The sequence below is a fragment of the Hippocampus zosterae genome, chromosome 1, assembly GCF_025434085.1.
Source record: "Hippocampus zosterae strain Florida chromosome 1, ASM2543408v3, whole genome shotgun sequence".
Classification (NCBI taxonomy): Eukaryota; Metazoa; Chordata; class Actinopteri; order Syngnathiformes; family Syngnathidae; genus Hippocampus; species Hippocampus zosterae.
The window spans coordinates 37,667,672-37,719,215 of record NC_067451.1 but is presented as its reverse complement, the minus strand read 5'-3'; the positions used below and the strand labels follow the sequence as shown (position 1 = coordinate 37,719,215).

At 46.8% G+C, this 51,544-nt stretch overlaps 1 protein-coding gene across 1 annotated transcript; it reads left to right on the top strand.

Moving 5' to 3' along the window:
• The first annotated feature begins 11,925 nt into the window (after positions 1–11,925).
• Positions 11,926–50,253, top strand: ndufc1 (NADH:ubiquinone oxidoreductase subunit C1). The gene is made up of 4 exons (XM_052061042.1): positions 11,926–12,093; positions 19,496–19,599; positions 29,114–29,183; positions 50,156–50,253. The coding sequence occupies exons 1-3, from the start codon at positions 12,048–12,050 to the stop codon at positions 29,171–29,173; spliced, it is 210 nt and encodes a 69-aa protein (XP_051917002.1). The 5' UTR covers positions 11,926–12,047; the 3' UTR covers positions 29,174–29,183; positions 50,156–50,253.
• The last annotated feature ends 1,291 nt before the right edge of the window (positions 50,254–51,544 follow it).

Genomic DNA, 51,544 nt, shown 5'->3' with positions numbered 1-51,544 from the left:
TGCGTGTGTGCGTTTTCGTATTTTTTCATCCATCAATTATCTGAACCGCTTTATCGTCACAGGGCTGTTGGCAGGCTGGGCCTATCCCAGCTGTCTTGGAGGAGTAGGCGGGGGACACCCCGCCTGGTTGTCAGCCAATTAAAGGGCACAAATGGAAAAACAACCATTCACAGTCACAATCACTAATACAATCACAGTTCGGTACAAAAAAAAGAGTGTTCAATTACCCTACCATGCATGCTTTTAGGACGGGCGAAGAAACCGGAGTCCCCAGAGAAACCCAACACAGGCACAGGTAGAACATGCAAACTCCACATTGGAAGGCCAAAGCAGGATTGGAACCCACAACTTCTGTACTGTAAGGGGTACATGCTAATCAGTCATCCACCGTGCCACTACATTGAAAATAAATAATATCAATTAAAAAAAAATCAATAAAAATAAAAAAGGTGCAAGTTATGTAAAGCAGGAAGTGTTGGGGGCTCATGTGATATTTGCTCAAAGATTGGCTGGCAACCATAATTTGCAAAGCATCATATTCTGGTTTTATTTACCTGTGTACATACATCTACTGATGCCTAGTCTGGACACATCATCAGTGATGTTCCTGGATTCACTGGACGTTTCGGGTCTTTCAACTATCAGACGCCCTCCTCCAGGTGACCCAGCCGGGGTTGATCAAGTCCCGGCTTGTGTCCAGACAGCTAGCTAGCTACCATGACTCCATGGATCTCCTCTTTTGAGCCACAGCCATCTTGAGGCTCTTTCTGCCGCTTCAGTGGTATTGCGGATGGCTCTCCTTTTCCTCTCTCCATCGATGCCTAAACTACAGTAGGCTCTGGCCAAGGAACGGGCTGCAAATCCTCTGCAACCAACCTCCACAGGGAAACACCTTGCTCTCCAACCAGCCAGCTGGCAGTCGCTGACCAGTCCTGCGTACTTGGAGAGCTTCCTCTCAAAGGCTTCTTCCAAGCGATCTTCCCACGGCACTGTCAGCTCCAGCAGTACTGCTTGTTTGGTGGACTCCGATACGAGGACAATGTCAGGTCGTAGGGTGGTAACTGCAATATGGCTGGGGAACTTCAGCTTTTTTTCAAGATCCACCAACAACTGCCAGTCTCTTGCAGATGTCAGGATGCCTGCAGATGATGTATACATGTTGAACTGAATTATGCATTTATTGAGAAACGGGCGTATGCTTCACTGATTATCTTTTGTAATTTTTGATGGCAGGGAAGCAACTGGTGTGATCAAGCTCTATTTTTGCATGGATGCGACTTTTAAAATATATTCTAAAATCTAGAGTACCCACTGAAGGGCCTTCACATTCTGACGGGGGCATGTATACACCTATTTGAGAACCATTAAATCAATAAAACAATGAATACCTAAATTTAATATTTATGATAGCCCCCCAGAAAAAAACAATTTGGTTTAAACAATGATTTCATGATTTTACCATATCATAAGATAAGATAAGATAAGATAAGATAAGATAAGATAAGATAAGATAAGATAAGATAAGATAAGATAACATATCCTTTATTCGTCCCACACTGGGGAAATTTACAGCCTCCAGCAGCAAGAATGTATGTAGAAAGAAGAAAGGAGAAAGAGAAAAAAAAAACAACAAACATCTTTCAATTAAATACAATATGAACACAATGGATAAATCGCAGTACTATTTACAATTTTCCTTCACATCATTTAATTATTATTATTATTATGATTGTTATTTTTTATTCATCAGCCTGACAGCAGTCGGTAGGAACGAGCGTCGGTATCACTCTTCTTGCAGCGCGGGTGTAACAGTCTCTGGCTGAAGGAGCTACCAAGTGCTGTCAGGGCGGGCTGGAGGGGGTGGGAGGGACTGGCCATCATCTAACCATATGCGTTGCAACAAGTAAACATAAACAGTCAACAAGAACAACAGTGTTTTGAGGGTTTTTTTTTAATTGACAAAAATTCCTCATGGCTCTGTCAATCACTGTAGCGATGTGGCATTGTGCATCAAACTGTAGATCACGAGAGTTCAGGACAGCTTTTTTAGACTTCCCTCAGCAGTTCTGCCCTCTGTGAGTACTTCTTTTAGGTCACACCCAGTGTAGTGATTGTTTTCAGCAGTTGGAAAAATTGATTCTCACAGTTGTTGCTGGCTATTCAAATGAAATGCTGTGACAAAAAAAAAAAACAACATAAGCTCTGAAGAACAGCATCAAATGCCCAAGTGTTGAGCACAAAGACTTTCAATATGTATGCAAAGGTTTAACAGGCTATTGATGGTTCCCATTTTTAACAATTTTACATTGACTTTTTATGTTTTACAGATGGGTCGACTTGTAGACACTCAGGACAAGTAGAGAGATCAGAATTAATCTTGCTTTTTTTAGGTGGAAAAACTAAGCCTCTCCAATTTTTAACTGCATTCTCGTGCAATGGAAGACTGTTTGTATCTGTTGTGTTTCGGTTTGTGACCAACAGGTGGCACTGTGGGGCTTTACCCTGCAGCTGCACACCTGATGGTCGTTAGATAATTAGCGGCTTTAAAAGTCCTCCCTGCCCGAACACTCAGTGTCGGGTCCTTGTTTGTTTGTGGCTGTTGGTATGCTACTGTCATGTTTGTTTCAGTCATGTTTTGGTCATTTTTTTGTTATTGAGAGGTTTTACTAAATCATGGCGCGTCGACACACTGACACACACACACAGTGATACTGTGCTGATACTGTGTCGCTAACCACTGCCACCTGCTGGACCTTCGAGATACCTGCAGCCAACCCACTTAACAGACTGAACTGACTGATAATTTTTTTTGTATATTGAACATATACAATATACAAAAATACAAATAAACTGGCAAAAAGTGAAGGTAAGATATAAAAAAGGAAAAGAAAATAGTCATAATCACAAATATGTGTTCAAAGGAGTAGAAAGTAGTAAAAAAACTATCAGGTCTTACTCCTTCCTATATATGAATTGATCATTTTTCAAAATAGGAAAGAAAGTCTACATATCAACAAATGCTTTTACCCTTATGTATGCTGTACTTATCTATTTTTACAACTTTCGGTTTGTATATACAGTACATACTCATTGGAGCACATGTATATGTCGATTTTCTCATACCGTATTCATAATGGATGCTACATTTCATTAATATATTAAATAATCTCATCAATGTATTTTTGATGTATTGCTACATTTCATGAGAGTATCGAATTTATCTTACTTCTGATTCCATTAACTCCTTGAACAGTCAATGACATAGTCATTCTTCTTGCACCACAAAATGGTACTACAAAACTAATGGTATACTCTAAAATGGTTCAATGATTTTGTTGTTTACGATGATACTAGTGCAGCGTGTTATACCGGAGACAAATTCCTTGTGTGTTCTACATACTTGGACAATAAAAATGATTCTGATTCTGATTCTGATTCTGATACCTCCGCTCCGCCAAACGACTGAACGCCCGTCAGGCCCGGTGGGCCCTGTTCCTCACCCGGTTCGACTTCATCCTCACCTACTCCCCAGGGTCCAAAAACACCAAGCCCGACGCCCTTTCCCGTCTCCACGACCCCGCAGAAAGGGACCGGACTCCGGAGGCCATTCTCCCGGCCCAGTGCATCATGGGGGCGTTGAGATGGGAGATTGAGCAGCGAATCCAAGCAGCTCAGGATGGTGTCCAAGTTCCGGCAGAATGTCCCACGGGGTAGCTGTTCGTGCCCCCACCGCTACGTTCGGAGGTGTTGCAGTGGGGGCACGGGTCCAAGGTGGCATGCCATCCTGGGGTGAACCGGACTGTGCAACTCATTACCCAGCGGTTCTGGTGGCCGGAGCCCCGGAAGGATGTGGTGGATTACATCAGTGCCTGCTCCTCCTGCGCTTGCGGCAAGTCCTCACGTTGGCCCCCGGCGGGGCTGCTCCAGCCGTTGCCCATCCCTCCTCGACCTTGGTCCCACATCGCCCTGGACTTCGTTACGGGCCTTCCTCCATCCCGTGGGCGGACCGTCGTCCTCATGATCGTGGACCGATTTTCCAAGGCCGCCCATTTTGTGCCTCTGTCCAGGTTGCCGTCTGCGCTGGAGACCGCCTACCTCCTTGTCAAGCACGTCTTCAGTCTCCATGGCATCCCGATGGACATTGTCTCAGACCGGGGGCCCCAGTTCGTGTCCCGCGTCTGGAAGCGGTTCTGCCGGTCCCTCGGGGCCACGGTAAGTCTGTCCTCGGGATATCACCCCCAATCCAATGGTCAGGCTGAACGAGCCAAACAGGATCTGGGGGCGGCCCACCGCTGTGTGTGTCTCCACCGTCCCTCCTCCTGGGCCGACCACTTACCTTGGGTGGAGTTTCTCGCACAACGCGCACAACACCCTCGTCTCTTCAGCCACTGGTAGGTCCCCCTTCATGCCGGCCTACGGGTACCAACCGCCGCAGTTCCCGTCCCAGGAGGGACAAGTGGAGGTCCCTTCGGTGCAGCACCACCTCAAACGGGCCCATCGCGTGTGGAAGGAGGCCCGGGCTGCACTATCCCGCACGGCGACCCGGAACCGGCAGATCGCGGATCGTCGTCGCCGCCCGGCACCTACATACGTAGTGGGACAAAAGGTGTGGCTGGCGACGAGGGACCTTCACCTGGCCGGCACGTCTGCTAAGCTGGGGCCACGATTCACCGGACCTTTCGAGGTCGAGTCCGTCATCAGCCCCGTCACGGTCAAGCTGAGGACTACCGGCCTCCATGAGGGTTCACCCGGTTTTCCACGTCTCCCTGCTCAAACCAGTGACCTCCAGTCCCTTGGCTCCTTCTCCCACTCCGGGGGTTCCAGTATCTGGTCGACTGGGAGGGCTACGGACCGGAGGAGCGGCAATGGGTCCCCCGCTCCTGGATCCTTGATCCGTCCCTTCTGCGCGACTTCCACGCTGCTCATCCGTCCAAACCGGGTAGTCCGCCGGGAGGCGTTCATTGAGGTGGGGGGGGGGGGTACTGTCACGTCCCGGGGTTGCCAGCAGGGGGCGGGCTTTCTGCCCGCCGTTTACACACCTGTCACCCATTAGGGAGTAATTGCTCAGTCTTTATTTGGACGCTCTGGCAGTCTACTCACTGCCGGAGAATTCCACGCCGTGCCAAAATTTCTCTCGCCCAATTCCTACTTGCATTTATTCATTGCCTCTTAGCCTTGTGGCTGTTATTACGCGTCGTTGTTCCTCTTGCGAGTGAGACTTATATTCATTGTTCTAATCTGACCCTCCTTGCCATCTTTTTCCGCAAGCGTTTTCAGTTGTCCTTTTATTTTATCCCTGGTCCCTATTTTGACCAGCGCTTTTTGTTATTCTCCCTGTCGGGTTATTTTGTGTTCGTTATTAAAGACTCCTTTTGTTATCTGACAAAATCTCTTTTTGTGTCTGCTATTTCGGGGATCCACTTCCTTATTTTGTTGTGCACGCAGCGATCATTCTATCGCTTCGGGCACAACGTGTCAGGGATGGATGAGGCTGGCGTACAAAGGAACTCCTTTGCGAGGTGGGAGAGGTTTGGGAAAGAAGTGTGTTGGTCCTTCCAGTACAACAGCGGGTCCCGGTCGTGTGCAATATTCCCCTGTGCCAGGTACCGCTGGACCTCAGATATTGCATTTGCCGTTGCACCACCTCTTCCCAGTCTCCCCATCTCATCGTCCAGATGACTCCACGGGCCACCTAAAAAACAAAATCAAACAAATTGGCATTTAGAACAGTTTCCAATAAACTAATAATGATGATTAACACGCCTGATGTAGTTGCAGAGGGCTGCGATGATGGTCCAGGCTCGGCCTCGATTGGGCACCCGATGACACGCATGCACTCAGCCCGCAGTCTGGATATGGCCTCCGTGCACCTGGAGGAACTGCGGAATCCAAGTGATTTGAATCTGGGGTCTAGAAGTGTTGCTAAGGTTAACACACTCATAGACTCCAAACTGGAAGCAGTGTCTGTGACTCGACGCTTGAGGTGTTCGTGGAGTTGTATGACTGGCTGTGTGTTCAGGGTTGAAGCGTGGCGCTCAAGTGCATGATAAAGCATTTTCATCATCGGGATGACCTTTGATCCTGAAACTTTCCTCTCTTCAGACAACTCCACTGTAGCTTGATGGAATGGAGAAAGCACAAGTAGTGCTTCTCCTATGATGGTGAACTCATCAGCTGTCAGTGGAGCCAAATCTGTCTTTAGGGAGGCCAGAGATACCCACAGTACTCTCTCACCATGCAGCCTTGACAGCATTTCATAGGTACTGTTCCAGCGTGTTGGCACCTCATTGATGAGTTTCAGGGTTGGACGTCCGTCGTCTGTTGCTGCACCTGAGCAAGCTTCTCCTTGGCTGTAGTGCTTGAACGGAAATATGTAACAATGTGCCGAGCTTTGTTCCTAATGTCTGTAATGTAATGTAATGTCTGTTTTTTTTTTTTTTTTTTTTTTTTTTTCCAAGATGGTGCCCGAGTAGGCAGCCTTCGGCAAGTGCTCTTCAAGAGCCTTGCTTTTTTTGTTCTTTTTTGCTGTTTTTGTCTTTTGTTTTGTCACATGTTGTTTGTCGTTTCATTGTGTGGACCTGATATGGACTGTTTTCAGCGCTTTTTGGCCACGACATTCGTCAAAGGAGCAGTATCTGTGCTTGGTGGTTGCGCCTTCTCGGCAGCACGCCTGTACCAGCACAGATTTTGATTGGGAGGAATGTCGGCGCCATTGACTGTCGGTGCTGGACAGACCTGGGGCGCTTGTGTTTTTTGCGCCAGTCATGGGCAGCATTTTTCACAACCCCGATTTGTTCAGTGGCTATGTCGGCGCTGTTGGACAGTTGGCGTTGGTGCGGCTGCATGGATGGCCGCTGACGTTGAGGATGAGGAGAGAGGAGCGTTGGCGAAGAGCGCCGATGCGTATTTGGAACCGTGAGTCGCCGCTTGGAATTGAAGTGGATTTCCATGGGACAGGAGAAGTGAACCAATCTCTTTTTTCATCGATGGATGCTACAGCTTCTTGTTGACTTTGAAACTTAGCTCGTTGTGCCCAAAGCGATGAAATTATTGCTTCGTGCACAACAAAGTAACTGAAAGTGGATCCCTGAAATAGCAGACACAGAAAGAGGTTTTGTCAGAGAACAAAAGGAGTCTTTAATACAAACACAAAATTACCCGACCGGGAGATAACAAAAAGCACTGGTCAAAATAAGGACCAGGGATAAAATAAAGAGAACAACAGAAAACACGTGCGGAAAAAATAGCAAGGAGGGTCTGATTAGACAATGATATAAATTTCACTCGAAAGAGGAACAACAACGTGCAATAACAGCCACAAGGCTAAGAGGCAATGAATAATACGACTAGGAATTGGGCGAGAGAATTTTGGCACGGCGTGGAATACTCCGGCAGTGAGTAGACTTCCAGAGCGTCCAAATAAAGGCTGAGCAATCACTCACAAATGGGTGACAGGTGTGCAAGCGGCGAGCAGCAAGTCTTCCCCCTGCTGGCAAACACGGGACGTGACACTACTAGTTCTAGCGGAATAATTCCTTAACGGGCTGCTTTTCTTTAGTAAGCAGCTTTATACGTGTGAACGCTCTGCCAAATTTACACAGGTGTAAGATATATCGCAACAAAATACATTGGTGCAGCACCGATACAAATGTGTGCCGTGTGAACACCCCTCAAATGATGGGAAAATAAAGCTTCAAATTTGCTTCTTGAACGAGTTATTGTATTTTTACAGTGGTGGAGGGGGTTGTGTGCTCCAATGATGCACGGAGCTATGTTGTCTGGGGCTTTAGGCTGCTGGCAGGGTCAACCATGGTAAACAGGTCCCAGGTGAGGGACCAGACAAAACATGGCTCAGAGACCCCTTATTACAATTAAGAAATTTGGATCTCGTTTTCCCTTGCTGGACACAGGTCACCGCGGCCCCGCTCTGGAGCCAGGCCTGGAGGTGGAGCTCGCTGGCATGCGCCTGGTAGCTGTGTCTGCAGCCATGGGGCCTGAAAAGGTAAGGTGGGTACACTTCCCATGGGCTCACCACCTCTGGGAGGAGCCAAAGGGGTTGGGTACACTGGCGGCAAAAGGCAGGGCCTAGTTGGCTCCATCACGGGCTACAGAAACTCGCTCATGGAATGTCACCTCTCTGGGAGAGAAGGAGCCTAACCCGGTGTATGAGGAAGAAAGGTTCTAACAAGATGTACAGTATTTGTGCTCTCTGTACACAACTTGGGTTCTGGTACCAGCTGGTACCCTCCAGAGTTGCCTTTGGTAAAAGGCGCCGAGTAGGTGTGGGCATACTTATTGCCCCTCGGCTTGGTGTCTGTATGTTGGGGTCTGGTGGACCAGAGGGAAGCCTCCCTCCTCCTTCGGGTGGTTCCTGAATGTTGCTTATGTCTATGGACCAAACAGCAGTGAAGACTTCTCACCCTTTGTGGAGTCCTTGGAGGTTGTGCTGGAGAGTGCTCCTGCTGGAGACTCTCTCAGTCTGCTGGGGCACTTCAATGCTCACAATGGCAATGACAGGGATACCTGCAAGGGTGTGATTGGGAGGAACGGGCCCCTCGATCTGAACCTGAGCGATGTTCTGTTATTGGACTTCTGTGCTCGTCATGGATTGTAAACAGTGAACACCATATTCAAACATAAGGGTGTACATATGTGGACTTGGCACCAGGACACCTTTGGCCACAGTTCGATGATTGACTTTGTGGTTGCATCATCGGATTTGCGGCCGCATGTTTTGGATACTCGGGTGGTGAGAGGGGCAGAGCTGTCAATTGATCACCACCCCATGGTGTTTTGGCTCCATTGGTGGGGGAAAATGCCCGTCCGAACTGGCAGACCCAAATGTATTGTGAGGGCTTGCTGGGAACGCCTAAGTCAATTGGATTCACTTAGCATTTAATGTGACTTTATCAGTGTCACGTCGCGTGCTCGCCGACAGGTGGCTGAGTTTTCCCTCCGCCTGTTCGGTGCACCTGCTCTCAATCTCGGACTGATTGCCCTCCTGTATGAATGAGACTCCGGCAGTCCTCCCACTGCCGGAGAATTCCATACCGTGCCATTGATCTCTATCGCTAATCTCGTCGCTTGACTATTTCTCGCTGCCCTATTGCCTTACGGCCTCTACCTTCGCGCATTTCGTGTTGTGACCAAATTTGTTTATTCGTTACGACTCTCCTATTTCGGTAGTTCCTCGCCCTTTATCGTTTCGCGAGCGTTTTCGGTTATCTTCCTTATTTTCCTGGTCCTTATTTGACCAGCGTTTTATGTTACCGTTTTCCCTGTTCGGGCTCTTTTTGTTCTTTATTAAAACCCTTTATTTCTTACAAGATTCTTTCGTTGTCTGCTTTTTCCGGGGATCCACCTCGTCTTTTTTCTGTTGTGCACGAGGCGATTCCTCATCGCCTCGGGCTCAACGTGACAATCAGAAGATTCAATAAAAATAATTGCAATTAATTATTTTTGAACATGAAGTCAAATCAAATATAAATTAACATTTGAAGGAAATTTAGCTCTTTTACCAATAATAATGTTTTTAAAAGATTCTGAATACATAACTTGCTGTCACTGTCTTTCTTTTTACAATACAATACAATACAATACAATACATGCTGATTTATATAGCGCTTTCACAACAGCGGCAGCTGTAACAAAGCGCTTTACAAAACAGTTAACATAAAGTAAAATAATAAACACAACACATAACATAAAACACGGACAGTCGTGCAGTCCTAACCACTTTTCCGTCACACGCTTTGTTGTTTGAAGCGGTTTGAGATGAAAGAGGAGAGACTCAAAGTGTCCTTTAACCAGTGGATCAGAGACGTCATGCTCAAAATGTGCACACGTCGGCTACAAGCTAAGTTTCAAAGTCAACAAGAAGCTGTAGCATCCATTGACGAAAAAAGAGATTGGTTCACTTCTCCTGTCCCATGGAAATCCACTTCAATTCCAAGCGGCGACTCACGGTTCCAAAACCGCATCGGCGCTCTTCGGCAACGCTCCTCTCTCCTCATCCTCAACTTCAGCGGCCATCCATCCAGCCGCACCAACGCCAACTGTCCAACAGCGCCGACATAGCCACTGAACAAATCGGGGTTGTGAAAAATGCTGCCCATTACTGGCGCAAAAAAACACAAGCACCCATTTTTGGGCAATGTTGCTGAGAAAGCCACATGAATTTCTCAGCATTAGAATCAACATAAGGTTAAAAAAAAATCATATTGATTGCCAGGTCAGTTAACAATTTTTAGCTAACAATAGACCCACATTAAAAACTGATGTTAACAACATCATGCAATTAATTATTCAGTCGTTGGAAACTTTGAAAGAGTAACCATCTGTCCTTTCTAATGGAAGAAGCCGAAAGTATTGTAGATTATTTATCTTTGATATTACATCATCATTTACGAAGACACATTGCAGATTGTAAAGCAACATGTTTTAACCAACAAAGACAAAGCTATCAGCCGGACATTTGTTTAAACCTATACAGGTATCTGTACTTGCTATTCAATCAAACAGGCTAATGATGTACACAAAATGGAGAAAATATTTTATCAGTGAATTGTATTGGGAATTTGTTTATAATACTATACTCAGTTTAATACAGTGTATATTGAACAATGAGCAGCAATAAAACAACGAATCAATTCATAAATGCATGCAATGCCATGGATAAATACGACAGCATCATCAGGGGGAATGGAGCAGCGACATCTCCGGAGAGAAAGAGGAAGAGCAAAGGCAACATAAAAAATAGTTGGTCTTTTTTTTTTTTTATTCTGATATTTTTTTTTAATCTCTTAAAATTTTTAGACAGGTAGTAACTGCTCTAAAATTTTTAAGAGATTTGTTTTCCTTACGATATTTGCAAGACAATCATTTTATGCAAAAGACAAATTCTTCAACAAAACCTGACCAGTTAGCAACAGTACGTGGGGGTGGAGGGAGGAACTAACACGTTGAAACAAGGAACGGAAATTACGATTTTTACTTATAACTGATGTGTACAACAATGTAAAATATGTTTTTGTTTGTTTGCTTTTACAGGATGTAAAATCTAAATGGCGAGTCAGAAGCAGAAGTTTCGTAAACAATACACTGTTGAACAAATAATTAGGGCCATTTCGAACAGGAACAGACAAAAAGATCAGCCTGACTGTTTTTTTTAACGTACCGGTACCTGTATTTTCAAGTGAACTGGATCTTAATGTCTTTCACGACAGAGACCACACAATCACTCCAGTAAAGCAACTAGTTCAAACCGCAATAACAAATCAAGGATAATTTTTTTTACTGCAGCTGGCATTTGGCTGTATGCCTTTATTCGTTTTAATATAGTGTATATTGAGCACTAACAAAAAGAACTCGCGTATAACCACAAGTGATGCAGCGGAATAAGAAACTGTGGCAGCAGGTCGACTGGAATTGCGACATCTCCCGAGGGAAAGTGATAATGCAGGCAGCTGCCGCGGCATCTTCAACTCTTTAGGTCCAGACTTGTACAGTCAAGTAAAAACAACAACAACAATAATAATAATAATAGTAGTACGTTTTTATATTTTTTATATTTCACGACACACTTGGGGGTGGAGGCTCCTGCAAAATCTCGTTGTAACAAGTGTGCAATGACAGTAAAGTATTCATTCATTCAAGAAGAAGAAAAACAACAACTCTGGATGACCCAAAAATATCTAATACTGTAACCGCAAAATAGTAGCAGCACACACGAACATTTCAAACGACATCAACGAGCAAATTAACTCTACGCAGGCCAACTTTTAAGTTTATTGTCACACACATAGTTGGCGAGTCATTGCTCTGAGGTCCACCCGCGGACATTTCTCTCCGAAAGTCCCTTTACAGGGCCAATTTCACCAGAGGTTTTCAAGTTTCAAGTCCCAAAGATTGGGCGGGCTAATAAAGTTCACGAAACATTTAAGCTCCATGTTGCTAGGTGGCGATAATGCACCCACTCAGCTCAAATAAGACGGCGACGAAAAAGGGGATTTGAGCCCAGATCCGCAAGAAAATATTTCTGAACAAAAATGAGTGCGACCGGGTTCCTCGCTCGATCCCTTTTTGTCCACAGAGGTGAGTCAATGATATTGGGGTAAGTTGGCACATCGTATTGGATTCTGTGGTTTTACACTCTATGTGACTGAATGTATGTTAATTTCCATGTTTGACCTTAGCTTAGCATTATTGAGGCGTAAACGCTGGCTCGACGGGCAACGTTTCCTTAAATTTAGATATAACCTGGAAATTGACATAATTGCACAAGGCGAAAACGTCATTAAACATGAATGAATCGAGTACCTCACAGTCTTTCACATCCCATTCGAATTTCAAATTATTATTATTATTTTTTTGCAATATTTGGGGCGATGTTACGTTTTCCCTGTCTCCAGACAGATGCCGACGTTTTGTGGTAGAGGCTGTTATTTATAAAGATCCCCGACTGTGGACTTTTCTCGTGCAGTCAGTTCATGTATTTTTTTATTTCATTCCTTAAAATTAAAGACATGAAAGGAGGCAGGAAGAAGTGGAAAAAAACAACAACCGATAACTACCCCTTATTAATACAAAAAGAATGACTACATTCAGGGCATATTTACAAACATAATTTTACAACACAAAACAAAATCAACCCCCTTTGTAGTTTAGAATAATAATAATATTTTCTGCTCTTATATAACAGTATCAAATATATTTTTAAGTAATTGGACTTTTACATATGTCTTGGAATTGAAATGGACTGAGGTGTTTTAATTTGCCAATTAAGATTGTTCCACAAATTGATGCCTTAAGTTGAAACGCCCCTTGCCTTTTGCTGTGTTCTATGTGCTGATATTGGGGTAAATAGTTTCACTCTTTTCAAATTTGTTTTGGAAGCTATTTGGTAAAACTTTGTGATGAGCTTTTTGCATCACTTTCAGGAGGTTATAGTGCACCAATTCATTGGATTGGATTGGATAAACTTTCAAATGCGCTTTATGTGTAACATACAGCACAGATTAAATTTCTTCCTTCTCAACATAAAACAAGAGGAGGAGCTGCGGGTATCCGCGCCGCCATCAAAAGAAAATTCAGTGACAAATTGCCAGTTAGAAATTGCCAGTCATGTGCAGGCTCATTCATTCAAGTGAATACACAACTTGTGACAACCTATCCGTTTGAGCGAGGCTGGACACAAAGTTAAAAAGATCTAGCAAAAAACTTGGCGTCGGAAAGACGCAAATCTACGAAACTTTAAAAAACAAGTCATTGATTCAACTCCTGATGACAAGCCACCATCCAGCAAGGAAGCAATGCAAATGGCAACAAAAATCCTTCAGTATGCACAAGAATTACCAGACATCGGTGATCAACGGTACGGTTACTTGCAACTAGCAAGAAAACTGTATGACACGCAGGCAAACATTGTCTAAACCAAAGAATGCATCCAACAAAACAATCCAAAATAGACATGCGTTATTTATACTGAGAAAAAAATAAAATCATATGGTATACATTTATGAATTAATGTTTTAGTGCAGTGGTTTCTTAATATGAAGCAAATCAACACTCAACAGGCATGATGTGGCACGGAACACAAGTTGAGAAATGACTTTGCATAGAAGTCAATCACTGACTGCAGAAAAAGCGGTAATCTCTCGGTGATAATTTTATAGTTTACCGGCAGCGAGTCCCAGGGATCATAAAAGTATGAGCGCCATTATGGATTGAGAGAGTCCCAAATTTCAAATTCTGAAAGGGTCTACTTATTCATTTGCATATGATTATAACACAAACAACAACATATACATACAATGATAAAAAAATGCTGCAAAAATTTAAATAATTCAGGAGCAGGCCTGCGGATTTCGGAAATTCATGGTAACCGTTTTTCAGTTCCGTTGGTTTACTCAATGGGAAACCACGAGAACAAATGTTGGGTTCCCCTAAACGTTCATCATGGCAACCCATTTTTCTATTTTGACTGATATTGATAATCAAGAATTCTGAAATTCAAAAGTATAATGTTTCAAGGGTCAATGTTTGAAAACTATGCTTTAACAATGAACATTACATCAGCAGCTGTGTACTCCGGGTTTATTCAAAAAAGTAAATGGATCAAAAACTGGTGTACTCATGTGGCATCAGAGTATTTTTTCCAATCTCACACTGCAAAGATTAATTGACTGGTAGTCATTAAGGTAAGTATTGATGTGGCTTGACAGCCTCTTCCCAAGACGATGCATGTGTAATCTACGATCAATGTGATGAAAGAATTTAACACACGTCATCATTAGTTCAACAGTTAACATGAGCATTACTACACCTTGTGACGAATGTTTTATTCATAAAGTTACCATGCTACAACCAGTAAATTATAGAATAACCAATATTGTTTCATAATATTTTTCACAGCGATCAGCCTACAAATCTAATGACCAATTTGCCTCGTAATCGTGCCTCGCGTCGTATATCGCTCTCGCATTGTGTGCATACGTCATAGGTGAGTTTAGTGATACGCCCTCTGGACGATTCATACGAAAAATCAGACAAACAGTCCCATTTTTTAAATATCGTAATTAGTAGACCTTGGTGAGTTTTATTCGCCGCCATCTCAAACTTTCATCCGCGCGATTCCTCAGTTTGCGGACTAAAATAACAACCCGCATGCCCACATAACGTCATCTGTTGTGTTCCCCCCCCCCCAAACTGAAAACAAAACGAAAGTAAATTAGAAGAAATGCACTCACACACCACTGTCACGTAGCAAGGTGGTGGTGGACCCCAAAAAGCAGGCAGGAGGGAGGAGCGGGGTATATTTGAAGAATTGTATTTAAAACAAAGAAAACTAAATCCAAAACACACAAAGTCCAAGGTATCAAACAAAAACCATGACTAAATCTAAAACATAACAATGAACTAAACAGAAAACAAGCGCAGACAGCAACACACATGACAGTCGCGAGAAGCAACAATGACCCGACACAGAGTGTTCGGGCAGGAGTCCTTTTATACAACTAATTGCCAAATGACCAACAGGTGTGCAGCTGCCGGGGGAGCCCTACAGTGCCACCTGTTGGTCCCTAAACCGAATCATGACAGTACCCCTCCCTCAAGGGACGGATCCCAGATGTACCAAAGTTGTCCAAAAGCTTGCCTCGCCGGGGAACAGGAACTAAAAGCGACGGCAATCCTTGCCTCGCCGCAAAACGGGAACATACGCGACGGCGACCTTCACCTCGCCAGGGAACAGGAACAAAAGCGACGGCAATCCTTTTGGCTGGGCGTGGCCTGACGTGGACGGAGCTCGACGTAATGGGGGACAAGGAACAGCCGGACGTGAACAGGGGCTCAGCCTGACGTGGGCGTGGGGGTGGCACGGCTCGTTGTCAACGTGAATGTGACTCAACTCCAACAGACACGTGAAGAGCCTCGGCTCAACGTAGACGCGGATGGGGATCGGCCCATCGTAGATGGGACGAAACAGGACAGCCGCATCACCAGCGCTGCCTGAAAGAGGAAAGGGGTGTCGGCCGCAGACACGGTCCGCCAGGCACATGATGAAACGGGGACCAATCTGTAGTACCTGCGGTAGTGACGGGTCCAGCGACACCGATGCGTTGATGCGCCGGGCTCACAGAGCAAACCACGTGTCGGTGCATGTGCCGCTTCATTACGTCACGTGATTGACACATGAACTGCACCGGTGCAGTTTAGACTGCATTGGCTGCGTTGACACAGTCCAGGCTGCTAATTGACACATCGGCTGCGTTGACACAGTCCAGGCTGCTAATTGACACGTGAACTGCACCGGTGTAGTTTAGACTGCATCTGCTGCTTGGCACAGTCCAAGCTGCGGCACAAAGTCCAGGGAGCGTCGACTCAGTGCAGGGGGCGTTGACGCAGCAAAAGCCCGCACAGTGTATCCTAAGGAAGTGCGTCTGGCGACACGATGCCGATTGCCGAAACAAGCTAGACCCCACCCTCGCTCGAATAAAAATATATGTTTGGGCAATCTGGAAAACACACTGATTATCAGAAAAAATGTGTCCGTCTGACTTCTAGCGACATGCCGGCTGTCATATAATAGGCTATTATTATATGAGAAGTGTTTTATGAACGTTTGTACTGTACGTCATACTCCAGTTGATTGAGAGGTCCCGGCTCTAAGGGGGAGTTCCAGAAAGTGACTGTGAGTGAGCACACCGCATGTTTGATGACTCTGCCACGTTGCTATTAAAAGTCACATAAAACGTAAACCTTGTCTGCTGACCATCATTACATCGGCTAGGCTAGCTTAGCTGTTGCCGTAGTTCTAGCTTAATATGTGGCGTGGGTTGGGTCGGCGCCGCAAGTACGTGCTCGCGCGCATAGCTGAGAGCAGCAGACTATCGACTGCTGAGTGCTGAGACGCGCTTCACTCGAGTGAAGTTGCTACAGTACGTGCATATTATGGAGCAGCTTCCGGACAAATACAAATTGTCCGCCGCGTAGAGCCATTTTAATCTCCTTTTGGAGAATAAGGTATTCATTAAAATCTCCTTGTCTCACCAAGTGCCTCTCGGATTTTGACATGTCTTATTCCATTGTGTGTGTGTCTTCTCCACAACAGAGGAAATAGCATGCATTAAATGCAACAGACTGAATTTTAAAACACTCGAGCATCTTATTTTTCTAAATCAAAAATTGTGAAGACAAAGCCCACAAGCATCCTCATTCACATGAATTTCACATTATTGAAACACAGTGAATGATACAATATGAATGCATGAAGGTGAATGATATTGTCAAGGGTCAATGTCATCTTTATTGTAAAATATGCTTTATGTATGACATGCAGCATAGATGAAATCTCTTCCTCTCAATCCTCAGTGCATACATGCATGTAAACATGCTGTGCATTAAACACACGTAGCTAAGAAAGGATAGCAGCTACACTATATAAAAAAGACATGTAATCTGAACAGTATATAGACAATATAAACAGCATAAACAACAACATAAACAATGGCGCTTGTGGCTACACTGAGCTTTTAACTCATTCAGTACCAGTCATTGGGTAGAGTGAGGTAGTGCATTGTATACACGTCATCATCAAATCGGTTTGTTCAGTCTGTCAAGTGGGTTGGCTGCAGGAATTTTGAAGGTCCAGCAGGTGGCAGTGGTCAGTGATACAGTATCGGTACTGTATCAACACAGTGTTTCATTGTGTCGACACGCCTCATGAGGCCTCCTGGACCCATCACTAACCTGCGGGGTCCAGGTGGTCGGGTCATTCTGTCACATAGGAGCGGCGTGTATTTGAAGAATTGTATTTAAAACAAAACTAAATCCAAAACACACAAAGTCCAAAGTATCAAACAAAAACCATGACTAAATCTAAAACGTAACAATGAACTAAACAAGAGCAAACGGCAACACACGTGACAGTAGCAAGAAGCAACAATGACCCGACAGAGTGTTCGGGCAGGAGTCCTTTTATACAACTAATTACCAAATGACCAACAGGTGTGCAGCTGCCGGGGGAGCCCTGCAGTGCCAACTGTTGGTCCCAGTGAAATCGCGTGGATCACACGGTCAATTCAAGTGCGATGACTTTTATAATTAAACAATTTTTTTGTTACCGTGAAAATGACGCCACGGAAACGACGCTAACGGTAACGATTGTTTCTGTGAAATCTTCAGGCTTGCCGTAGTTTTTTTGTTTGTTTGTTTGTTTGTTTGTTTTGACTGAGAAATTTCCTTGCGTCCCAAAAACGCACATTGTTTGGAACTGTGCGTCCCGTGGGAAAATTATGCGTATAAGACGCGGGACGCAGAGGTAACAAGATGGCTGATCTCTAAACATTATCTGAGTACTACTATTATTACCACTCCCACTAATACTACATTAATTAATTTAATGCCTTCAAATTCACAATAATCATACAAATGAATTAAATCAACCATGATTTTAAACCATGTATTATCAATATTCATTATTCCAAACATGAGAAAGCATTCAGCAAACATAACTGGAATCGAGCAAAAGGACTCAAAATCCCAACGGCCAAACCCGGAAGTGAAGTGCCGACATTATTGACTCCAGCTGTAACGCAAATTACTTGGTTCAAACAAACATTCTAGTGCGACTGCACAAACGTGACGACTGTGCAAAAATAACTAAATAAAAGACACCACTGTTACAGAAAGGCGTTACACGCTATTTAAACTGCCAATCGCGAACGGAACGAACCGTGATTGAAACAAACTGTGATGCCGCTCTTTACACGTTGTCAGTGGGAGCTCCGCCCCTCTTAAAGGGCCAGAGTTAATCCATCAATATGGGTTTCCCTAGATGGAATTTATTAGATTCCTTCGTGATTTTTGCCGTCCTTATACAAGGTTTTCGAGGCTCTAATCCCTCATTATGTCCGAGGGCCGGCAATCCGAGGACCAAGGACCACCCCTTGGTCCTCGAGCCGGTCCTCGAGGCCACGGACCGGCTCGAGGAACACATCTCTGCGACACACACACAGACACAAGGTCAGGCAAATTGATCTGACACATTTGTAGGTTAAATAAAAGGCAAATAAAGTAAAGAAACATAAAAGTGTTCTTATTTTCAAAATATACAAACAGTCATACCTGGATTTTCGACCATAATCCGTTCCAGGAGGCTGTTCGAAAACCGAAACCACTGTCTTTTAAAAAAAAATCTTTATTGAACACGCCTGTGCACAATGGAACACTACACGAGGAAGCGTCACTTCCTGGTCTACCCGAGGAAGCATCACTTCCTCGTGTAAGGAAGGCGAGAGGAGTCAGGTGACATTCAAGTGCGCTCAGTTTGTTCGATAACCGAAATTCGGTCGTCATCAGAGGTATAAAAAACTCAAATTTTTTTGGTCGAAAACCGATTTGGTCAAGAACAGAGACGTTCGAAAACTGAGGTTTGACCGTAGAATGTCTTTTTTCATATAACGCCATTTTGCTTTGTTTCTTTATCATGCCATTTTTTTTCGTTTCTTTTTCAGTCACTGCCATGAATTGTACTGGTCAGCATTGCGCTTTCATTGTGGAGACGTTTATCAAAACAAACGAATCTGTAACTGCAACACAACAAGCGTTCCGTTTGCACTTCAATCTTGGTCGACATGTACCAGCTCGAAACACAATCTTGTTATGGGTTACCATCTTCAGAGCTACTGGATCTGCATTGAAATTAAAATCAACCGGGCTACCTTGCACTGCCAGAACTCCACTTAATTTTTAAAACATAATGAAACAGAATGGCATTATATGTACTTTTCGAAAATACACAAATGAAAGAACACTTTTTAGTTTCTTTATTAGCCTTTTATTTAACCTACAAATGTGTCAGATCATTTTGCCTGACCGTGTGTGTGTGTGTGTGTGTGTGTGTGTGTGTGTGTGTGTGCGCGCGTGTTTTGAAAATAACCCGGTGTAAAGTGTGCAAATGGACAATGTATTAATGGTCACCACTGTCTGTTTGCAGTTGGGTCCAGGTCTGTGTTTACAAGTTCCAAGCGTGATACGAATTCCCCCAACTGGCTACGAGTGGGTCTTGCCTTTGGATCGTCTGTTTTCCTGTGGAGTCTGGTAAATTATAATTTACTGAGAGAATTGTAAATGCCAAATGTTTGTGAGCTTCAGATACCCTGCCACTCAAGTGAAGGTGAACAAAAAGGAGATCTTAAAATGCCTATTGAAAAAGTCAAATAGTCAAACACAGTCCAAAATGAAAACGCTCGCAGGGAGCTGCAGTGTCGAGCTAAGATAATAATAATAATAATACATTTCATTTGCAAGCGCCTTTCACAACACTCGAGGACACTTTACAACCAAGATCAAATAATAACACCACAGATAAAATTATAAACAAAGAGAAAGATTTAAGGTGGATAGGCAAGTCTGAATAGGTGGGTTTTCAGCTGGGTTTTGAATAGGGAAAGAGGGTCAATATTACGAATGTTGGTTGAAAGTGAGTTCCAGAGTTTGGGGGCAGAGCGACTGAAGGCCCTGGACCCCATTGTGACGGTCAGAGGGTAGAGAAAGGTGCAGGGAGGATGAGGACGTGAGTGGGAAGGAATGGGAATTTGAAGATCTGACAGATAGAGGGGCGCAAGGTTATGGATGGCTTTGTATGTACAGAGAAGTAATTTGAAGTTAATTCTAAATTTGACAGAAAGCCAGTGGAGCGGTCGGAGAATGGGGGTGATATGATGGAAGGGTTCTTGTGATGATCCGGACTGCTGAATTCTGAACAAGTTGAAGTTTATGGAGGAATTTTGATGGACACCGAAGAGAAGTGAGTTCAGCTCGGGTCCTCTACCAAAGGCCAGGAAGCTTGAGGGTTCTGCGCAGTATTCTTACTGTTCCCAGCACTGCACATTTCTGGACCGAGATGTCCGATGTTGTTCCCCGGGATCACTCATCTAGTTTGGGGGTCACTGCCCCGAGTGCTCCGACCACCACAGGCACGACTGTCACCTTTACCTTCCAGGCTCTCTCCAGCTCCTCTCTGAGCCCTTGGTATTTCTCGAGTTTCTCGTGTTCCTTCTTTCTGACGTTTCCATCATTTGGGACCGCTACATCCACTACAACGGCTTTCCTCTGCCCTTTATCTATGATCACTCTATGTCTCTATATCTATGATCTGTCTTGGGTTGCTCCCTTGACACTCTGGAGGAGGTGGGCAACAGAAGGATGCCAACTAAGCTAAAAGCTATGATGGCCAGTCCCTCCCACCCCCTCCAGCCCGCCCTGACAGCACTTGGTAGCTCCTTCAGCCAGAGACTGTTACACCCGCTGCAAGAAGGAGAGATACCGACGCTCGTTCCTACCGACTGCTGTCAGGCTGAAGCATAAAAAAACATAATAATAATAATTAAATGATGTGAAAGACAATTGTAAATAGCAGTGCGATTTATCCATTTTGTGTTTATATTGCACTTAATTGAACGGTGTTTGTTGGTTTTTTTTCATCTTTCTTCTTTCTACCTACATTCTTGCTGCTGGAGGCTGTAAATTTCCCCAGTGTGGGAAAAATAAAGGATATCTTATCTTATCACGATATCTAGTTGGTTCGCCATTACCATCTTGTCAGTCTGGATCTGGAAGTCCGACAGGATCTTCGCTCTGTCATTCTCCACCACCTTTGGAGGTGTTTCCCATTTTGACCTTGGGGTTTCCAGTCCATACTCCGCACAGATGTTTCGGTAGACTATGCCAGCCACCTATTTATGGCGTTCCATGTAGGCTTTCCCTGCCAGCATCTTACACCCTGCAGTTATGTGTTGGATCGTCTCGGATGCCTCTTTGCACAACCTACACCTTGGGTCTTGTCTGGTGTGGTATATCTGGGGCTCAATGGCTCTGGTATATCGCATGGGCGAGATGCGATATATATAATATAATATAATATATATATATATATATATATATATATATATATATATACCGTATTTTCACGACTATTCGACGCACCGTACGGTTGGGCGCAGTCTCATTAATGGGTGACATTTCTGTATTTTACACATAGACAGACCGCACTGTACCAATGGGCGCAGTTTTACAGTGGTAAAACATACGCCAGCTTAAACATACGACATGCATGTGCGCACGCTAACACGTTAGCTTGAAGCATAAGGTAGCATGCCAAGACATACAGATACAAGCTAAAAACACGTTTTTAAAAAGGCAACGAAAGCAGAACTGAGTTCGGGTGTATTTTATTTAGCCATCGTACAATTTTCTCACGTTTTTCGATCAATCATCACCCAGAAATCCATCAAAGTCCTCATCCTCTGTATCAGAAGCAGAGGACTGCACATCCCATTTGTCACTGAACGCATCACATGCTAGTGTGAGTTGCTACGCATTGCCGAGCGGAAAGAAGGAGCAGCAACAGCAAAGTCAACATTTCTCTCGTGTGAAGCTTTCCCACGTTTGAAAGTAAAGAACAGAGCGAAACATGGTGGCAGCGCGTGTGTGTGTAGAAAGAATTGAACAATTGTGCAAGTACCGTAATCCATCAAAAACGCCACGTTCCCTCTCGTTGTTGTGTATTGTGGCGTAACTCGCCCAGCGCTGCCTCTCACTCTTTGTAAAGTTGTGTTTGCCATCGATCATCCGTTGTTCCCATGCCGTTCACAACTTTACTTTGAACGCCCGGTTGATGCCAATGCGGTTGGAATTCTTTAGTCAAGCCTCCGGGAATAACGGCAAGCTCAGAGTTCATTTGCTTGACTTGTTTTTTCCTCCAAGGAAGACGTGTTGGTGGAGTTGAGGAGGTCTTCGAAGTACTCTGCCCACCGGTTCACAACGTCCCGAGTCGAAGTCAGCGCACCCCATCCCCACTGTGCACAGTGTTAGTGTTGCACTGCTTCCCCCTCCTGAGACGTCGTATGGTGGACCAGAATTTCCTCGAAGCCGTCCGGAAGTCGGCTTCCATGGCCTCACCAAACTCTTCCCACGCTTGGGTTTTTGCCGCGGCGACCACCGAAGCTGCGTTCCGCTTGGCCAGTCGATACCCGTCAGCTGCCTCTGGGGTCCCACAGGCCATAAAGGCTCGATAGGACTCCTTCTTCAGCTTGATGGCATCCCTTACTGCTGGTGTCCACCAGCGAGTACCGGGGTTGCCGACACGACAGGCACCAATCACCTTATGGCCACAACTCAGATTGGCCGCCTCAACAATAGAGGCACGGAACATGGTCCACTCGGGCTCAATGTCCCCCGCCTCCTCCGGAACATGGGAAAAGTTCTGTCGAAGGTGGGAGTTGAAACTCCTTCTGACAGGGGATTCCGTCAGACGCTCCCAACAAACCCTCACAATACGTTTGGGTCTGCCAGGACGGACTGGCATCTTCCCCCAGCATCGGAGCCTACTCACCACCAGGTGGTGATCAGTTGAAGGCTCCCCCCCTCTCTTCACCCGAGTGTCCAGAACATACGGTTCATTTGTTTGAACAAGGTGTTTGTTATGAACAATCCGTGGCGAGCACAGAAGTCCAATAACAAAACACCACTCGAGTTCTGATCGGGGGGGCCGTTCCTCCCAATCATGCCCCTCCAGGTCTCACTGTCATTACCCACGTGAGCATTGAAGTCCCCCAGCAGAACAAGGGAGTCCCCAGCAGGAGTACTCTCCAGCACACCCTCCAAGGACTCCAAAAAGGGTGGGTATGCTGAGCTGCCGTTTGGTACATATGCACAAACAACAGTCAGGACCCGTCCACCCACCCGAAGGCGGAGGGAGGCGACCCTCTCATCTGCCGGTGTGAACCCCAATGTACAGGCACTGAGCCGGGGGGCAATGAGTATGCCCACACCTGCTCTGCGCCTCTCACCGTGAGCAACTCCAGAGTGGAAGAGAGTCCAACCCCTCTCGAGAGAACTGGTACCAGAACCCAGGCTGTGTGTGGAGGCAAGTCCGACTATATCCAGTCGGAAATTCTCTGCCTCACACACCAGCTCGGGCTCCTTCCCTGCCAGAGAGGTGACATTCCATGTCCCAAGAGCTAGCTTCTGCAGCCGAGGATTGGACCGCCAGGGTCCCCGGCTTTGGCTGCCGCCCAGCTCACATTGCACCCGACCCCTTTGGCCCCTCTCATTGGTGGTGAGCCCATGGGAAGGGGGACCCACGTTGCCTCTTCGGGCTGTGCCCGGCCGGGCCCCGTGGGTGGAGGCCCGGCCACCAGGCGCTTGCCAACGAGCCGCACCTCCAGGCCTGGCTCCAGAGTGGGGCCCCGGTGACCCGCGTCCGGGCAAGGGAAACCTTGGTCCATCTATTGTATTCATCATAAGGGTCTATGAGCCGTGCCTTGCCTGGCCCCTCACCTAGAACCTGTTTGCCATGGGTGACCCTGCCAGGGGCATAAAGCCCCAGACAACTTAGCTCCTAGGATCATTGGGACACGCAAACCCCTCCACCACGGTAAGGTGACGGCTCACGGAGGGGACAGTGCAGAGGCACCGGGTTCAATTCCAGCTCCGGCCTCCCTTTGTGGAGTTTGCATGTTCTCTCAATGCCTGCGTGGGTTTTCTCCGGGTACTCCGGTTTCCTCCCACATTCCAAAAACATCCATGGTAGTTTAATTGAACACTCTAAATTGTCCCTAGGTGTGAGTGTGAGCGTTGATGGTTGTTGGTCTCTGTGTCCCCTGCGATTGGTCAGCAACCGGTTCAGGGTATCCCTGGCCTCCTGCCGAAGACGGCTGGGATCGGCTCAAGCACCCCCCACAACCCTTGTGAGGATAAAGCGGATTGGAAAATGGATGGATGGATGTTACAATGATGACAGCTGCGAGACAATATGCAGAGTCATCAAGCAGAAATCAAGTTCAGTGGTGCAATACAATACTGTGACGGTTGTGCAGTTGGTGCCGATAATCGTTGCCCCATTTTTTAAGTGACCAGTAGTACCACATACAAGTACAGTAGGAGAAAGTATCGTAACTGTAGTACAAGTTGACGTGTGCAATTCTACAGAAAGTCCTTGAGCACGATAAAATGTCTGGTGCTCTGGAATATTGATCGACGACAATTGTACAAGTATTTAGACAGCTGGAGCTACAGTGATCATTGCGGGAATATTGTTCCTCAACGGTGTGCAAAAATTCAAAGTCACTATAGATTTGCATCACTGTTTAGGAAGTAAATGGAGAGAGGGAAGAAACCGTTTGAATGTCTGCTGGTTTTGGTGAACATGGTTCGATTGCACCTACCCGAGGGCAGTAGCTGGAAGAGGTGGTGGCATGATGTGGGTGGTGTGTGTGGTGGTCCAGTAGGGTTTTCTGTGGCCTTTTCTTGGTTCTTGCGTTGTGCAAGTCCTCAAGTGTGCATCAATGATTTCTTCTGCAGTCCTAACTATTCGTTGCAGTCAGATTTTTAAAATTATTTTTAAATCATCATCATTCAAAACACTTGAAAATTACGCTGAGTGCAACTTTGGTGAGCACTTGCCTCACAAGTCTCTTCAGTGACCTACACGTCAGAACTTGGTAAGAGTGAATCTTGATTCATAAGATGGTGACTTATGAATCAAGATCCAATAATAAACCAGCGGTGCTGATATCATCCAAATTAAGCATGTTTCTGTGACGCAAATATGTAATGGCCATAAGAGCATGCTCTGGGTGTCATAGGGTCTGTTACTCCATGTTTGATGTAATCTCGTGACACGACTCGACAGATAAATTAATTGCCAACACTCTTGTGGATTTCTCTCAATTTCATTGATGCAATGTTGGAGCCATAACGTAATGCAACTTACATGAGAGCCAGCGGAAATATGTACCGTATTTTCTCGACCATTCGGCGCACCGTATGGTTGTGTGCAGTCTCATTCATAATAATAATAATAATAATGCATTTTTTTTAAAAGCGCCTTTCATGACACCCAAGGACACTGTACAAACAATAAGAAAATACAATGTAAAAATTTGTAAACGAGATGTTATATAAAAACAGGACATAAAATCATAAAAACATAGGAAATGGAAGAGCTATGTGTTGTAGGCAATCCTGAACAGGTGTGTTTTTAGTCGGGACTTGAAAGTGGAAAGAGGTGTGCAGTTTTGGAGGTCCGGAGGTAGGTTGTTCCAGAGCTTTGGAGCAGCGTGACTGAAGGCTCTGGCTCCCATGGTGATCAGTCGGGCAGGGGGCACTGACAGGCGGAGGGAGGACGAGGATCTGAGGGAGCAAGAGGGGATATGCACCTGGAGAAGGTCAGATAGGTAAGGAGGGGCCAGGTTGTGGATGGCCATATATGTATATAGAAGCAGTTTGTAGTTGATTCAATGTTGAACAGGGAGCCAGTGGAGCTGTTGGAGAACGGGGGTGATGTGCTGGTGGGAAGATGTTTTTGTGATGATACGAGCAGAGGCGTTCTGAACCAGCTGGATTTTATGAAGGGACTTTTGAGGTAGACCGAAGAGGAGAGCGTTGCAGTAATCAAGGCGGGATGTGACAAGACTGTGGACAAGGATAGCAGTGGTGCGGGGGATGAGGGAATGGCGAAGTCTGGTAATATTGCGGAGGTGGAAATAAGCAGTGCGGGTGATGGTGTTGATATGTGAATGGAAGGTGAGCATACTATCCAGGATGACACCCAGACTCTTAACCTGGGGGGAGGGGGACACGAGGGAACTGTCAATGTTGAACGAAAAACTGTTTACTTTGGATAAAGTGGATTTGGTGCCAAGAAGGAGGACTTCAGTTTTATTAGCATTTAATTTAAGAAAGTTTGTTGTGAACCATGTTTTGAGTTCGGAGAGGTGAGGGAGGGGGGTGGGAGTATGGAGTTTGGCTTGCAGGAGAGGTAGAGCTGGGTGTCATCAGCAAAGCAGTGAAAGTGGATGTTAAATTTGCGGAGGATATGGCTAAGAGGCAGGAGGTAGATGATGAAGAGAAGTGGACCTAGGACAGATCCCTGTGGTACACCTGTGGTGACTGGGGAGGCCTTTGAGGTGAATGATTTGAGCTGGACAAACTGTGTGCGGCCAGTGAGGTAGGAGTGGAACCAACTGAGGGGAGTGTGGGAGAGACCAATGGAGGAGAGTCTATTGAGGAGGATAGGGTGAGAGATTGTGTCAAAGGCGGTGCTCATGTCTAAGAGGATGAGGATGGAGACTAAACCGGAGTCAGATGCTATGAGGAGATCATTTACAATACGGATTAGGGCAGTCTCTGTGCTGTGGCGGGGGCGGAAACCGGACTGAAAGGGTTCATAGAGAGAGTGAAGGGACAGGTGGGAGTGGAGTTGAGCAGCAACAGTTTTTTCAAGGATTTTTGAGATAAATGGAAGGTTGGAGATGGGGCGGAGGTTATCAAAGTTGTTGGGGTCAGAGCCATGTTTTTTCAGTGTGGGGGTAATAGCAGCGGTTTTGAGGAGTGATGGGACAATACCAGAAGAGAGTGAGGAGTGGATAATAGCAGATATGTGAGGAAGCACAGAAGGAAGACAGGATTTAACAGGGGATGAAGGGAGGGGATCAAGCTGGCAAGGGGTGGGCTTGGATTTGAGTATGAGGTCGGATAATTCAGCAGTCGTTGGTAGAACAAAACTGGAGAAAAAATGACAAGGAGAAGAAGTTTCAGATGGGGGGGGGGGGGGAGCAGGCAGGTTGTGATGGAGTTGGTGATGGATCTTGAGGATTTTGTGGTTGAAGTGTTCCATTATGGAGTTGCAGGTTGCTGTGGAGTACAGGTGGAGGGGGAGAGAGTTTGGTGGCCGGAGGATTTTGTTCATGACGGAGAAGAGAGATCTTGAATTTCCTTCGTTGGAGAAGATGAGGCCAGAGTAGTAGCTGGATTTGGTTTGTGCAATTTGGTCCTTGTATTTAGTGATATGGGTAGTGTACATGTCCTTATGGATGGTGAGACCGGTTTTCTTATAGAGTCGCTCAAGTTGGCGGTTTTTTGATTTCAATGATCGAAGAGCGGGTGTAAACCAGGGGGCAGATGTAGAGAATGAAGCAGTCCTGGTCTTCAGGGGGGCGAGAGAATTTAGAGTATTTGTGAGGCAGGAGTTGTAGTGGGCGGTGAGGTCATCCGGGTTTGAAAGGGCGTCTGGAGGCGGGGAACGGTCTATCATGGAGCAGAAGGTGTCAATGTTGATATTTTTGATATTACGAAAAGAAATGAGGCGGGAGGTTTTGATCGTAGAGAGACGGAGTACGGTGTTAAAAGTGAGGAGAAAATGATCGGTTTCAGGAAAAACATCAGCAGTGGGCTTGGAGGGGGAGAGGCCGGAGCAGCAAACCAAGTCCAATGTGTGGCCTTTGATGTGGGTGGGGAAGTCAGTGAGACAGTGTATCGCGAGACTCTCCAGGTAGGATGTGAAGTCTCTTGTGAGTGGCAGGTCGGGGTTGTCCATGTGAATTTTGAAATCTCCCAGAAAAATTAAATTTGGCGAGAGAGTGGATAAGTGTGTGATTAAACTGGAAAATTCATTGATGAAATCACTATGCGGCTTTGGGGGGCGGTAAACTGTGGCAATGATGGTTGGCGTGGGTCCAGGGAGTTTAAACACCATGCATTCAAAAGAGCTTGAAGCAGGAACGGAGACTGGTAAGACTTTCCACTTCTCGTGGTGGATTACCACGAGCCCTCCTCCACGGCCGTTGCCGCGGGGGTGGCAGATGTAAACAAAGCCGGGAGGAGTGGAGTCATTCAGAGCAGCGAACTCGTTTGTTTGTTGCCAGGTTTCTGTTAAAACGAGGAAGTCAAGTTTGCGTTCGGCGAGTACCGTATTTTCACGACTATAAGGCGCCATTAAAAGTCTTAAATTTTCTCAAATGGACAGGACGCCTTATGGTGCGGAGCGTCCTTAATATGCGCTGAGTTCCAAAATCTGACTGACGGCCGACACGCTGTTTATATAGAGAAAAGGCGGAAGTGACTGTGGCCAGGCATGCGGGAAAGAAGTCGGCCAATCAGGTAAGGGTGGGCGTGTATATATACATATATGGAGAGGGAGGGAGAGAGAGGGAGAGAGAGGACAGGCAAGCTAGTCCGCCAATGGTGAAGGGTGGGCGTGTAAGTGGACGCTAAAGGGACGCCTCAAGCAGGCACCAACACCTGTATAGAGTGTGGCAATGTGCATTGTTGCAAAACAACTCCGGTTTTGGTTTCTAAGAACCCCTGAAAATAAATTCGACAAAAAGACACGCCTACGAAGCTCAGTTCAAACTTAAAGCCACCGGTTATGCTTTTGGCATGCGTGCCCATCTCACAGCAGCGGTGAAAAAACAAGCCTGGCCACAGTCACTTCCGCCTTTTCTCTATATAAACAGCGTGTCGGCTGTCATTCAGATTTTGGAACTCGGCGCATACAAAGGACGCTCCGCACCATAAGGCGTCCTGTCCATTTTGGAGAAAATTTAAGACTTTTAATGGCGCCTTGTAGTCGTGAAAATACGGTGTATATATATAATATATATTAACTGATTTCGGTTAATTTGTCGGAAAATTATTTAATTATAATAATAATTTTCCGACCAATTAACTGAAATCAGTTGATTTTTCTGGAGCACCCCAGATTTCTCATGGCACACCAGTTGGAAAATCACTTTTCTAATGTATACAATTGTCTCTCCACCTTATGCAGCTCTTCAAGCAGCACAGCGGTGATGTACTTGAATACAAACTGAGGAACAACATCGATTAAGCCAGATCTGGTAATTATTTTTCTTACTTTTATTATTTTTTTTTTCATGAAAATGTGATATTCGAGTGGATAAAGTTGTTGGTGCCCATTTGTGAATGAAAGAAAAAGCCTGCAGTGTTCAGAGAAATAACATGAAACTTGTGTCAGTACTGAAACATTTAACAGTTGGACATGTGAATTTAAAAGTTATGAGAATGTTACACTAAGTTCATTCTGATGAGTATGTCGTGTTTTGTTGAACTATCTGTGCTGTATGTTACACATACAGTGAGTGCATTTGACAATGAAGCTTATCCAATCCAATTCATCCATCCATTTTCCGATCCGCTTATCCTCACAAGGGTCGCGGGGGGTGCTGGAGCCGAATCCTCCGGATTTTCCAATTTTCATAAAAATTCCTCCGTAAAATTTAGGAAAAAATGCCTAAAATGTATCCGGATATTAGTTGACAACATTGAACAAACATGCGTTTGAGTTCATTGTTTTGCTTTCACGAGCATAGCCATGTTGAGGTACTAACACCAGTAACAGTAAAGACATTTTCGCCTCTTTATAAACACACTTGCCAAACCCCAGTGGAACAAATGAAAGACGTCGTAGACAAGACAGTTTTAGTAAAAAATATCTATTTGGACAAAAAGGGAAACGCACAGATTAGCAGAAAAAGGTTTCCGTCCGACTTTGAGCGTCGTGTTGTCTCTGCTAGTTTAGCTTAGCTGTTGTCAAAGCTTCGTTGATTTGTGACTTCAGTTGCGTTGGCGTTGATTGGTTGAAACCAAAAGACGCGTGTGTGAGTACATGTTCGCGCTGACGCATGCACAGCAGAGAGCAGCGGTATCCACTCCTGAGGCGCGCTTCGCTCGAGTGGCGTCGCTACAACAGTAACACCCTCACCTCGCATTCTCATGGCCTCACCATATCTCGGAGATTTCGAAATTTTGGTGAGAACGAAGCCACAAAGGGTGTACATGTGCACACAAAAGGCAGATTAATCATTGAATGTCGAGTATTTGAATAGCGTTTTGTGTCAGCTAATTCATGCTTGCTCTGCCAGGTACGGCCGCAGCGCAATGTTCAAACAGGTAGACAGACAAGCTGACATATGTCAGACATTAGGAACACGTTCAAGTGGTCATGGCTTCAGGAAAAGGACTTGAACTGAGATTTTTTTGTCCGACTACATTAGAAAGGTTAACAAACCTGGTAAATCAGTTAAAATCATGTGTGTGTGTGTGTATATATATATTAGAGCTGTCAAACGATTAAAATATTTAATCTAATTAAAAACGCAACTGTCATAATTAACTCAAATAAACAAAAAAATGAATCGTGATTACTCACACATTTTTTATCGTTTCTGAATTTCCTTTGGCATTTTTTGTCCTATTTTTCCCCATTTTAATGCTCTCATCAACTTGGAATCATGAATCAGTTCTATGTGCCAAATGCAAATATTTACTGAAATAACAATTTCAATTTTCAATTTTACATGAACATTTTTCACTTGGAGCAGTTGTTGACACATAATCTCTCACACAATATTACTGTCCATCAACAACAGTGAAAAAAAACTATTTTGTCACAAAACAGCTGCTTTAACGGCTTTTTTAATGAAATCAAAACAGAGCAATATAACATTATAAGGTAAACTAGTACTCAGCCAATAGTGGATTTAAACCATGGTTGCATACTTCGTTTTTCTCAAGTTTGCTTTGAACACAGCAGTCTGTTTCTGTATGTTTGTTGGAGAATAATGAACCCCCAGACACCAGTGTTCGTTATGTGCCGCTGTATTCAAAACTGCCGGCCGTACAAACAAGCGCAAGCACTTCCGCCATGCTGCTGGGGCAAACCATTCTGAAAGAGGGGGGTTTCACTCCCCCTAACGCAGTCAGGCTATGTTGATTGTGTTGGTCCTTCTTGCGCGGAAGTCTCTCTACGGTTTTTGTGTCTACTTCATTTCGGATGACTACACTTGGTTCGATGACAACACTGGAGACGTTTAATTTTCACTAGGTCGCTACAACAGCAGCGCACTGTCACTGTCAGACAAACACAGAGAAGCTCCACCCGCTCTATTTATATGGACACGGAACGCTGTAACCTTCCACACAAAATAGTTCCAAACAAGTAACAATCGCGTCAGTGGCATACATCGTATACCTCTATGATACACAGAGAGAGAAGAACAGGTAACTTTGGTCTTGTCAGTGGAGCAATCTGGCAACTTTTTAAAAGTAAACTCTCCATTCATAAACTCCTTAAGTATGCGTTTTCGGTGTCTCACGCTGCCATGGCTGGCAAAACAGACATGTGTGTGGACTTCTCCAGCGCGCTTGTTGTTTTGTTTCTGGTGTATTTATAAAGCACCGTAACACATCCGCTTGTGACGTGTGCCGCGTTAATCTCGCGAGAAAAAATTTAATCCCGTTAAAATTAATTTAAATTAATGCCAATAAAAACGCGCTAAACTGACAGCTCTAATATATATTCAAATTATATTTTCAGGAATTTTCAGGAATGTCCGCTTTCATCTCTGCTTTGAGCAGTAGGCGCGGGATACCCTGAACCGGTTGCCAGCCAATCGTAGGGCACACACAGACGAACCATCTCCACTCACGCCTAGGACAATTTTGAGTGTTCAATCAGCCTGCCGAACATGTTTTTGGAATGTGGAAGGAAACCGGAGTACCCGGAGAAAACCCACGCAGGCCCGGGAGAGAACAAGCAAACTCCACACACGGAGGCTGGAATTGAACCCGGTACCTCTGCAATGTGATGTCCACGCGCTAACCACTGGACCACCGGGTTGCCTTTATTGAACAAATAAAACATTTGAAGTTGTTTCACTGTCAGTTAGTTTTACACTGCGTTTTACTGATGATTTTAATTTTTGCTCGGGTATCAGTTCCTATTTTTGTATTCTTTTAAATAGAGTTGTCAAATTAGCACGTTGTGATTAATTAATTACAGTCCTGTTTAGCGTGTTATGTTCTTTAAGCGTGTTCATTTAATATTATTAATCTCTGCCTTTATAGTTTCTGTAGATGGCTTGCCTTTTTCTAATAGCCCTTTTTATGTGTTGGCTTCCTGTGTTCGATTTGTTAAGGGTGAGGAAACAACTGTCAGTCACAGCCTGAAGTGTCTCAGTAAACAGTGCTCAAAGGAAAAAAAAGATTTACCAAGATCAAAATGACTCCACGCTGGGAAAAACTTTTTTGAACGATCCATATTTTCGCAAAACTCCAGCCAACAAATCCACAACATGTTAAGACAGGTTGTGTCCTTATAAACGCACTTTGGCACAGCACATTCAAACGATTCAGTTCCTGTGTTGGTCACGTGATTCTTTCTTAAAGCAATACACGCACTGATGGGGTTTCACTCTTGAGCTCTCGGCATTGTGCTGATGCACCAGTGTCGCTTGTCCCATCACTGCTTGACAGCACTACTTTTAAAGTTACCCTAAATAACTGACCAACCAGCTGCTGCTTGTTGCAAACAAAGTTCTTTGCAAATATATCCTCAGCCATTGTCAATCTTCACATGATATAAAACTATGGAATGCCAAGTCTGTGCTTTTGCGACCAACTGAAAATGTAACAGTAAAAGTAGTTCTTGAAACCATCATTCGACTGTTCATACTTTTCCACACTGAACTGTGAATGTCTACATGATTGGATTGGATAAACTTTATTGTCAAATGTACTGTATGTGTGCCATATAGCACAGATGAAATTTCTTCCCTCTCAACATAAAACAAGAGGAGCCGCTGCGGGTGTCCGCGCCGCTATCAAAAGAAAAGTTAACAAAAAATGACAAAATTATAAAAAACAACACATGAGACACAGATAATCGTGCACTCTTAACCACTTCCCTGCATACACTTTGTTGTCTGAAGCAGTTATGGATGAAACAGGAGCAAATGAAAGTGTCCTTTTCACCAGTGGATCAAAGACGTCATGATGCAATGTGCACACGTCTGCGAGTGATGGCGGGATGAAGCCCTGTGAATGTATCGAGTCTTTTGGGCCAATTTCTTCACCAAAAGGCTGATCAATCGAAGCCCCATTTAATAGCTCATTTAGTAGTGTTGACATCTGCTGGTCATTTTATGTAACGCAGGTGTTATGTGGTTAACAGCCAACAAACCAGTAAATCTGTCAGTGATGTGATCCTCGAGTCGGTACTTGGCCTCGAGGACCGAAAGGCGGTGTTTGGTCCTCGGCCTTGGCCTCGGAGTCAAGTCCTTGGTCCTTGGCCTTGGCCTCGGAGTCAAGTCCTTGGCCTTGGCCTCGGTTTGCCGGTCCTCGGACACAACGAGGGATTAGAACAGGGGTCCCCAAACTACGGCCCGCGGGCACATTTGACCCCGACCTCTAATCCTCCTGTTTTCCTCGGGTCAAAATGACCTGTCACTGTGTTAAAAACGCCCCAAAACCCCCTGTCAGGTTGGTCCAATTTTACAAAATTTTATGAGACTAGACCATCATTTCTCCCACATCAGGAGCCGTGATGGCTCTTCTCATGTTTCAAGAGAAATGTGCATCATATGAACGTAATCTAAAAAACATAGGAACATAATCGGAACATTCTGGCAATTAGCAGCATAACAGAAGCATTTATAAAACAAATAAGATAATTGAAACCCACAGACAGGTAACATTTACAAATCATCCAAATCAAGGCCTTCACTGTATACTTACACATTCTACCTCCTCCCCGAAAGTTAACAACGTCCCACACACGTCCACTGACGACCACTCAACACAAACAAAAAATTGTGTTTACGACTTACAACCATCTAAGCATCTCGTGACCTTCCGGTCCTTTTCAATCTGAACACACGGTGACCTCCTCATTCGTAGCATCACTGTGTCAAACCTCACCTGCCTGTGCCTTTCTTTATTCTCAACATACTCAACTTCCATCATCAACTTACGTCTCACCATCAATATTTTCACTTGCCTTTCACCCACTATAAGTATCCAAAACTCTCTGTGTCACCACAACCATACTCAACCATTTTATTTCTTTATCTGATTTACACATACTTCATGTAGCGGCGGTTGAAATACTGAAGCTGAAGTGGCGTTAGGAATTATAATAAAAACAGTTACAATTACAAGTAATTATAATAGATGCCATACAAACCTTCTACACTGCAAAAGCCAGAAAACAAAACAAACAAGACTCCATGAGTCGCGCCAAGAGTCACGCTTATCTACACACCCACACGCAAAGACTAATCCAACACATATTCGCAGACACAACCCTACAGACAAACCAAAATATTCACCTTGCTACAGCTCTCAACCTAGTTAAGCATATCCAAACATTTAATTTTGTCATCCGCGAGAAGACTTCACCCCATCCAAATATGCATCCCACCATCCATCCATCATCTACCGCTTATCCGGGGCCGGGTCCCGGGGGCAACAGCTTTAGCAGGGAAGCCCAGACTTCCCTCTCCCTAGCTACTTCTTCCAGCTCTCCCCGGGGGATCCCGAGTCATTCCCAGGCAAGCTGGGTGACATAGTCTCTCCAGCGTGTCCTGGGTCTTCCTCTGGGTCTCCTCCCGGTGGGACATGACTGGAACACCTCACCAGGGAGGCGTTCAGAAGGCATCCGAATCAGATGCCCAAGCCACCTCATCTGGCTCCTCTCGATGTGGAGGAGAAGCGGCTGGACTCTGAGCCCCTCCCGGATGACCGAGCTTCTCACCTTATCTCTAAGTGAGAGCCCGGACACCCTGCGGAGAAACCTCATTTCAGCCGCTTGTATCCGGGATCTCGTTCTTTCGGTCACGACCCATAGCTCGTGACCATAGGTGAGGGTTGGGACGTAGATCGACCGGTAAATTGAGAGCTTCGCCCTTTGGCTCAGCTCCTTCTTCACCACGACAGACCGATACAACGTCCGCATCACAGCAGACGCTGCACCGATCCGCCTGTCGATCTCCCGCTCCCTCCTACCCCCACTCGTGAACAAGACCCCAAGATACTTGAACTCCTCCACTTGGGGTAAGATCTCCTCCCCGACCCGAAGGGGGCACTCCACCCTTTTCCGACTGAGGACCATGGTTTCAGATTTGGAGGTGCTGATTTTCATCCCAACCGCTTCACACTCGGCTGCGAAACGCTCCAGTGGGAGTTGGAGAGCCCAGTTTGAAGGAGCCAACAGCACCACATCATCTGCAAAAAGCAGGGATGCAATACCGAGGCCCCCAAAACGGACCCCCTCAACGCTTCGGCTGCGCCTAGAAATTCTGTCCATAAAGGTTATGAACAGAATCGGCGACAAAGGGCAGCCTTGGCGGAGTCCTACCCCCACTGGAAACGATTCCGACTTGCTGCCGGCAATGCGAACCAAACTCTGACATCGGTGGTATAGTGACCGAACAGCCCGTATCAGGGGGTTCGGTACCCCATACCCACGAAGCAGCCCCCACAGAACTCCCCGAGGGACACGGTCAAACGCCTTCTCCAAGTTCACAAAACACATGTAGACTGGTTGGGCGAATTCCCACATACCCTCAAGGACCCTGCTAAGGGTGTAGAGCTGGTCCACTGTTCCACGGCCGGGACGAAAACCACACTGCTCCTCCTCAATCTGAGGCTCGACTTCCTCTACAACACCCCTGAATAGACCTTACCAGGGAGGCTGAGGAGTGTGATCCCTCTGTAGTTGGAACACACCCTCCGGTCCCCCTTTTTAAAAAGAGGGACTACCACCCCGGTCTGGCAATCCAGAGGCACTCTCCCTGTTGACCACGCGATGTTGCAGAGGCGTGTCAACCAGGACAGCCCCACAACATCCAGAGCCTTGAGGAACTCCGGGCGGATCTCATCCACCTGGGGCCTTGCCACCGAGGAGCTTTTTAACCACATTGGTGACTTCAACAACAGAGATAGGAGAGCCCACCTCAGAGTCCCCAGGCTCTGCTTCCTCCAAGGAAGGCGTGTTGGTGGAGTTGAGGAGGTCTTCGAAGTACTCTGCCCACCGGTTCACAACGTCCCGAGTCGAAGTCAGCAGCGCCCCATCCCCACTGTACACAGTATTAGTGGTGCACTGCTTCCCCCTCCTGAGACGTCGGATGGTGGACCAGAATTTCCTCGAAGCCGTCCGGAAGTCGGCTTCCATGGCCTCACCGAACTCTGTCCACGCTCGGGTTTTTGCCTCGGCGACCACCGAAGCCGCGGTCCGCTTGGCCAGTCGATACCCGTCAGCTGCCTCTGGGGTCCCACAGGCCATAAAGGCTCGATAGGACTCCTTCTTCAGCTTGACGGCATCCCTTACTGCTGGTGTCCACCAGCGAGTACGGGGGTTGCCGCCACGACAGGCACCAACCACCTTACGGCCACAACTCCGATTGGCCGCCTCAACAATAGAGGCACGGAACATGGTCCACTCGAACTCAATGTCCCCCGCCTCCCCCGGAACATGGGAAAAGCTCTGTCGGAGGTGGGAGTTGAAACTCCTTCTGACAGGGGATTCCGCCAGACGCTCCCAACAAACTCTCACTATACGTTTGGGTGTGCCAGGACTGACCGGCATCTTCCCCCACCATCGGAGCCTACTCACCACCAGGTCGTGATCAGTTGACAGCTCCGCCCCTCTCTTCACCCGAGTGTCCAGAACATGCGGCCGCAAATCCGATGATACAACTACAAAGTCGATCATCGAACTGCGGCCTAGGGTGTCCTGGTGCCAAGTGCACATATGGACACCCTTATGTTTGAACAAGGTGTTCGTTATGGACAATCCGTGACGAGCGCAGAAGTCCAATAACAAAACACCACTCGGGTTCTGATCGGGGGGGCCGTTCCTCCCAATCACGCCCCTCCAGGTCTCACTGTCATTGCCCACGTGAGCATTGAAGTCCCCCCCAGCAGAACAAGCCCCAGCAGGAGTACTCTCCAGCACACCCTCCAAGGAGTCCAAGAAGGGTGGGTATGCTGAGCTGCTGTTTGGTGCATATGCACAAACAACAGACAGGACCCGTCCACCCACCCGAAGGCAGAGGGAGGCTACCCTCTCGTCTATCGGTGTGAACCCCAATGTACAGTCACTGAGCCGGGGGGCAATAAGTATGCAGACACCTGCTCTGCGCCTCTCACCGTGAGCAACTCTAGAGTGGAGTCCAGAGTGGAGTCCAAACCCTCTCGAGAGAACTGGTACCAGAACCCAGGCTGTGTGTGGAGGCAAGTCCGACTATATCCAGTCGGAAATTCTCTGCCTCACACACCAGCTCGGGCTCCTTCCCTGCCAGAGAGGTGACATTCCATGCCCCAAGAGCTAGCTTCTGCAGCCGAGGATCGGACCGCCAGGGTCCCCGCCTTTGGCTGTCGCCCAGCTCACATTGCACCCGACCCCATCCAAATAACGATACAGTATACACCATCAATTTACTGTCAAGCAAGCCACCATCCAAACTTGTTGCACCTCAGCTACATTTAGATTATACGATTTTCGCAGATCCTCCATTTCCTGGACGAATTGTACCACATCAATTTTATGTAATGTAATGCCATCTACGGCTTTTTTTACATATTCTTGTGTCCATGTTCTATATACAAGAATGACAGGCGACTCATCTCTTATGTCTGGATTTGCAACTTCAATAATGGGGAAAGCGTCTCGTACCTCGCTCCCGGATGAGTCAACCTTCGTCGCAACAGGGGAAAAATCACTACCCCATTTTTTGAAAATTCCACTCCCAAATCTCCTTTTCCCCTGGTCGCCATCGGATGGGCTTAGGGGATGGTGGAAAAGGAGGAAATGTCGGAAGAGTCGGATATAATGATGGTGTAACAACAGTATTTGTGGATACCATCTCCAACGCATTTTCTCTTCCTTCTTTCTGCTCCAATGCAATCTCTCCTTCTACTTTCTGTTTTCCCCGTCGGTATACCTACCGGACCCGATTCATCATCTTCTTTCCTGTGAAACATAACGTCTCCCTCATTCTTTTCAAACTCACTTACACAATCCCCTCTTTCCACTTTCTCTAAACCCCTCTTTACTTTCACTTTCCGCCTCTTTTCAGCCAAGGAAACCCAGAAATCAATGTCTCCAAACCCATCCTTATCCATTTTTGTTTTGTCATTCTTGCACATTGATCTAATATTATCCTGCAGGCGCATCGTTTGTGTATTCAGCTGTCCAGCGGATTTGTATTTTTCTATCCACGTATCCAAATGTTTTATCTTCGAAGGACATTGTCTCTCTACGAATCTCCAGTCCTTACATGTTAACTTCTTTTTGGGATCACCTCTCTCCACGGTCTTACTATTTTGCACCCCCATTGTGAACTTGGGGGTGGAACTTTGAGAATTTTTGAGAGTCAGCGATTTACCTAGGGTAACTAGGCTGACGTTTTCCTTGAACAGGGTGGCAATTTCTCCGAGTGAGGTAATTTCCAATCTTCTAACACCAAGGTGGCGGGAAATTCTTGCATCTGCTTCCTTAGACAGTTGCCACAACAAATGTCCTGTTCAGATGAGGTAGCGAACCTCCACTCACACAGTTACACAGTCATTCATTTATGCGCATTTAATTTGCTTTTATCCGACTACCTTAACCAGAGGTAACGCACTATATACACGTTATTTATACCCGGAGTTTAATACACATTATTTACACACGGAGTTTAAGCACGTGCAGGACACCGTCCCCCTCACCAGTTTATGAGACTTGCCGGTCTGTATGCCTGACAGGGACTAATATGGCTCAGGGCTTTGCGGCTTAAAAAGACCACGTCCTTTTTTGCCGGCGCGCAAACACTCAATCAACGTTGAAAGAGTCCCTTCTCAACAAACCCCTCTCAGGCTCAAATAGGTTCTCGAACCAGGTGTAGTCTAGGTATTCGGATGTCGCAAACTGCAACACCTGTCCTGAGAGGGTTTCAATTAAAAACAGGTTTAAAGACCACCCCGACCTCCGTCTTTACAAACCCGGCGCGCAAACACTCACCTAGAGTGTTGATGCGGAGTTTAAGTACGTACAGGACACCGCCGCCCTACTTACCACCAAGAGTAGTCCTCTCTCCTCTGGGATTCGCTTCAACCCTCAGCCCCCAGACGAGGAGCCGAAACCCAGTCCCAGAAAGGGTGTCTTTGCCGTGGCCACGGTCTTCCTGGCCGTCGACTCGGCGTCTGGAGGCGGCAGGTATGTTGCGATCCCGGACGAGCCCCCAAAAATGTCCATTCTGGTACCAGGAGGGAACGAGGAGAAGCGTTCGGTTTCGGTTCTCGGCACGTAACCCTAACGATCTCCTCCATCACCTCCTCATTTATTGGGAAAGCTACTACATAGGTGTGTCCAACCTAAAGGGTGGGGGCTGTTAAACACACACTGAACTTGTTTGACTATGTGTGTGTATGTGAGTGCAATTTACGTACATGTGTGCAAATGTCACATAAACATCACGTTGCAGCTGGTGTTGATGTCTCCATTCACTGTTCACCCTTGCTCACTGTTTAGTCTTAACAGTTATCCCTTCCCAACCATTTCCTCGGAAAGGTGGTTGCGACCCTAACCTTTCACACAGTACAGCAAGCAAAAGTGATCATATACTGAAGAATATATAATGATTATAGATGTGAGTAAATAATAAAGGATATATCTTTATTGAAAGCATAAGCGTTCTTCATTGCAGGCAAAACCAACTAATGATTGCAAGCATAAGCGTTCTTCTTTGCAAGCAAAATCAAACTATCATGACGGGCAGAAGCATTCTTCTTTGCGAGCATAAATTGACGATCGAATAATACGCGAATGTATGATTACTAAAAAAATAATAAATCCAACACCCCCCTAAATGATCATTTTTTTAACTTGGAATTTTATGACTTTTCCTAGATTGTCTCCAACTGCAGAAAAATTGAAATGTTGTTTTTATTCACATTTCCATGGAAGCTGTACAAAAAAAAGTACAGAGGTAGTCTTCGGGGCAAAATGACCCATGACGCAAATAGGGTTGAAATCAAAGTCACAAAGTTATTTACACACCATAGAATGTTTCAGTGTTTTAGTTGTGTCTCAGATTAATTTGTAGAACACGTGAACAAGACAGTAGCAGACATAAACAAGACAAGATAGGTGGCGTTCTCGTAGATGGCAGAACTTTTTATCAGAAGTTATTGTTTCCTGACTTTTTTCTGTAAAGAACCTGGAAAGGGTTATTTGGTTACGTGTTTCTTTCTGGGAAACAATAATTTTTTTAAGCTCCCCTACGATCGTTGATGTTACAAACTGACACCGGCTCCCCATCAGAGAAGGGAAAAGTTATGTGGCCCTCACTGGAAAAAGTTTGGGGACCCCTGGATTAGAGCCTCTAATCCTTCGTCCACTGGTATTAAGTGGGCCAGAGGACCGGAAAAATCAAAGAAATCAAACAAAATCCATCCACGGAAACCCACATTGATAACTTTATCTGGTGCTTTAAGAGGGGCGGTTGATAATCAAGAATTCCGAAACTCAAAAGTATAATGTCTCAAGGGTCAATGTTTGAAAACTATGCTTTAACAATGAGCATTACATCAGCAGCTGTGTACTGCGGGTTTATTCCAAAAAATAAATGGATCAAAAACTGGTGTACTCATGTGGCATCATCAGAGTATTTTTTTTTCCAATCTGACACTGCAAAGATTAATTAATGGTAATCATTAATACAGGTAAGTATTGATGTGGCTTGACATCCACTTCCCAAGACGATGCATGTGTAATCTACGATCAATTTGACGAAAGAATCTAACGCACGTTATCATGAGTTCTATCAACAGTTAACATTAGCATTACTACACCTTGTGACAAATGTTTTATTCATAAAGTTACCATGCTACAACCAGTAAATTATAGAATAACCAATACTGTTTCATAATATTCACAGCGATTAGCCTACAAATCTAATGAACAATTTGCTTCGTAATCGTGCCTCGCGTCGTATATCGCTCGCGTTCTGTGCATACGTCACAGGTGAGTTTAGTGATACGCCCTTTGGACGATTCATACGAAAAATCAGACAAACATTCCCAATTTTTAAATATCGTAATTAGTAGACCTTGGTGAGTTTTATTCGCTGCCATCTCAAACTTTCATCCGCGCGATTCCTCAGTTTGCGGACTAAAATAACAACCCGCATGCACACATAACATCATCTGTTGTGCCCCCCCGCCCCCAAACACTGAAAACAAAAAACCAAAGTAAATTAGAAGAAAGACACTTGCACACCACATCACATCACAAACACACATACAGGCGCAGTGAAATCGCGTGGATCACACAGTCAATTCAAGTGCGGTGACTTTTATAATTAAACTATTTTTCGGTACTGTGAAAATGATGCCACGGAAACGACACGCTACCGGTAACGATTGTTACTGTGAAATCCTCAGGCTTGCCGTAGTTTTGTTTGTTTGTCTGTTTTGCCTGAGAAATTTCCTTGCGTCCCAAAAACGCACATTGTTTGGAACTGTGCGTCCTGTTGGAAAATGCGTCTAGAACGCGGGACGTAGAGGTAACGAGATGGCTGAATCTCTAACCATTCTCTGAGTACTACTATTATTACCACTACCACTAATACTACATTAATTTAATACCTTCAACTTCACAATAATAATAATAAATAATTAAACCAACCAAGATTTTAAACTATGTATTATCAATATTCATTATTCCAAACATGAGAAAGCATTCCCCTATCTTCTCTATATATATATCGCGCGTCGTCCCGCACGCGGTCTGTCCTTCCATCTGTCCCTTTTCAAAACGTACCTACTTCACCGCGCCGCTGCGCGCCGCCACTGCGCCGCTCAGGCAGTGGCTCACTACGATCGCGCGGGCATCTTAGCGAAAAAATGTTGTCTACCCACAAGCATTGCAATAAAATTGTTAGTTATTTAGTAGAGCTAAACATCTCTTTATTTTCGCGATAAGCAATGAAGATGAACAAAAAGTTGAACCAAGCAACAACACTTTTGTGGGCCGAAGGCCCACCTTACCAGCCTTCCGCAGGAACTAGCTGATGAGCCGCCCGGAGGGCGGCGAACCAGCTAGTCAAACATAACTGGAATCGAGCACAAGGACTCCAAATCCCAACGGCCGAACCCGGAAGTGAAGCAAATTACTTGGTTCAGACAACCATTGTAGTGCAACCGCACAAACGTGATGACTGTGCATAAATAACTAAATGAAATACACCACTGTGACAGAAGGGCTTACACGTGATTTAAACTGCCGATCGCGAACGCAACAAACCGTGATTGAAATTAACTGTGCCGCTCTTTACACGTTGCGCTGTCACCCGTCAGTGGAAGACCCACCCCTTTTAAAGCGACAGAGTTAATCCATCAATATGGGTTTCCTTCGATGGAATTTATTCGATTCCTTCGTGACTTTTGCGGTCCTTATGCAAGGGATTCGAGCCTCTAATCCCTCATTGTGTTCGAGGACCGGCAATTCGAGGCCAAGGACCAAGGACTTGACTCCCGAGGCCAAGGACCAAGGAGCGCCCCTCACAAAGCCCCTTATGAAAAATAAAATCGATGTTACTCAGTTTCCCTTGCCGGGACACGGGTCACTGGGGCCCCTCTCTGGAGCCAGGCCTGGAGGTGGGGCTTGTTGGCGAGCGCCTGGTGGGCGGGCCTACACCCACGTTGCCTCTTCGGGCTCTCAGCCCGAAGAGGCAACGTAGGTCCCCCTTCTCATGGTCTCACCACCCGTGGGAGGGGTCAAAGGGGTCGGGTGCAATGCGAGCTGGGCGGCAGCCAAAGGCGGGGACCCTGGCGGTCCGATCCTCAGCTGCAGAAGCTAGCTCTTGGGACATGGAATGTCACCTCTCTGGCAGGGAAGGAGCCCGAGCTGGTGTGTGAGGCAGAGAAGTTCCGACTTGGTAAAGTCAGACTTGCCTCCAAACACATCCTGGGTTCTGGTACCAGTCCTCTCGAGAGGGGTTGCACTCTCTTCCACTCTGGAGTTGCTCACGATGAGAGACGCAGAGCAGGTGTGGGCATGCTCATTGCCCCCCGGCTCAGTGCCTCCCTCCGCCTGCGGGTGGGGTGGCGGGTCCTGACTGTTGTTTGTGCATATGCACCAAACAGCAGCTCAGCATACCCACCCTTCTTGGACTCCTTGGAGGGTGTGCTGGAGAGTACTCCTGCTGGGGACTCCCTTGTTCTACTGGGGGACTTCAATGCTCACGTGGGCAATGACAGTGAGGCCTGGAGGGGCATGATTGGGAGGAACGGCCCCCCCGATCAGAACTCGAGTGGTGTTTTGTTATTGGACTTCTGTGCTCGTCACGGACTGTTCATAACAAACACCTTGTTCAAACATAAGTGTGTCCATATGTGCACTTGGCACCAGGACACCCTAGGCCGTAGTTCGATGATCGACCTTGCGGTTGTATCATCGGATTTGCGGCCGCATGTTTTGGACACTCGGGTGAAGAGAGGGGCGGAGCTGTCAACTGATCACCACCTGGTGGTGAGTAGGCTCCGATGGTGGGGGACGATGCCAGTCCGTCCTGGCAGACCCAAACGTATTGTGAGGGTTTGTTGGGACCCTCTGGTGGAATCCCCTGTCAGAAGGAGTTTCAACTCACACCTCCGACAGAGCTTTTCCCATGTTCCCAAGGGAGACGGGGGACATTGAGTCCGAGTGGACCATGTTCCGTGCCTCTATTTTTGACACGGCCAATCTGAGTTGTGGCCGTAAGGTGGTTGGTGCCTGTCGTGGCGGCAACCCTCGTACTCGCTGGTGGACACCAGCAGTAAGGGATGCCGTCAAACTGAAGAAGGAGTCCTATCGGGCCTTAATGCCCTGTGGGACCCCAGAGGCAGCTTACGGGTATCGACTGGCCAAGCGGAACGCGGTTTCGGTGGTCGCCGAGGCAAAAACCCGGGCGTGGGAAGAGTTCGGTGAGACCATGGAAGCCGACTTCCGGACGGCTTCGAGGAAATTCGGGTCCACCCTCCGACGTCTCAGGACTGGGAAGCAGTGCACCACTAACATTGTGTACAGTGGGGATGGGGCGCTGCTGACTTAGACTCGGGATGTTGTGAACCGGTGGGCAGAGTAGTTCGAAGACCTCCTCAACCCCACCAACACGTTTTTCTTGGAGGAAGCAAAGTCTGAGGACCCTGAGGTGGGCTCTTCTATCTCTGTTGTTGAAGTCACCGATGTGGTTAAAAAGCTCCTCGGTGGCAAGGCCTCGGGGGTGGATGAGATCCGCCCGCAGTTCCTCAAGGCTCTGGATGTTGTGGAGCTGTCCTGGTTGACAAGCCTCTGCAACATCGCGTGGTCAATGGGGAGAGTGCCTCTGGATTGGCAGACCGGGGTGGTAGTCCCTCTTTTTAAAAGGGGGGACCGGAGGGTGTGTTCCAACTACAGAGGGATCACACTCCTCAGCCTCCCTGGTAAGGTCTATTCAGGGGTGCTGGAAAGGAGGGTCCGTCAGGAAGTCGAGCCTCAGATTGAAGAGGAGCAGTGTGGTTTTAGTCCCGGCCGTGGAACGATGGACCAGCTCTAGACCCTTAGCAGTGTCCTCGAGAGTATGTGAGAATTCACCCAACCAGTCTACATGTGTTCTGTGGACTTGGAGAAGGGGTTGACCGTGTCTCTCGGGGAGTTCTGTGGGGGGGGGGGGGTGCTTCGTGGGTGTGGGGTACCGAACCCCCTGATACGGGCTGTTCGGTCACTATACCACCGATGTCAGAGTTTGGTTCGCATTGCCGGTAGTAAGTCGGAATTGTTTCCAGTGAGGTAGGACTCCGCAAAGGCTGCCCTTTGTCGCCGATTCTGTTCATAACCTCTATGGACAGAATTTCTAGGCGCAGCCGAAGCGTTGAGGGGGTCCGTTTTGGGGGCCTCAGTATTGCATCCCTGCTTTTTGCAGATGATGTGGTACTGTTGGCTCCTTCAAACAGGGCTCTCCAACTCTCACTGGAGCATTTCACAGCCGAGTGTGAAGCGGTTGGGATGAAAATCAGCACCTCCAAATCTGAAACCATGGTCCTCAGTCGGAAAAGGGTTGGAGTGCCCCCTCCGGATCGGAGGGGAGATCTTGCCCCAAGTGGAGGAGTTTAAGTATCTTGGGGTCTTGTTCACGAGTGAGTGCAGGAGGACGCGAGGGATCGACAGGCGGATCGGTGCAGCGTCTGCTGTGATGCGTATACAAGCGGCCGAAATGAGTTTTCTCTGCAGGGTGTCCGGGCTCTCCGTTAGAGATAAGGTGAGAAGCTCGGACATCCGGGAGGGGCTCAGAGCTCGGACATCCGGGAGGGGCTCAGAGTCGAGCCGCTTCTCCTCCATATCGAGAGGAGCCAGATGAGGTGGCTTGGGCATCTGATTCGGATGCCTCCTGAGCGCCTCCCCGGTGAGGTGTTCCGGTCATGCCCCACCGGGAGGAGACCCCGAGGAAGACCCAGGACACGCTGGAGGCCAAGGACCGGCTCGAGGAACACATCTCTGATGTATATGTTGTTGTTTGTATTATTATCATATGCAATTGAATAAGCAGACCCTTTCAGAATTTGAAATTTGGGACTCACTCAATCGATAATGACACTCGTACTTTTCTGATCAGCGTGTCCCTGGGACTCGCTGCCGGTAAACTGTAAAATTGTCACTGAGAGATTACCGCTTTTTCTACAGTCAGTGATTGACTTATATGCAAAGTCATTTCTCAACTTGTGTTCCGTGCCATGTCATGCCTGTTGAGTGTTGATTTGCTTCATATTAAGAAACCACTGCACTAAAACATTAATTCATAAATGTATACCATATGATTTTATTTTTTTCTCAGTATAAATAACACGTACCCTGACTGTTCTACTCTTCGAATAAAAACACTTCATTCAAGCGTTGGGGAGTGCAAAGGGTTATGATGGAGGGGTGTTGCAAATCATGAAGACCTGCCAAGTGGTATGATAGCATTGTTTTATACATGTCCTCGGCTAGGCCTCGGTTTCAAAATCAGTCCATGGTCCTTGGCCTTGGCCTCGGAGGCAAGTCTTTGGCCTTGGCCTTGCCCTCGGGTTGCCGGTCCTTGGACACAACACTGAAATCTGTGCACAAAATAATGGAAGTTTTGTCCATTAAATATTGTTCATATTGTAAAGAGCGACGGCCCGGCGAAGTGAAGTACTCGAAGAGCTGTGGTACACTGCTTTATTTTAGCAAACATACGATCATTTATATACCAGCAAAGCGGACCTTAGCGTAAACAAACGTCCAGCCCACCCGGGGGCTGTGATTGGTTGGTAGCGAGCGGCAGCGGGGGCCGCCGATTGGCTGATCAGTCTCAAGGCGCGAAATTCAAATGTCAGAGTTCTCAGAGGGCATTTGTGGTTGCTACAAATACTCCCCTGTTAGAAAGTCCTTGGCAGGCTGAGTCCGAGAGTCCGTATTAGGATGGTAATGAAAGTTCATGGTTGGGCGTGCAGGCGGTCGGGCGGGCGGACGGCGCGTCCGGCTCGAGTGATGGTCAGCGGCGCGGGTTCGTCGTCGTCGTGGTGGTCGGTACGGATCTTGAACGGCGTTCCTTCCAGCAGGTGGCGGAAAAGTCGCACAGCCAGGTATACGGCGAGAAGTTCGCGGTCGAACGTACTGTATCGGGTTTCAGGTTGGCGTAACTTCTGACTGAAGAATCCCAGAGGCTGCGGGATACCGTTGATGACCTGCTCCACCACACCTCCTACAGCAACGTTACTTGCATCGGTCGTCAGTTGAAGCGGAGCCGCCGGCTTCGGGAATGTCAATGTCGCGGCTTTGGCGAGGGCGGCTTTTGTAGCTTCGAACGATTTGCTCTGGGCGGGGGTCCATTTCAGGTGTTTCGGGTTGCCGCTGAGCGCATCGTATAGCGGGGCCATGACGTGGGCGAGGCAGGAAACGATGGTAATAGTTCACCATCCCAGTGAACTCTTGGAGAGTCTTGATCGTTTTCGGTGTAGGGAACTTGCGGATGGCGTCGACTTTAGCGGGCAGGGGGCGGACTCCGGAAACGTCGATTTCGTAACCGAGGAATTCGCCGAAAACGCACTTGTCTCGTCGTACTACCAAGCCGTTGTCACGGAGCAGTTGGAGGACGTTTCGGACGTGTTCTGCCTCCGTCTTCGAATGGATGAGTATGTCGTCGACGTAACATACACAGTACGACAGTTCGCCGAGGATGCTGTCCATGAGGCGTTGAAAGGTGGCGCCGGAGTTGCGAAGACCGAACGTTGAGTAGTAGAAGACGTAGGTGCCGAACGGCGTGATGATCGCTGTTTTGGGGACGTCGGGCTCGTGGACGGGAACTTGAAAATAACAAGAGGTCCAGTTTCATGAAGTATCTGGCGCCGTCCAACTCGTTGGTGATGTCCGCGATGTTGGGTAGGGGATAGTGATCCGGTTCCGTCTTCACGTTCAGCAGGCGGTAGTCTCCACACGGCCGCCATGAACCGTCAGTCTTTTTTACCATGTGCAGCGGTGACGCCCATGGACTGGATGCTTTCTTGCAGAGTCCCATCCTTTCCATTTCGGCGAAAGCTTGTTTGGCGGCCTTGAGTTTGTCGGGCGAGAGGCGTCGAAACTTGGAATATACGGGTGGTCCTTTTGTCTCAATATCGTGGAAGATTCCGTGCTTCGCTGCTTTTCCCGGCGTCTGGTGAAGTTCGGGTTTGAAGACGTCGGCGTACTCGGTTAGTAGGTGCTCGTATGGGTTGTCGGTTGTGATTGTACAGGCGTTGACGTGTTCTTGGACCCGGGCGACGAGGTCGGTGGACTGGAACGATTGGAGATTCAGCATTCTTCAGTTGCCGACATTGACCAGTAGGTTATGGTGCCCGAGGAAATCGGCTCCGAGCAGTGGTGTCTTCACGTCAGCGACAATGAAGTCCCAGGCGTATCGGCGGTTGGCGATCTTGATGTGGATGCGGCGGCATCCATACGTGGCGATGGGCGTACCATTGGCGGCCACGAGTTTGACTTGGCATGGCTGGTTGTGACGTCGGTTTTGGTCCGTGGCGGGGTAGATGGAGCGGCATGCTCCGGTGTCGACCAGGAATTCGCGATTGGAGATGGTATCGGTGACGTAGAACCTCTGGTTCGGGTTGGCGATCGTACAAACGTAACTGTGATAAGGGCGCCACGCCGCCGGCGGGTGGCCGGCGCGTTTTTTGAGAACTTGCAGTTTGGGAGGCAGTTTCTCGCGTCTCTGCCGAACTTGTTATGGTAGCTGCAAATACCAGACGGTAGCATGTAGCCGCGGGACCACTGGTTCTGGGGCGGAGCTTGACGGCGATCTTGCGGCGGGCCTGGACGGTGGCGTACGGCATTGATGTCTGCGGCCTCACTGGGCGGGGCTTGTGCGCTGCAGGCGGCGGCGATCGGCGTCGACTTCTCGGCGGCTCTGGTCGCGGTAATCAGGTCATCGGCTTTGGCGACTAGTGCGGACATCGACAGCGTATCGGCGTCGTGGAGGGCGACGCGAACTGAGGACGGAATGGACTGTAGCCATAGTTCGCGCAATAGGTCGACTTTGCGAGGCTGGCCTGTAGACGGATCGGTGCCGGGTAGACGGGCGAGTGACTGCATCTCGTTCCACAAACTGAGAGCTGTGCGGTCGCCTAGATCCTGACTGGGCATGGCGAGCAGTCGTTTGGCGCGGGCGCTGACGGTAAGAGTATACTTTTTCAGCAGGTGATCTTTCAACGAGTCGTACGTGATTTCGTCGTCTTGCTGGTCCAACCATGCCGAAACTTGCTGGAAAACGCCGTCGGGGATGGCTTCTAAGACGTAGTCCGCTTTTGTTCTCGGATCTGTGACTTTCCGGAGGCGGAATTGTACTTCGGCCCGGCGAAACCAGGAAACGGGTTCCTGAGTGCTGAAAGGCGGCAGTTTCACCGAGACGGCGTGGATTGTGAGGTTGTTGTCGGATGGCGTCTGCGGTTCCGACCGGGTCGGGAGCAGGCCGTTGGAAAGCGGTGGAGTTGTCGACATCTTGAGTCTCGAAGGTTGCGTGTTGAGAACGGCGAAGGGTCACCAGTTGTAAAGAGCGACGGCCCGGCGAAGTGAAGTACTCGAAGAGCTGTGGTACACTGCTTTATTTTAGCAAACATACGATCATTTATATACCAGCAAAGCGGACCTTAGCGTAAACAAACGTCCAGCCCACCCGCGGGCTGTGATTGGTTGGTAGCGAGCGGCAGCGGGGGCCGCCGATTGGCTGATCAGTCTCACGGCGCGAAATTCAAATGTCAGAGTTCTCAGAGGGCATTTGTGGTTGCTACCTTATATTTGTCAATTGTATATTCAGTTACTTGATGTGCTTGTGTAACTGGGACACACATTGGTTGGATAGAGGGAAGGGTGTGTTTTATAGATTTTTGTTAAGGAATAAAATCATTTTGACTGCGTTCAGTCGATTCCTTTTTTTGGATATGATTTCCCCTGCCTTTGAGGAAACCCTCTCGCAGTGTTGGGAGATATCTGTTCGAAATGCTCCCAAACGAGTGAAGTCCTTCAATTTTTGGGTGGCTCCGCCTCCATTCTCAAGCAGTCGAAGTAGCGCAGCAATGATCCAAGACTCACGTCAGACGGTCATGCGAGGGACTCTACCTCGGTTTTCCGCGCCCATTTTATGGAGCGCGAATGACAATGTGACTCAGTCACGTGATCGCTGAAAACGGGGCCTCGTTTACTTTCGGTCACGTGATATGAGGAAAAAACGAGACGGGCCACGATACGCGCTCCATTTAACCACGCCCCCTTTGTGCGGGGCATGACTCGCGACTCCAGTTCCATTTGTTCCATTTGTTGCTTTTAAGCTAACAAGAAGCTGTAGCATCCATTCACGAAAAAGAAAATGTTTTTCATTGGGTCATATTTTATGACTAATTTATGCATGAATCCAGATAATTCCACAATGTTAAGATACTCTGTCATGTATGTGTGTGTATAATTAATGATGAGCAAATAAAATCTGATTTGTTTTTCTAGTGCTGGGGGTCACCATGGACTTCAGGACCTGTTTTTGTCTTCGTGAGTTTTCACAGTGAATTCTGCAATAAATAATTATTTGTCATGTGAAATAAAAATGAATTGGGCTCTTATTCTTCTATATCGCACTGGACTCCCTCAATAGAGTATCAAATAGCTGCGGCTCAGGTTCTGACTAAGACAAAGAGATCAGAACACAGAACTGCAGGTCTTGTCTTTACACTGGCTCCTAGTCAGCTATGGAATAGACTTGAAAGGTGTGCAACTGGTCAGGGGAGGAGAAAAAGCTGATTTTATTCATCGCTTTTAAAATGCCAGTTTTAACGCATTAGAACTGACAAGCCACGTATTGAGTAATTCAACATACTCTTGACATACTTTTTTTCATGCATTTCAGACATTTTTATTCAAATGTAGAACATCCATCAATTTCCGGAACCGCTTATTCCTCACAAGGGTTGCGGGGGCTGCCGGAGCCTATCCCAGCTGTCTTTGGGTAGTAGGCAGGGGACACCCTGAACCGGTTGCCAGCCAATTGCAGGGCACACACAACGAACAACCATCTGAGCTCACACTCACACCTAAGGACAATTTATCGTGTTCAATCGGCATGCCATGCATGTTTTTGGAATGTGGGAGGAAACCGGAGTACGTGGAGAAAACCCACGCAGGCACAGTGAGAACATGCAAACTCCACACAGGAAGGCCGGTGCTGAAATCAAACCCAATACCTCTGCACTGTGAGGTCGTCGTGCTAACCACTTGACCACTCGGCCGCCCACAAGTAGAACATTATGCTGTTTGAAAGTGCTCTATAAATACAGTTGAGTAAATAACGCTGAGTGAGTAAAAATGGAGCCCTCGGGAATAATGAATCCGCCTTAAAATGTAAATGGTTTTAAAGTTAATGCGATTGATCTCTGCATTTGTCAAGTTCATAGTGGCTGAACAAGGTGCAAAGTCTGCTTGTATTTTCATGCTTTCCACTTGGGTTCAACCTGTTTAAATGATTCAAAAGATTTGTTTTATAAGATTAAGATATCCTTTATTTGTCCCACAATGGGGAAATTTAGTCAGAGTTCAGAAAGGAAACCACAATGTATTTAAGTCCAGGATAAAAAAAAAAGACCCTAGCACATAAATAAGCACATGACAGTTGCAACAAGTCACAAGACATAACATGTTATGAGGGGGAGGATGAATGGGACGGGGGGAGGGGGAGGGAGGCCACGACGCGGCCCGTCCAAACAGCTGCACGGCCGCCATGCGCTCCGCAGATCATTCCACGTTGCGGGGTTAAGAAGAGGAGCGTTGAAGACTGTGAGGATGAGGATAGGTATGCATGAACAGGCTGCAGCTACTTCGTCAAGGTCTGCTCATGAAGACAGT

Bases quoted from the DNA above. Each gene is read 5' to 3' on its own strand.
- ndufc1 (XM_052061042.1), top strand. From the start codon at position 12,048: ATGAGTGCGACCGGGTTCCTCGCTCGATCCCTTTTTGTCCACAGAG. The intron at 12,094-19,495 runs GTGAGTCAATGA...GTCTGTTTGCAG, and splicing joins ATCCCTTTTTGTCCACAGAG to TTGGGTCCAGGTCTGTGTTT. The intron at 19,600-29,113 runs GTAAATTATAAT...CACCTTATGCAG, and splicing joins CTGTTTTCCTGTGGAGTCTG to CTCTTCAAGCAGCACAGCGG.